General features: G+C 40.3%; 3 protein-coding genes across 3 annotated transcripts; 2 read left to right on the top strand and 1 right to left on the bottom strand.

Annotated features, from left to right (window-relative positions):
• The first annotated feature begins 22,414 nt into the window (after positions 1-22,414).
• Positions 22,415-24,085, top strand: LOC134805832 (uncharacterized). Its single transcript, XM_063779039.1, has one exon. The coding sequence runs from the start codon at positions 22,415-22,417 to the stop codon at positions 24,083-24,085; it is 1,671 nt and encodes a 556-aa protein (XP_063635109.1).
• Positions 24,086-30,911: 6,826 nt separating this feature from the next.
• LOC134805830 (uncharacterized) lies at positions 30,912-31,694 on the top strand. Its single transcript, XM_063779038.1, has one exon. It carries the CDS (start codon positions 30,912-30,914, stop codon positions 31,692-31,694), a length of 783 nt encoding a protein of 260 aa, XP_063635108.1.
• Positions 31,695-42,421: 10,727 nt separating this feature from the next.
• LOC134805829 (uncharacterized protein K02A2.6-like) lies at positions 42,422-66,268 on the bottom strand. Its single transcript, XM_063779037.1, has 5 exons — positions 65,948-66,268; positions 63,673-63,835; positions 44,399-45,981; positions 43,847-43,975; positions 42,422-42,547 (listed from the first exon to the last, which is right to left on the bottom strand). Exons 1-5 carry the CDS (start codon positions 66,266-66,268, stop codon positions 42,422-42,424), a joined length of 2,322 nt encoding a protein of 773 aa, XP_063635107.1.
• Between the last annotated feature and the right edge of the window lie 5,821 nt (positions 66,269-72,089).

The following is a 72,089-nucleotide window of genomic DNA, read 5'->3' as shown; positions in this document are numbered from 1 at the left end:
ATAACAACGAGCTCTTAAATGTCCAAAAACAGTACAACAACTTAGAAGCTGCTCTCAATAAACTCAACAATACTTTGGCAACAACCAAGCCCGACAAAGACAAAATAGAAGAAGAAGCCAGAAATCTGATTACACAGAGAAGAAACATGTTTAAAGACAGGAAAGGCAACCTAAAAGAGATAGAAGCAATAAGTAAAAATATTTCAACAAGCATAAGAAACCACAAAAACAAAATTAGAAAGGATACCATAAGCCAAGAAATTAAAAGACCAGGGGGAATCAAGAAGGCAGAGAAGATACTCAAAGAATATAAAAGCTGGATACCAAACATGAACGATAAAAAAGGCAAAACTAAATCTGAGAGACCTACCATACAAAAGATTGCAACCAAGTTCTATAAAAACTTATATAAAGACAATGCTATAAGAAACCCAAATTATTACTCAATACAACATGATGACACGGGAAGAAGAACAGATACCAGAAATCCTTGCCTGCGAAGTAAGAGCTGCAATAAATTCACAAAAATCTGATAAAGCACCAGGGAAAGACGGGATCTCCAACGAACTACTGAAAAATACAATGAATGACATACTCATACCATTAACTCAAGTATTTAATAAGATCCTTAAAGAGGAAACAATCCCCAAGCAGAGGTTTAAATCAACCATAATACTCACTCATAAAAAAGGCGATAAAAGCGAAATCAATAACTACAGACACGAACATAGGTCTAAAACGAACTTTAAACATTCGTAACAATTTGTGCACAAAAGATAGAAATATGAAAACTGCTTATAATAACGCGCAATTTTATGCTTGAGGAAATTCCGTGATTACTTTTTTTTTTAATTTAACATTATAAAATAAATTCAAAAACATGATATCAGCGGTCCCGTGCACGCAACTTCTTTGATCATCAGATGCCCGCTGGGCTCGGAGCAGAGCAGACGTACGGCTTATCGCAATTTAATGACATTTCGTTTTGGCAGTTATTTCGACATTAAGGTCACTGTGGCGAAGTCCGGCATACTTTTTTTTTCACTTTGGAGTGATCTAGTTCCGTTAATTATTCACCTACGTTACTGCGTTAATTTAATAATTAATAGTTTACCCTTAGTGACAGATCATTTCAAACACAAATTAAGCAAAAACAATAGTATTTTTTAAAATTTGGCGAGTAGAAGGACTTCCCGTGCAGTTTAAGGGAAGTCCGTCTAGTTATGATATCAGCCAATCTATGGGTGCGTACATGTTCGTAGTCGAATTCCTAAAAAGAACGAATCAATACAATGAAAAGTGTACTTTAAACTTGTTAATATACGGTTCAGATTCGAATAAACAACATTTTTCTAAAAAAAGGCATAATTATACTACGAAAATGGGGTGGTAAACCTTTTTTGGCAAATAATTACACATAATTATTTTATTGATTTCCGAAATATAAGATCCATAGTAATTTTAAAATTAATTTGTATCGTTTCTTTTAATTTAGTGAGATCAAAATTTAATAAAGTAACATCATGGGCAAAGTCAGGCGGATTTGTTGAAACCTTATTAAATCGTTATAATATTAAAGTCGCAAAAACAGTTGGTAATCTCTGATTTAACGAAAGTCGCCGGACTTGCCTTGTACATAATAGACGGACTTTCCAACTTAGTCAAATTTTAATGTGATAAATGGTGGAACGTATAATTACAAAACTAAGCCAATTTCTGATATTTTAAACATATAATAAAGACAGCTGGTTCTTTTGCTACCTACGTAGTTACTTTCTGATGCACAATCTTTTCAAAAACTATTTTTAACAATTCTTTTTCGAACGGCTGTCGCACTATGACTTCAAGTTCAAAACACGAAATGACTTGTTTAGGCGGATTGCTCTGAAGTTGGTTGTCACAGCGCCATCTGTTTTACAGTGATGGAACTAGCGCGAACAACTGGTTAATCGACTGGACTCCAAAGCGGCATACGCCTTCAAATTCAAAAGTGTTGACGGACTTGCCTTGTAGAATCGGACCAAAAAAAGTCTGCAGCGGATTTGATAGCCCCCGCAGTGCAAGTGTCATTTATACGTCATAATTTCATAGAAGTTTGACGTTTAAAATAACACTTCCACTGCGTGGGCTATCAAATCCGCTGCAGACTATTCTTGGTCTGACTCTAGACGGACTTGCCCACAGTGACCTTAATTCATATACGTGTACAAAAAAGTATACCAGTACACAATTTGTATCATGGTATAATAATATACTCCGCCTGGTACTCCATTCCGAGATTCGCGTATGACCTAACCCTAACTGACACGCGCCTACGTCATCATGCTGTTTACAGGTTCTCAAACTTTGAAATGTGGGAGAATTTTAACCAACGGTGAAAATTATTTTAACGGCATTAATTTTAAGTTATTCATGTAGAAACATAGTAAAATAAAACAAATCTAATGTATTAAATTAAACTTTATTTATCTATACAAGACAAACGTTTAAAAAACTAATTCACAGTTACACATTAATTACCAATAAGCTTACGACGTGAAAAGTTTGGAAAACACTGCGACTGCTGACACTGAGCGAGAAGGAAATAACAATTAACACGCGTTCGACAAGGATGACGGTCAGGGCATGAAGTTATCTAGATCCGAATTGTCAAATGTGCACAGCGCTATCCTGTGTTGCCAGTAGTATAAACAGAATTCTGTTTATCGTTTATATTATCGGGTAACTACCCGAAAGTCTGAAATTTCTTTCGTGAATCGGAAGATATTGCTAACGAGTAATTAAAAATGACGTGTTATTGTAAAATTTAAGCTAAAATACATATAAATGAAAATTATAAAATTATAAAGAAATATTTTAACTTATTAACCATAGGTATAATGTACCCATGTAACATGTTATGTTGAAATAAAGTGGCAATGTTATTGTGACGTAGGCCCGTGTCACTCTGGGAATGGAAGACCATGTTTTATTAGACCATGATTTGTATTTTAAAAAATAGGGTATTTAATTATTTTTTTTTTTTTCTTTTTTTATTATTTATTAATTATCATCACGTGGAGCTCGAGTCTCATTTTAAAGATTTGTTGTTGTTTACGCGGCATAATGGTTGAAAAACGCAATAAACTATCTAAAACACCGCGATTACAATATCATTTAACGCATTCACTGCCAGGGGGCGTGGCCTAGGAACAAACTTGTATGGCGGTGAACGCACATGTGCGTTGGGGGCAGTGAATGTGTTAAGCAATTTGCTCCTTGAAACCCCGCTTAAAATGAAAAAAGTTTGAAGACTCATATTTACTGATTGGAATAAATTTTCATTATGCTGGTATTAAATATTACGTCATTTTAAAAACGTACCCATGTGACTTCTGTACGTCAATGAATTGTGATGACAATTTTGTGATCTTGTAGTTATGTTAGAGAACTTTTGATCTTCAAATATTACCTTTTAATACGGAACGTTATGTAAATATTTCGTGTACTACTTGAAAATCTTGCTGTGGTACACCTATTTTGTTGCTGTTAGATCCGTATCTAGATGTATAATGCGGTTACGTGCTGTTCTGCAAACCTTCATGGAATCAAGAATAAATAAACGGCTATGGTCTAGCCCCAGTCCTAGCGAGTTTTTACTGCTTTTGAGACCGAGATATACTTACCTACGAGGCTTGCAGGCCAATACCGCTGCGGCCTGGTTTGTATTTGTTGTCTATGTATTGAGTGTTATACAAATTTACTATCAAATAAAACAACGTTTTTAGTTCAGTGATATTCTGTGCATATTTAATTGTTTTTTTATACCACGTCGATGACAAACGAGAATACGGTCCGTCTGATGGTAAGCAGTCTCTGTAGCCTAAGGACGCCTGCAACTCCAGAGGTGTTAGGTTCATGCGCGTTGCCGAGCCTAACACTCCGCAGCCTCGTTGATAACTGGCAACCTTACTCACCGGCAGGAACACAACACTATGAGTATGATATGGTGTTATTTTGGCTGCGGTTTTCTGTAAGGTTGGGCTCAGCTCTAGATCTGTAATGACATCCGCTGTGCTGTGCCCTAACACAGTATAAAGAAAGAATAGTATTTATTTGAAAGAAAAAAACCTATATTTGATTACAACAAACGGGTCTACCGCGATATAATTTCATTTTTTTTACCTTTAATTCCGACGTTTCAGCTGAGTTGCACCAGCTGTGGTCAGTGTGGTGGTGTGGTCGGAATTAAAGGTAAAAACAATGAAATTATATATATATATATAATATATATATATATGCGTCGTGTATATATATTTAATTTAATTTAATTTATTTACTTAATAAAAAATACACAGTAATCCATTACACATATTTTTTCGCCAAACTGCATGACAGTTTGTTGGCGAACGGTAGCACTCAATAATCTTCCGTAATCTACTGTGTAATGGCTCCTCTACACGCACACACATATCGCGGTAGACCCGTTTGTGTAATAAAATATGTGTACAAAACGCGAGAGTTTAAAGTGTTATATAAGAAAAAACCTCTTGTTAACAAATATCAGTATCCTGTGGCCCCACATTTAAATACAATTTAAATTTTGTTAATAGTATTTTAAGTTAAGCTAAGTTCGCCAAAATTATTTAATCTGTATGTTAACGAGCTTATCGGTGTGCTCAGCAGCACGCATGTCGGATGCCACGTGAACAGGGTAGCATTCAACAACATCAGCTATGCAGATGACATGGTGCTGTTGAGCCCATCGGTTGGCGGACTGCGAACCCTCATCAATATTTGTGAGTCATATGCTTTAAAACATAATTTAAAATATAATGTGTCGAAAAGCGAATATATGGTTTTCAAGGCGGGAACCAAGTGTTCATCTCATGTCCCACCCATTCGCTTGAATGGAGAGCAGCTTAGGAGGGTTAATTCGTTTAAGTACCTTGGGCACTTGGTAACCGATGACTTACGCGACGATGCGGATATCGAGAGGGAGCGGAGGGCTCTGGCGATCAGAGCCAACATGATAGCTCGCAGGTTCAGTCGGTGTACAGCACAAGTTAAAATTACGCTATTCCGTGCGTACTGTACATCGCTGTATACCTGCAGCTCATGGTCTAGTCGAGATACACGCAGCGCTCGATCAATAAATTGCGGGTGCAATATAATGAGGCTTTCAGGGTGCTGTTGTGGCTGCCGCGGTATTGCAGCGCGTCTGGCAGGTTCGCGGACGCGCACGTTGATGGTTTTCATGCGACGCTGCGCAAGCGCTGCACCGCGACGCTCCACAGAGTCCGCGACAGCCGCCACAGCCTCCTAATAGCCACGTCAAATTAAGCCGAATTTGGGCAATTTGCGGAAATAATTCGTGTAGTTTTGAAAATTGGTACAGGCATACCTTGTGGTGTCCAGATAAACATACTAAAAGTCCTCGAGGGTAGGGGGTGTGCTGAGGGTGTAGGGGGGGGGGGGGGGTTGAAGGTACCTTTTTTCATATTTTTGCTCATATCTCGAATCTGTACGAATAGCATTATAATTACTTTGGACAAAAATTTTAACATTAAATTTCGTACAAATTTGGTTATGTTTATTTTTACTCTGCGATCAATAATAAATAAAAATTTTAGTTTAGAATAAGCAAGCTAAGCAACCTGCTGATAAAATATAAAAAAAAACCGGCCAAGAGCTTGTCGGGCCATGCTCAGTGTAGGGTTCCGTAGTTACCCGTCCGTCAGAATAGACTATTTGCAAAAACTCAAAAACTGCTAGATCGATTAGGTAGTATGATATAATCATACCGACATCAAAATTAACAGGTACATCAAAAACAGGGACCAACTTCTGTTAACTGATAATACACAAATCAGACGGAGATGGTATGAATACTATGAACAACTGCTAAACGAAGAATTCCCGCACGAAGATCCCGCACCCCTTGCACCGGTCTATGGGCCAATACCTGAAGTCGATCCGCATGAAGTAAACCTAGCTGTGGCTAAAATGAAAAACAGAAAATCCCCGGGCCCAGATGAGGTACCAGCTGATCTATGGAAACGACTTGGCCCGGTAGCAGTCAATTGGCTGACCAGACTGTTTAACAGCATCATGACTTCAAGGAGAATTCCAGACTCCTGGCGCCAGAGCTATCTGCTACCATTCTATAAAAACAAGGGAGATGTGGCTGAGTGCGAAAACTACAGAGGAATTAAACTGACTTCACATACGCTAAAGATATGGTAACGAATTTTAAATAGCCGTCTCTCGTCTCTAACAGATATCTCCCCAAATCAATTTGGTTTAACGGCATCCAAATCAACCACGGATGCTATACAGGCGGTCAGAATCTTGATGGAAAAACATAGAATAAACAAAAAAGACCTGCATCTTGTATTCATTGACCTCGAGAAGGCCTTTGATAGGGTGCCCCGTAAACTAGTGTGGCAGGCTCTAAGGGCGCAGAAAGTGCCAGAATACTATATAGACCTAATACAAGACATGTACAACGACGTCAGTACAAGAGTCAAAACCTTAGCAGGCTTAAGTAATGCGTTCGAGGTCAAGGTGGGCGTTCATCAGGGATCTGCACTGAGCCCGTTCCTGTTCAATCTCGTGATGGATTATCTCACAAACCACATTCCGGCACCATTACCGTGGACGATGCTGTACGCCGATGATATTGTACTGGCGGCTAATACTGCACAACATCTGCAAGTACTTTTAAATACCTGGACACATTCTCTCGAGATCCATGGACTCCGAGTGAGCAGGAGCAAGACAGAGTATCTGAAATGCCCCTTCAGCGGGAGTACATCCCCTGAAACAATGTGCATTGGATCAACACCCATCCCTACAGTCAACAAGTTCAAATATCTGGGCTCCATGCTTACGGCGGATACTAATATAGATGCTGATGTTACGCACCGAATAAATGTAGCGTGGCAAAAATGGCGGACTCTCACTGGAGTTTTGTGTGACCCCCGCATGCCTATAAAAACGAAGGGCAAAGTCTATAAGACAGCAGTTCGCCCGGCATTACTGTACGGATCGGAATGCTGGACAGTAAAGACACACGAGCAAAAAGCCCACGTAAACGAAATTAAGATGCTGCGGTGGGCGGGAGGGGTATCCAGGATGGACAGGGTGCGTAACGAGCACATACGGGGCAGTTTTAAGGTCGCGCCTATCACAGACAAAATGACAGAGTCTCGCCTTAGATGGTATGGCCATGTAATGAGACGCAGTGAAGACCATGTGGTAAAAATCGCTCTTAACTTACCAGAACGCAAGAGAGGTAGCGGCCGCCCGCCATTGACCTGGTGGTCTAACATCGAGGGAGACCTTAAGAAAGCCCAATTGCCAAAACCGACAATCCGGGACCGATGGGCCTGGCGCAGAAGAAAAAATATTTTTTTAGGGTGGCTCCCCTACATTAAAGTGGGAATGAAATTTTTTTTCGCGTTAACCCTATAGTGTGGGGTGTTGTTGGATAGGTCTTTTAAAATGAATAAGGGTCTTTAAGGACCATTTTTTGATCAACTTAATATTTTCGGAAATAATCGATCTGAAAGAAAAAAAGTTGTGTTTTCCACTTTAGTTCCCCTAATATTTGAACCATGGGTCCAAAAAATATGAAAATAATCGTACAAGTAAAGCTTAGTAAAGACTTTCAAGGAAAAATATAGCGAACCTAATCGATCTAGCAGTTTTTGAGTTTTTGCAAATAGTCTATTTTGACGGACGGGTAACTACGGAACTACACTGAGCATGGCCCGACATGCTCTGGCCGGTTTTTTTATATTTTATCAGCAGGTTGCTTAGCTTGCTTATTCTAAACTAAAATTTTTATTTATGATGAACAATTACGAAAAAACGACGTTTTCTTAAACCGTCTATTTTTTATCTCTTATTTAACTTTAACAGTCTGGAGCTCCTAAAGTATTGATCGCAGAGTAAAAATAAACATAACCAAATTTGTACGAAATTTAATGTAAAATTTTTTGTCCAAAGTAATTATAATGCTATTCGTACAGATTCGAGATATGAGCAAAAATATGAAAAAAGGTACCTTCAACCCCCCCCCCCCCCCCCCCCTACACCCTCAGCACACCCCCTACCCTCGAGGACTTTTAGTATGTTTATCTGGACACCACAAGGTATGCCTGTACCAATTTTCAAAACTACACGAATTATTTCCGCAGATTTTTCTAATTTGCTTAGGCTATAAGCGTAGTAGCGGGGAGGTGGGACAGTGGCCTAGTCAGGCACTGGTCCTCGCTTCACTTAGGTTTAGGTACTAATATAGTTGTTTAAGTATTTTCCTGTTACTAACACACTATGGACACTTATTAGTCTGAAATAAATGCATTTTATTTTATTTATTTTTTATTTAAATCATGCACAGGTGTTTTACACATTGTCGTATAGAAAATTTGGCGTAGCTGTACAGTCAGATGCAGAGAAAATCAATCCGCCACCAAGATGAAATTTCCACCCTGCCAGGACCTGCCAGGACTTTATTTATTGATAAAGATAAAGATATGTTTATTTCCAAAACTGTAGTGATGAACATAGGTGGACAGTAATTTTGGACTGTTATTTTGGAGGGAAAAGGGTGCCAAGAAATGAGACACGGCCGTTTATCGTATAGCTATATTCCGACTGACAAGGCTGTTGCCGGGTGCAACCGGCTGGCGTGAAAATCTCATCTACCCGATACCTTAAACCTAACATCCCTCCACCAGTAGTTTTTACAATCAAAAGAACTTAAATTAGAAAAATTGTCTATAATCCACCAGGTTCCGTGCGCGTTTGGTCTTTCCTGCGGCCACGTTTTGTCCCGCGGATTCATCAAGCCCGTCTCCGTTGCCGGTAGTAGCGGCGTGGGGACCTTGACAGAATCGCTTATACAAGGTTCCTGTTGTTCTGGACAATCGGTCCATTCCTCTAACTCTGTCGTAGTCGATGACGCTGATGGTGTCGCAGCTGGAGCGGGCAGGTTACCGAGCGCCGTTGGGGCCGCCACAGCTGATGGTACCGCTGTCACTTGAGGAGTATGTGATGGAGCAGCGTCTATAACTATAGCTGGCATGTTATCGGGGGCGAAGGGTTTTTGCCCCGGGCGGGCAACATCTTGGTTTTCCGGTTCAGATTGCCCTATGGCATCTTCCTCCCCCATATACTTGTACATTTGATTTTTATGTCTTTTTATTAAGCGGTCCGATTGTTCACATTGAACTAAATACGTCGATCTCCCTAATTGTTTCTTCACCAACGCTTTAGACCAAAACGCTCTTTGTCCCTGGTACACTTTCACTATAACAACGTCATTCGGCTTAAAATTAATGTTCCTACTGCCACGGTACTGCTGCATCTGAGAACACTGATTTTTCCGAACGGTTTCATACAATGCTGCATCGGATGAACCCCGCGGTACTGGATTCATTAAGTCCAATCTACATCGTAGGTTCCTACCGAACAAAACCTCCGGCGGTGATCGGTTAGTGGATGAATGTTTGGAATTTCGATACTGAAACAAAAATTCGTGTATTTTCATTTTTAGCTCCTTTTTTTGAACACCACTCAGAAGAATGGCTTTCAAAGCTTTTTTAAATATCTTCACATAACTTTCCGCCTGACCGTTACTTGCCGGGTTGTATGGAGGAATTGTGACATGAGAAATACCATTCGTATTACAAAACGCTGCGAATTCTGTTGATGTGAACGATGTGCCGTTATCTGTGCAAATTGTGTTTGTTAACCCGAACCTAGACATCAATTCACATAAACAATTTATGACAACTCCCGAACCGAAACCGTTGCTAACATCGAAAACCTCAACCCATTTTGAATAAGCATCGACAGCTATCAAAAACATATTATTATTAATCGGGCCTGCAAAATCGAGGTGTACTCTATAAAAAAAATCAGGTGGAAATTCCCAGGGCGTAAGCGGGGCGCGGCGGGGTGCGGGGCGTAGCTGCGTGCATACTGCGCACGCGGCGGCCGCGCGTTCTATGCACGCGCTCTGCCCGGGCCACCAGAACCGATCACGCGCTGCTGCCTTCATTTTAGCGACACCTAAATGGCCTCGATGCAAATCCGTTATAACTTGGCTTCTTAGGGTTTGCGGAACTATTAATCTAGCGCCCCTCATTACACAACCGTTTTCCACTGAGAGTTCGATCCTACAGTCAAAATATGGTTTAATAGCTTTATCTGTTATTTTATTTGGCCATCCGTTTAAAACATAACCTACTACTCGTGATAAAACAGAGTCTGTTTCTGTAGCGCGGCGTACGTCACAAACGGAAGCGGGCGGCGAACCGGTTCCTGCTACGAAATGAATATAGGATGCGCGATCAGTTTCGGCCGCCCCTGGCGCGACCGCCTCGCCGCTTCGCTCAGATTGCAATGATGACGTCATCGCCATGGAGCGACTAAGAAAATCTGCCGTGTTGTGCGCACTGCTAACGTACTCGATAGTGTAATTATATGCGGCCAAGAATAGGGCATACCGCTGAAGTCTATTTGCGGTCACTTCCGGTATCCCTTTCGCGGGATTAAAAATTGATAAAAGGGGCTTATGGTCCGTTCGTAAAATAAATGGTGTTGCTCTGCCATACAGGTATTGGTGGTATTTCGTGATACCGAAAACGATTGCAGTTGCCTCTTTTTCGATTTGACTATAACGTTTTTCCGCGGCATTTAAACTTCTAGACATAAAGGATATGGGTTGCTCAACTCCATCATCCCCCACTTGTGATAAGATGGACCCAAGTCCAAAGGGTGACGCATCCACTGTCAAAATTATTCGTGCATCCGGGTTAAAATGCGCAAGCGTGTTATCCGCTGCCAGTGCATTTTTTATAGCAACAAACGCGTCCTCCTGCTCCTGAAGCCACTGCCATTTAACATTTTTTTGTAGCAGTTCATGTAACGGATGTAAGATAGTAGATGCGTTTTTTATGAATCCCCTATAGTAGTTCACCAACCCTAAAAATGATTTCAATTCAGTAACATTTCTTGGTTGTTTCGCATTTAAGATTGCTTTTACTTTTTCAGGTGACTTATGTAATCCGTGCCTGTCGATTATATAACCTAAGTAAGATACGGAATCTTGAAAAAAACTACATTTTTCCTTTTTAAGAACTAATCCCGCGTTCTCAAGTCGCTTAAATACTTCCCGTAGTCTAGCAATGTGCTCATCCTTAGTTTTTCCCGTAATCAGAATATCGTCCAGAAATTGGAGTACACCATCTATTCCCGATAGAATTTTCTCTAAGGTGCGCTGAAAAATAGACGGAGCACTGGCTAATCCAAAAATTAATCGCTTATACATGTATAAGCCTTTGTGTGTATTGATGCAGGTCAGAGGTTGTGAGTCGGGGTGCAATTTAATCTGGTTATACGCTCCCGATAAATCTAACTTTGTGAATTGCAGTCCGCCGTGAAGTTTCGAAAATAACTCGTCAATACGTGGCAAGGGATATTTTTCTATAATCAGCTGTTTGTTAAGAGTAGCAGAGTAATCCGCACACAACCGAATGCTACCGTCCTGTTTTAATACGGGGACAATGGGGCTCGCGAAATCTGAAGAGGTGGCGGGTTCAATTATACCTAACTCCAATAAGCGATTTAATTCTAGCTCGAGTTTTGGTCGAATTGCAAACGGCACCGATCTAGCTTTTTAAAAATCGGAATCGCATCCGGTTTTAAATGTAATTTTACTTCCACGTCTTTGCAGCAACCCAATTTATCGGAAAATAAATGCGAATAATTTGTCAAAATTTTATCACACTCATCCCAGTTACACGCATTTACCCTCGAAGTTACCTCTAAGTGGAACTTTGAGCAGAAGTCCCTCCCTAGCAACGGAGGTCCGCCATCTGTTACTACATGGACTTCTATAAATTCGGTTTGATTATTGTAAACAAAAGGCAGCGTTATCACTCCAGCCAACCCGATTATACCGTGATTATAACTACGAAGTATTTTATGACTTTTACGTAAAGGATGATTCGAAAAATGTTTAAAATACACGGATTCATTAACTGCTGTCACTGCAGACCCAGTGTCTAATTCAAATGTTAACTGAACATTATCCACCGTTACCGACACCAACATTGGTTCTCCTCGATTTGTACGAATATTATATATTAAATACTCACCCTCATCGGCTTCATCCGTGGAACATTGTAGGAAATGGTGATTAGATGGGACATTCTTCGAGTTACAAACGCGCATTAAATGCCCTTTAACACCGCACAACTTGCACGACGCATTTCTAAATCTACACTTCTTGCCCTCATGGTTAAAGTATCCGCACACTGAACACTGTACAGAACCCTTTTGATCCCGCGTGGTGCTCGCCTGCGGAACCCCGTTCTGCCGAGTCGCGTAGGCTTGCTGCTGCGGCCCGGCCGCCCGCGCTGTCACCTTGTGCACGTCCGCTGCGTCGCGCACCTTCGCCTGCTGCGCACCTTCTCTCGCGCAGCGGATGCTCTCCGCTAACTGCAGTGCCTTCGCTAGTGTGAAGTCTTCCAGAGGTTCTCTGAATAGCCGGTCCCGCTCCGGGCCTCCAGTCATGCCCAGCACGAACCGATCTCGCAGCGTGTCTTCTAAACTCGCCGCCACGAAATTGCAATGCAATGATAAACCACGAACTCGCGCCGCCCAATCCGCTAACGACTCGCCCGATGATTGCACGGCACTATAAAATTTGAAACGTTCCGCGAACCCGCACTTTCCAGTTTTAAAATGGCCGTCGAGAAGTCCCGTTAACTTTGCTAACTCGAGCGATCCCACCTCGGCAGGGAGCGCGAGATTTTTTACGAGTCGGTACGTCGGCTCTGCTAAGCTACTTAATAAAATAGCCCGACGTTTTGCGCCCGATTTGTCCGTGTCCTCACTAATGTCATTTGCTATAAACCATTGTTCAAGGCGGCCCTTATATAATAACCACTCCTGTTCTTCGTGATTGAACACACTCAAAAATCCAACTGACATTTTAGCCATGATTAATAATAACACCGAATAAAACCAACACACGCGTAAAGTCCGTTAAGTCGTCGCCACTGTTATTTTGGAGGGAAAAGGGTGCCAAGAAATGAGACACGGCCGTTTATCGTATAGCTATATTCCGACTGACAAGGCTGTTGCCGGGTGCAACCGGCTGGCGTGAAAATCTCATCTACCCGATATCTTAAACCTAACAGGATGATTTTGGTGGACGTACATTTTACTTGAAGAACCATGCAAATTTTTCTTATTAGCTAGTAGGAGATCTGGTATATTATGGGGGAACACCCAAATATTCCGAAATATGTTTTTCCGACTTTCATAACCTCGATTTTCATAATCACGATTTTTTATACGTCCGAAATATCGAAATCACGACTTTGAAAACCGCGAAAGAAGAAAATCACGACTGCGCTATTTCCGAATACTTAAAATCCGATTGTCATATGAACGAAAGCTTAACGTTCCAATTTTTAAAAAATCCGATTTTTTTTCCGAATTTGTCTATTCCTAAAAATCATTGACCGATCGGAAATAAAATAATTCGGAATTCAGAAATTCGATCTTTTGTAAACTCGGAATAATTAAATTCGTGATTTTCAAACGGAGTGTAATTAAATGGTCAGCCGTTTTTAAAATTGATCTGCAAAAAAAAATGCATTTAAATCATTTGGACATTTTTACCGAAACCAACTTCTTCTTCCTCCTTGACCTTTTCCCATTTACTTTGCCCGTCCGCACCGGAGACGATTTTATTTAAGTTTATCATATATTGGTGCGACTTTGAAACTCCCTCTAATAAAGTCGTTACGGATTTTATCCAACAGTGTGACTTCTCCCGACCAACGTAACATGCGCGTTTCTGTAACATGCATTTTATTTATTTGTTGTTTACATGTTGCCCAGCATTCCGAGCCGTATAAGAGAGCGGGTCTTATTGCACTTTTATAGATTTTCCCTTTTACTTTTATTGGCATTTTCTTATCGCATATTACGCCAGTCAGTTCTCTCCATTTTTGCCAACCTACTGTGGTTCTATGTGTGACATCTTTATCGATATTGCCATCGTTGCTGATAATGGATCCTAAGTATTTGAATTGGCACACAGTAGGGATTTTTGTTGCGCCGATGTAGATCTCAAAGTTGCTGGCGTCGGAAGTGCCATCAAACACACACGACATATGCTCAGTTTTCTTTCTACTAATCTTGAGCCCATTTTTTTCAAGTGCATCTATCCAGGTGTTAAATGTGTGTTGGAGGTCGTCTATATCCTCTGAGATGAGTGCAACATCGTCCGCGTATAGGATGTTCCAAGGTACGGGTTTTTGGCAACTTTTCGTGAGGTAGTCCATTGATACATTGAAAAGTAACGGGCTGAGTGTAGAGCCCTGGTGGACACCGGTTGTTATGGAGAAACTATCACTTCTACCTGCTGGGCTCACGACTTGCGTCTTCACATCTGTGTACATATCTTTTATTAGCGAGATGTAGCTTTCCGGCACCAGCTGACTTCTCAGTGCTTCCCAGATAAGGTCACGAGGGATATGGTCGAAGGCTTTTTCCAAATCAATGAAAATCATGTGTAAGTTCTTTTTGTTGGCTTTTGTCTTCTCTAGTAGTATGCGTATAGTTTGTATAGCATCCGATGTTCCTTTTTCAGCTACAAAGCCACATTGATTTGGAGTTAATGATATTAGTTGGTTTAATCTGTTACTCACAACTCTTTCCCAGATTTTTAGGGAGTGGGACATAAGCTTGATAGCGCGGTAGTTACCACAATCTCTCACATCTCCCTTCCCTTTGTAAAATGGTATAAGAAGACTGTTTCTCCAGCTTTCAGGTATTGGTTGACCTTGTATAAGTTTGTTAAGCATTTCAGATAACCAGAGCATGCCTTCTTCGCCTAAGTGCTTCCAGACTTCTGACGGGATTTCATCCGGTCCCGTAGCTTTGTTATTTTTCATTTGGATTAAAGCTTTCTTAAGTTCCATAGGTGTTATCGCCGGTTTACAGAAACCAACTGCTACTAGAAAAGTAGGTTAGGATAGAACTGCAACCTTCACAGAAGCCAACTGCTACTAGAAAAGTGGCTTAGGTTAGAACTGCGACCTTTACGGAAACCAACTGCTACTAGAAAAGTAGGATAAGTTAGGTTAGAACTGCGACCTTCACAGAAACCAACTCCTACTAGAAAAATGGGTTAGGTTAGGTTAGAACTGCGACCTTCACAGAAACCAACTGCTACCAGAAAAGTGGGTTAGGTTAGGTTAGAATTGCGTCCTTTACAGAAACCAACTGCTACTAAAAAGTGGGTTAGGTTAGGTTAGAACTGCGACCTTCACAGAAGCCAACTGCTACTAGAAAAGTAGGTGAGGTTAGAACTGCGATCTTTACAGAAACCAACTGCTACTAGCGAAGTGGGTTAGGTTAGGTTAGAACTGCAACCTTCACAGAAACCAACTGCTACTAGAAAAGTGGGTTAGGTTAGAACTGCGATCTTTACAGAAACCAACTTCTACTAGATAAGTGAGTTAGGTGAGGTTAGAACTGCGACTGCCACCTTCACAGAAACCAACTGCTACTAGAAAAGTGGGTTAGGTTATGTTAGAACTGCGACCTTCACAGAAACCAACTGCTACTAGAAAAGTGGCTTAAGTTAGAACTGCGATCTTTACGGAAACCAACTGCTACTAGAAAAGTGGGTTAAGTTAGGTTAGAACTGCGACCTTCACAGAAACCAACTCCTACTAGAAAAATGGGTTAGGTTAGGTTAGAACTGCGACCTTCACAGAAACCAACTGCTACCAGAAAAGTAGGTTAGGTTAGGTTAGAACTGCGACCTTTACAGAAACCGACTGCTACTAGAAAAGTGGGTTAGGTTAGATTAGAACTGCGACCTTCACATAAACCAACTCCTACTAGAAAAATGGGTTAGGTTAGGTTAGAACTGCGACCTTCACAGAAGCCAACTGCTACTAGAAAAGTAGGTTAGGTTAGGTGAGAACTGCGGGGGTGCGGGATTGGTAGACCTCCTTGTGGTGCACCCTGGGAGGGGGAGGATAGCCGCTCAGTTGCGCGCTTGCTATTCTCCCTCTGCGAACTACCAGTCACAGAGTGGTTAGGCAGTCGAGTCTGCTCCTGCGTTGGCTTTAGTGCCGTGTTGTTGTGGTTGGCTGCTCCCGGGATGCCTCAGCTAATCTGAGGTGTCAGGGGATGCAGCTGTTTTGGAGGTGGTGCATTTGCACGGCTTGTTGACGGGGCCCGGTTTAGGGCCAGCGGCCGCTTGGCGGCGTGGGATGGCAAGCCTTCAAGGCTTGCGGCGCGGCGGGTCTGGCAGTCACAGTCATGTGGCTGCTGGGTGGGTTTCGGCCCCCCGTCGGGCAACCCGTAACCCGCACTGAGCGAGCCGGGGGCGCTGCTCATTGAGAGTAGCGCTGCGTGGAGAAAACCACTATAATAAATCCCCAATCCCAAGGTGAGCGGATCGTGCCGATGGGATGCATGGCTGGGGGGAGTCCAGTGCCTAGCGTGCGGGGGAGCTCACCCCCGAAAAAAAAGAGACAACGATGTGGAGTCATCGCATTAGAAAACATGAAGGTCGATTGCGAAAATAGTCCCCTGGCGGGTCTCCGAAAGGAGGAAGCCCGTCCGCTCACTTCGGTGGGCGGCTGCCCTTCGTATGCAGGGGTGGGCAACAATCGCCTCGTAGGCCGGCAGGGTGCCGGTCTTCGTGAACACAACCATGGCTCAATGAAAACGGACTCTGATGCATTATGGAATCAGGATTTTGTCGAACGGGAGGTGAAGGACTGCGACCCGATGTCGCACTCTCGCACTCCAATGAACTTTGCGTGAACGCGGGAGAGTGCTCAAATAATAATTTGGGTACACTAAGGCTGAGGGGTGGCGGTTCGCCGTCGCGAGACGAAAAGGGTCGTTCTGTCCGCGAATTGACCCCAAAGGAATCTACAGAAGCCGTGGCGGGGTTGCCAACGACGGTGATTCCCTCGGAGGGTGAAATTACGGAGCCCTCAACGAGTGCAGGGTTACGGAGTCGACTGAGGAGCCGGAGATCACTCCCAGACATCCGCATATCTTTAACCCGCTGTGACTCTCCAGCTCCGAAGAGCAGCTGCACGGGATCGGGTTATGCGACCACAAAGAAAAAAGAGACAGGAGCAAGTGTGAGCGAAAAAGAGGCGAATGTCGACGAACCTGATACTGGGAGCATAATACCTGTGCGATCCGGGTCAGCTTTTGATGACAGGATAAGAGACGATCGGGCTGAATCAGACTCAGCAATGAGCTGTCACTCATTCAGTGACAACGAGAGACGGTTCTGGCGGAAACGTGGTCTCAGCTCAGGGTCAGACTCAGATGGAGCAAGAGTGTGTGTGTGAGGTCATAAGGTAAACATGTCGGCAGAAGTTCTCTCATAAATTATACTCAAAAAGTGGTTAAAAACGTTATTACTGTGACCAAACCTGGAAGGAGACTGAGATAACCTTTCTTGGAGCAACAAGAAGATCACAGAAGCACTGGGTGAGAAGTATTTCACTTGAAATCATTGTTACAAAATATGGATAGGCACCGACACAAAACGCACACATAGAAACATTTAAAATAACAGCCAAAAGTTCTCAAAAATAGTGAAAAAAACAGCGGTAATTAAACATCTTACACCGACTCAATGTCACAACAACATGAGTTTGACGTAATGACGTATGGTGCGTCAGCTGTCAGTGTCAATCGTAATCGTTGCGTTCGGAAACGCCAATAAGTGCGTTTGAGGAGACTTGAAATATTAATCATTGTAAATAAAAATAATGGATTCTAATAACACTAAAGGTACACCTGCAATGATGACGAGGCGAAAGCTGAGACTACAAAAACAAGCGCAATTAGATGACTGTGATTCAAGTTCGAAGCAATCTGTAAAAAGCTTAGAGCATAATAGCAGTCCGGATACAATAAAAAACGAATCAGACAGTCTACAAATCTTTCAAAGTTTACCAGACATCAATAACACGGAGGATTATGATTTACAGACTCAATGCGACCTTAAGATACAAAAAATTCGAATGGAACTAGAAAGTGCGCATCAAGAAATAATAAATTTAAATGTGGAAAATAAGATATTAAAAACAGATTTGACCGACATGCACAAAAAAATGATAATGTATAAAAATATGTGTGAAAATATATTAAGTGGACCTAGAAAAGAATGTCTTAGGAACAATGGCACGGATGGAAGTACGTCTAAATATGATAAACTAGAAACATGTAAAGTTAGACTAGACTTTAGCGAAGAAACTACAGGGACAGTAGAAAACTCTCAGTGTGCAGAAGTAGAAAATGACGAAAACATCATCAGAAATAAAAAAATTAAGTACAAAAACAAGCCCAAGTTAAATCAAAAATTGCAAAGAAAAATAAAACGTCAAAATAAAGTGATTAAATCATTAAAAAATAAAAATAAAAGACTTCAAGTACATAAATTTACAAGAGATCACAACATGAGGAAATTACAATTAGAATCATCTGTAAAAGATAGTGAAAAGGAGTGTATACGGAAAAGTGAGGAACCAGATAGTGTTAAGCCGAACTCAGCGATAGATGGAGGGATACAAAAAGCAGTGTTAGAGAAGCGCAGCTGTAGCGAGGGGGAAAGAGAAAGTCGAACTAGGAAGAGATCAGTCTTAATTTTCTCCGATCATATGGGCGTGGGACTGGCACAGCGAGTCATTAAGAGGAACTCTTCACTCTCGGTCACGAATATTTGCAAACCGAATGCAAGCCCTGAACACATCTTGGAAAATTTTACAACGTATTCTAAGGACTTTTCCAAAAACGATACAATAGTTTTTATTCTAAGTAAATTTGTACAAGGGGAACAAACCCAAAATAATTACACTAAATTGTTGATTAAACTACTGGGCTCTCCGGAGAGGAAATTTAATGTAATAATTAGTAGCATATTGTATGATGGAATTAATGATGTAATAATTCATAAAATAAATCGTAACATAGCACTATTTGCTAATACAAATGAAGGAGTAAGGTTTCTGGACCTGAATTCTTGTTATAAACATACACGCAATGTTCTTCAGGAACTAATTGTAAACACAGTAAATGTTAACTCTACCAAATTTAATGGATCATCTTTGTTGCAGTTCATAAATTGTTCTCATAAAAATGAAACACAAAGCAATAATTATTTTACAAGCAGCTGTCAAACCAAAGACAAAACTTAATATTAGTTCATAGTAATATTCAATGCATTAGAAATAAATACCTACAACTAGAATTATTAACTAAAGAATGTAAATGTGATGTACTCTGCCTTACTGAAACGTGGGCCAATGATAGTCAGGTAGACAGTATGAAAATTGAAGACTACGTTTTAGCATCTTACTTCAATAGAAAACTATTTAAGCACGGTGGTGTGGCTATTTACGTAAAGGAACATGTTAAAATAAAAGAAAGAAAGGATATTGTAAAGCTTGCATTTGAAATGAGCTGCGAAGTAGCAGCCGTAGAATTGAAGTCGCCAAACATTGTCATAATCTGTGTGTACCGCCCCGAGCATGACTTTCCTATTTTTAAAGACACTATAAAAACTATATTTAATAAAATCACGCGCGAAGGAAAGAAGATGGTCATGGCTGGCGATTTCAATCTCAATATCTTAAAGTCTGACAGTAGAATTAAGCAATTTAAAGACATTTTAATGAACCATAACTGTAAATACCTTATTAGTGAACCAACTAGAATTAAAGGGCAAAGTGCAACTTGTATTGACAATTTTATAACTAATTTAGACGAGAAGCTTTGCAAAGCTCAAGTTTTAGAAACGAAGCTATCGGACCATAATGTTATTACTGTAGAAATATCAATGGAGATAACAAAGAATAGAAAGTGTGAAAAATCTACCATACTCGTCAGAAATATGTCCAAATCGAATTATGAATATTTTCATTATCTAATTACTAGTGATTGTGATCTCTTACAGCAAATTGTTTTGAATCCTGACTCAAACTGTAAAATGAATTTACTTATAGAAGCAATAACTCACTATTTTAATATAGCTTTTCCGGAACGTAAAGTGTCAAAGCCCTCTTCTAATAATGTAAAATGGCATACAAAGGGCATATCAACGTCAAAACAAAACTTAGAGAAACTAGAAATATTACAACAGTTTACACCATGCGCTAAAAGAGAATCTCATATAAAAACTTATAAAAAACTTCTGCGTAAAGTACTAATTAGAGCAAAAAAAATAAGTTTATCAGAAAGGTTATATAAAGCCAAGAATACTGTCAAAGAATCATGGAAAATTATTAAAGAGCAAACAAAACAAAATAAAAAAACACATAATCATATTGAAATGATAACTAATGTAGATGGTAAACGCATAACAAATAATGAAGAAATTGCAAACACATTTAATGTATTTTTTTCTTCTGTAGCTGAAAAGACGGCAGGGCATCTTAATTGCGACAAACAAACATATATGGACTTTTTAGGTAAGGTTGAACGTCCAAATACACAAATCAAATTTGTTCCAATTGACAGAGTTGAATTAGTAAAGACAATAAAAAAATTGAAGGACAAGCGTTCCAAGGATATTTATAATTTAGATTCTTGTTTTATCAAAAAGGTATTTTTAGAAAACAGTTACTTACTAGAAATCCTACTTACTACAGTTAATAGTTGTTTAACGCAGGGAGTTTTTCCACAATGTCTCAAGATAGGGAAGGTGATTCCAGTTCACAAAAAAGGGGAAATAGAAGACCCTAACAATTATAGGCCTGTTTGCATACTTCCAGCTTTATCTAAAATATTCGAGTCTATAATCAAAAACAAAATAACTCAATATTTTGAACGTCACAGTTTGTTTAATTCGAACCAATTTGGCTTTCAGAAGGGGAAGTCAACAGGAATGGTATTACGCAAAGTTATCGATTTCGTGCTCACAGCCTTGGACAGATCGCAAAACTGCTCTAGTATTTTTTGCGATCTGTCAAAAGCGTTTGACTGTATCCGCCATGATGTACTCTTATATAAATTAGAGTACTATGGATTCAAACAACAAGAACTAGATTTAATAAAAAGCTATCTTAATAACAGAAGTCAAAAAGTATACATTAATGGAACATGTTCGCGTGAAATCAATGTCAATGTTGGTGTACCGCAAGGGTCTATCTTGGGCCCAATTTTATTCTTAATTTATGTAAATGATCTACCTGAGTGCATACCTAATTACGCTATGGTTACCCTATTTGCAGACGATACACATGTGGGCTTAAAAGATACAGACCTAGTTAATCTGGAACAGAAAATTAAGAGTATCATGATAACGCTTGGAAAATGGTTTAATGCTAACGGAATTATTTTAAACTCTAACAAAACTACAATATTGACATACCAAAATAAAAATAAAATTGACAGCATAAATACTAGTGACATAGGATTAACAAATGTAACTAACACAATATTTCTAGGATATCACATTGACAATAAAATAAACCACTCATTTCACATTGACAAAATTTGTAATAAAATTGCTTCTGGAAATTACGCACTATTAAAACTGAGGCCCTTAATAAATCGTAAGACACTTATATCGGCTTACTACGCACTTGTTCACGCTCATCTAAATTATGCCGTAACTACTTGGGGCAATGCTGTTGGAGTACAAAGAATTCTTATATCACAAAAACGAGCTATAAGAACCATATTTAGTTTACGCAAAGGCACTTCAGCCAGAGAATTCTTTATAACAAGTCGAATTATGACAGTAATTTCATTATTTATATTTAATAGCCTGTTAGAAATCCATAGAAGTAAAAATGATTTTAAATCACGGAAGGACATTCATACATATAACACGCGTAATAAGGATAAGCTGTGCGTTCCTACGACAAAGCTAATAAAAACATTTAAGCAAGGTATCTCCCTAAAAGTTACCCTTTACAACCTATTGCCTTTACAAATAACGAATTTAACATATATAGAATTTAAAAGTAAACTTAAACGTTTCTTTCAATGTAACCCATTTTACTCAATCAATGAATTTACAGATAAAATGAAAAATAATGACTTTCTTATATAAAATAATTCTAAGCATGCTTTATTTACACTATGAAATTGACCTTACCTATTTGATCATTTACTATGTTAATAATAAATTTTGATTTGTATAATTTTATCTACCTATTAAGACATTGCATGATTAGTTTTAGCAATGCCCTGTATTTGACTTGCTAGATGTAACGTTCTTTTGTTACTTGGCCAAATAAAGAAACTTGAAACTTGAACTTGAACTTGAGCCACCAAGAAGAGGTCTCAGTCCGTATCAAAGCGAGGTCGCGGTCGGCCTCCCTCCACCGGACATTACGTTGACCCTGCCATGGCCAAGGAAGACTTACACCGCGCCAAAAGGGAGGAAATGAGGTTAAGGGCAGAAGAGGAGGTGGCTGGTATACGGGTGCCAATTTCTACTCGGAGCCAGACTGGCGGCTTAAGTTCGTCCGTTCTGCCCGGTGCGCAGGATAACCTTTGTGCGGCTGCGCTCTCTCAGCGCGTACACAAGAGCCTGGATGGAATATCACATGTTGCCAAAAACTCCGGCCATCTAAAAGGCACCTTCGTGAAGGCATTAAAGGACGCCACCGCATCTATAAAAGAAACAGTCGATTGCCTTTTAGAGCGCACTTCTACGGAAGAAACAAGGCGACTGCAGGCACAAAACGACGCCCTGCGAGCTCAGTTGACTGAGCTTAAATCAGAGATGACCCAGCTGAGAGCGGACTTTCGGGACCAGTTCAGGCGAACGTCCCCAGTTCCGTCTCAGCCAAAAGAAAATACACAGCCGGCCAGTACCTCCCGCAAGGGTGCTGCAAAGGTTTCTAGCATGGAAGAAAATATGATGCGAACTATGACGGCCCAGATAGGACTGATGCTGGATGCGAGGCTAGGAGCCTTGGGGCTAGAGGGCAGGCTGCTGCCAGCCCAAACTATGCGGCCACCCTTGGCCCACGACCGGCGTGCGGAGCGAGCTACGTCTCTCCACTCCGGACCGACTGGACAAGACACGTGCACTGAACTCACAACAGGCACCCAGCCTGATTCTATAGCGGGAACGGTGGCGGTTGCTTCCCCTGCCTCTTCAGGCAGTAAACAGGGAGCCAAACCGAAACCAAGGCACAAGAAAACTACTCTTGCTGCTAACGAAGCGGCCACAGCTAGAGAGCTACCCCAGGAAACACCAACGCCTGCTGCGGCACCTCTGCGTGAAAACTGGAAAGACGCGTTGGGCAAGAAGGCCAAAAAGGCGGTCAAGAAACCAACAGCTGCGAAAACGTCCAAAACGCACGCGCCTAAGTCAGCACATAAAAGAAAACTCAGGCCTCCGCGCACTGCAGTCACTCTCACATTGAAGCCGGAAGCTGTGGAAGCTGGAGCTAAATATGAGACGGTTTTGGCTGAAGCCAAGAAACGCATAAACCTGGAGGATCTCGGGATTTCCGCTGTTCGCTTCCGAACAGTAGCTACTGGAGCTCGAATGCTGGAGCTTCCTCCGGACACGAAAGAAGCGGAAATCGCGGCGGATGCTCTAGCTGAGAAACTGCGGGAGGTTCTCGACCCTAATGTGGTCCACATCCAACGACCCGTGAAATGTGCTGACATCCGTGTCACGGGACTGGATGATTCAGCGATCGCTGAAGAAGTCGTAGCGGCCGTGGCTAAGCTCGGGAACTGCGCTGTTGAGGCCGTCAAGTCCGGTGTGATTGCGCGTAGCCACAATGGCTCTGGGTCGCTCTGGTTGAGCTGCCCTGTGGCTGCTGCCACAAAAGTTGTGGATGCGGGTCGGCTCAAAGTAGGTTGGATTTCGGCGCGCGTAATACTTTTGGACGCTAAACCCCTTAGGTGTTACCGTTGTCTGGAGACGGGCCACGTTGGTGCCAAGTGCGACAAGGGGGTCGACCGGAGCAACCTCTGTTATCGTTGTGGGGAACCCGGACACAAATCGCGCGAGTGTGTGGGCGTCATGCCGAATGTTTTATGTATTTATTATTGATTTTATGTTCATACACTTTTACATTTTACAGTTTTATGTTTTTACAATTTTATCTTTTTACAATTAAATTAAATTAATTTTATTATTTATTTCCAATGCAATTAATTATTTATTCCGAATCATTTAATGTTATATACAATGAATTTATTTTATATTCTAATTCAGTTAATAATTATTTACAGTAATTTTAATTGTTAATTAGTATTTCATGAATTTAACCTTTTTATATAAATTGATTTAAGTTATTGCAACAAATGAATTAATATAAACAATGAACTATGTACAATAAAATCAAATAGCAAATGTTAATGTTACATGTTTTGTATGTTCAAGCGGACAAACAGATCCCTTGTTATTAGTAGATAGTTTAGCGCGCAGCGACTGCATACGTCACGGCCATACCGGTTCTCCGCCGGCCGCTCTGCGCCCGCGCATTCTCTCGCGGCTACGCGAGTCAGTCCATCAGCCGCTTTGACGCGAAGTGCATGTCGTTGCGCCGCGCATTTGCACTGCAATCGCATTCCATTGCATTTTGCTCGCGCCTAATAGTTTTAAGTGCCTATCGCTTTACCATTTCTCCTTCTGTAAATATCTACTCTGTGCTTTCGCTTATGCATGTGTGTGCTCAAGAATAAAGCTACAAAACATACTGCTTGTTTGCTTTCTACGCCCGAAGCTAGCACCTAGACCAAGTAAGTGGATAGACCAGAGATATACTGCGTTAATACGCATACCACATTGGTGACCCCCTGCTAAACACCCCAGAATGGGAGGCGAAAACGGCACTGATGACAAAGGAGTACCGTTACAAAATGGCGCCGAGCACTTAACGGCCGAGTCATTTCGGGTTGGCGTCAAGGTGCCACCGTTTTATCCGGACAAACCCGCGCTATGGTTTGCGCAGCTGGAAGGACAATTTCGATTATCCCGATTAACGACTGATGAGACCAAATTTTATTATGCCATGGCGCAACTTGAACCTCAATATGCGGCGGAGGTTGAAGATATTATTACGTCACCACCAGAAGATGACAAGTACGGCAAACTTAAGTCGGAGCTGATTAAGCGCCTTTCTGCGTCACGGGAGAGGAAGGTACAGCAGGTCCTGAACCTTGAGGAGTTAGGAGATAGGAAGCCTTCACAGTTTCTTCGGCACCTTCAGAACCTGGCAGGACCTGGGCTACCCGACGACTTCCTGCGGTCCATCTGGTACAACCGGCTACCGAAGCGGACGCAGGATATTGTCGCGTCGCAACTTAAATCATCTCTGGAGGACTTGGCGGAGCTCGCCGATCGCCTTCATGACGTCGTCACGTCCGCCCCGCAGGTGGCAGCAGCAGATTTGCAGCAACCCCTGATGCTGCAGATTGCGGAACTGAGCAGGCGGATGCAGGCGCTGGATGCTAAGGTCGGTAGAATGTCCCGGCCCAGAGGAAGGTTGTCGAGTCACACCAGGCAGCGTTCAGCGTCCAAGAGGTCCAACTCCAACTACCGGAAGTTCCCCACCTGCTGGTACCATCACAAGTTCGGAGAGCAGGCTAAGCGGTACATCAAGCCTTGTGATTACCAGTCGGGAAATGCATCGGGCAGTCGGTGATGGCGGCGAGCGGCTGCCCTAGCAAAGGTCGCTTATTCATCATGGACTCCAGGTCAAAAATCACATTCCTCGTGGACACAGGTAGTGATTTGTGTGTTTTTCCGCGTAGTGTTTTAAAAGAACGTAGGCCGCCAACGAACTATAACTTGTGCGCCGCTAACGGCACTATGATAAACACGTACGGTTACGTGCATCTAGTGCTTAGCATAGGTTTGCGCCGCGACTTTGTCTGGCGATTTGTTGCTGCAGATGTAACAAGGGCGATAATAGGTGTAGATTTTTTAATTCACTACAATCTTATTGTCAATTGCAGGGAACATCGACTCATGGATGGCAATACACTACTTTCGACCGCGGGTTTGCCTGCCCGACCGTCTGACGACATTGCCTCAATCAAAGTTGTAACTGGTGAGTCTGTTTACCACGCAATACTACGGGAATATCCCGACATCACACGCCCATCTGGCATACATCGCACAACGAAACACAATACACTACACCATATCCGGACTACACCTGGACCCCCGGTGTACAGTGCACCTCGTAGGTTAGCTCCTGACAAGTTGAAGATCGCTAAGGAGGAGTTTTCTTCTATGCTCGCTAGTGGCATAGCCAGACCCTCCGAGTCCTCATGGGCTTCTCCCCTGCATTTGGCCCCTAAAAAGGACAATGGTTGGAGACCCTGCGGCGATTACAGGATGCTCAACGCGCGGACAGTACCTGATAGGTATCCTATCCGCCATATCCAGGATTTTACGCAGAGTATCACAGGCTGCCGCGTGTTTTCAACCATTGACCTTGTTAAGGCCTATAACCAGATCCCCGTCAACCCTGAGGACATCCCGAAAACCGCCATAACAACGCCGTTCGGTCTTTTCGAATTCCCGTTCATGACGTTCGGGCTTCGAAATGCCGGACAGACGTTTCAGCGTTTCGTGGATGAGATGTTGCGGGGACTTGACTTCTGTTACAGCTATCTGGACGACTTCTTAGTCTTCTCGAAGGACGAGAAGACCCATGAAGGCCATCTTCGTCAGCTGTTCACCAGGTTGCAGGATTATGGAATGGTGATAAACACTGCCAAGTGCGTCTTCGGAGCTGCAGAGGTGACATTCTTAGGTTACCGTATCTCTGCTGAGGGCACCAAGCCCCTCCCTGCCAAGGTCGACGCAATCAAGGACTTCCCACCGCCCAAGAAGGTGCGGGAGCTCAGGCGTTTTCTGGGTATGTTGAACTTTTATCGCAGGTTCGTACCCGGTGCTGCCCAGAATCAAGCTCATCTGAACGCTCTCTTGGTGGGTTCGGTGAAAGCTTCGCACCCAGTCCACTTTACATCGGCAGAGCAGGAAGCATTCGATCGCTGCAAGCAGGACTTGAGCCAGGCTGCACTTTTGGCTCATCCAGATGCACAGGCAAAGCTCTGCATAGTCACAGATGCATCCGATGTGGCTATGGGCGCGGTTGTACAGCAGTTCAACGAGGAGAAGGGCTGGGAACCGCTAGCCTTCTTCTCGCGCAAGCTGAGTTCTGCTCAGCAGAAGTACTCGCCTTACGATCGCGAACTCCTTGCGATTTATGAGGCGATAAAGTATTTCCGGCACATGGTCGAAGCCCGCGACTTCACCATCTACACAGACCATAAGCCGTTATGCTTTGCGTTCCATTCTCGCAAGGAGAATTGCTCGCCCAGGCAATTCCGTCACCTGGACTTCATATCGCAGTTCAGCACGGACATCAGGCACATCTCAGGTAAGGACAATGTCGTAGCAGATACTCTCCCTAGGGTCGAGGAGATCACACCACCGGTGGATGTGAACAGGCTAGCTGCAGCTCAAGACAACGACCCGGAGTTGGAGCAGCTGCTGGGTGGTGATAACTCGCTGCACCTGACGAAAGTCCAAGTGCCTGGGACAAATGCTGAGCTGTACTGCGATGAAAGTGGCAATTCCTCAACTGCTAGACCGTACGTTCCAGCAGAGTTGAGGCGTCAGGTCTTTGAAAGCCTGCATTCATTTAGTCACCCAGGAGCAAATGCATCTGCGAAGCTCGTGGCTGACAGGTATGTCTGGCCCGGGGTCAGGAGAGACTGTCGTGAATGGACTCGGAACTGTCTGGCTTGCCAGCGTTCGAAGGTCACTCGACACGTCTCCACTCCACTGTCATCATTTGACGTCCCCAAGGGCAGGTTCCTGAATATCCATATCGACCTGATCGGACCGCTTCCACTTTGTCAAGGTTTTAAGTACTGCCTCACCGCCATTGACCGTTTTACGAGGTGGCCTGAGGCAATCCCGATACAGGACATGACCGCCGATACCGTCGCACAGGCTCTGCTGCATGGCTGGATAGCTCGCTTCGGGTGCCCGGTGGATGTCGTCACTGACAGAGGACGCCAGTTCGAGTCTGCACTTTTTAAGAAGCTCTCTGAACTGGTAGGGTTTGTACACAAGCGTACCACCGCTTATCATCCTGCGTGTAATGGCATGGTGGAGCGGCTCCACCGCCAGCTGAAGGCCGCCATTACGTGTCACGCCGGCACCACCTGGGTTGAATCGCTCCCACTGGTGTTGTTAGGCGTAAGAAACTCCTTCAAGGAAGACCTCCAAGCCTCTTCTGTGGAGCTCGTCTACGGACAGCCCCTGCGAATGCCTGGTGAGTTTTTCAACCCAGGTGCTGATCCATTTCCTGATGTGACGGACTACTTGTCTCGGCTTCGCACGTTCACGAGAAACTTGCGCCCGACACCAGCTTCCCGTCACGTAGGTCAGCGTCGTACATTTATTTACCAACGTCTTCGCATGTGTTTCTAAGAGACGATACTCTGTGCAAGTCGTTGAAACCAGCGTACACGGGTCCCTATGAGGTTCTTCAGAGAGGTCCAAAGGTGTTCACTTTGCTCGTAAATGGTAAGTCTGTGACAGTATCTGTAGACCGGATAAAGCCAGCCTACATACTTCACGACACACACGCCAATCACATTACACATAAAACTAGAGATGGGTCGCGGGTATTTACCCAATTTACCCACCCAGGTAAATACCCGGTAAATACCCATCTACCCGGTATTTACCCGTATCTACCCAAATGGACGGGTAGATTCAATTTTTGTTGCACATGTCGATTTGTGTTAAAGTGGAGATATAAACCGAGTTAATGGTTGTAATTATTGTGTGTCATTTAAAATGAAATGGTTTAGCAGCTAAACCTTAAACCTGCAGTTGTAACTAAGGAATTTTTAGTGCAATTTTGATAAATATAAAAAAAAAAGGCCGTCATAAGAGTATTTTTTTTAGATTTGAGTAAATTATCGTACTTATACGTTGATAATACACATTCCATCTTCGGTCGGCGGGGGGTGTGGTTGGGGGGAGGGGGGTAAAAGTGAACTTTTTCATATTTCTTGGATTCTGTCATTAATATCGAAAAGTGTTGTATGTACAAACTAAAGTAGACATAATTTTATACAAAAAAGGTTATATACATTTTTCTCCTAAAACTAACTGTATTTGACTTATGAGCTTCCCAAGTTGTGATACTGCACAATTTTTTTTATTATCATTTATAAGTAGTCTTTATTTTCATCTTTCTAATGTATATTAAAAGCGTTTTAAAACATTTCCGGAAGCCGGGGAATGATTTTACACGATTTTCATAATTGTACTGATATGTTAAAATCGAACTTCACCTCATAGCCACCTTTCCGTAATTAGTTTGAACATACATTTTATGTAACATTATAAAAAAATACTTAAATTAATCTTATTTATACTCACATACCATTAAACACATCAAATTTAGAAGAAAAACGAAAACACCCGCGTATTTACCCGCGGGTAGGTAAATATCGGGTATTTACCGGGTAAATACCCGCTCTCGGGTATTTACCCGGGTAGTTACCCATCTCTACTCAACTCTGCAGAAGGCCATTGCGAAAGCCAAAGAGGTGGCTCGAGAGCAGAGGCAGGCCGTATCGAGTTGTTAGGAAAAAGCTCCGACCTTGGACGCCCCCACTGACCAGCAGTCTCCAGCCGGACCTCCTGGAGCTAGTAGTCAGTACTCTGTTTCCAGAGAGGGGCGAATTTGTGCCGCCAGCTATGGCGCCCAACATAGGACCACCAGACGTAGCGGGAGAGGTCCCACCAATAACGGAGGTTGAGCTCAATGTTGCCGTCCGAAAACTCCGGTCGAAAAAGACAGCTCCCGGACCAGACGGCATACCTGGACGTGCTTTGGTGGTAGCAGTCGGCGAGCTGGAAGAAGGAGTCAGAGGCCTCTTCACCTCTTGTCTGACTCAAGGGCGGTTCCCCGATAGGTGGAAAACAGGCAAGTTGGTACTGCTCCGGAAGGATGGGCGCCCACCTGATCAGCCATCGGCCTACCGCCCAATAGTGTTGCTCGACGAGACGAGTAAGCTCTTTGAGCGTATAATCGGAACTCGTCTCGTCAGGGGCTTGCAGCCGGGTCTGAGCGACTGCCAATATGGATTCCGCCCACCGCGCTCGACGCTGGACGCGATTGCCCGAGTAAGGGACTTAGCCGAGGAGGAGGTCTCTCAGGGTGGGGTTGTGATGTCTGTGTCACTAGACATCTCTAACGCCTTCAACACCCTGCCCTGGGAAACAATTACGGCGGCTCTAAAATACCACAACGTGCCCGAATACTTGCAAAAAATCGTGGCGGATTATTTTGCAGGCCGCGTTGTGATATTTCCAACCAAGAACGGCTGGGGGAGACGGGAGATGTCGTGCGGTGTTCCCCAGGGCTCGGTGCTGGGGCCGCTCCTGTGGAACATTGGGTATGACTGGGTCCTACGCGGGCCCAATCTGCAGGGGATCAGTGTCACGTGTTACGCTGATGACACTCTCGTGTCGGCCCGTGGCAGGACCCACAGGGAGGCCGCTTACCTGGCCACAGCCGGAGTCGCACTCGTGGTCCAAAGGATTCGGGCTATATAGGTCTAGAAGTGGCTCTGCATAAATCCGAGGTTCTGGTTTTCCATGGGTCTCGAAATAAACCACCGGAGGGGACTCAGATAACTGTGGGAGGAACTTCCATCGCCGCCGGGTCGACGATGAAGTACCTTGGACTCGTTCACGACGGTAGGAGGAAGTTTGATGAGCACTTCAGACGCCTGGCTCCAAAACTGCTGGCTGCAGCCGGAGCGCTTGGGCGGATCCTTCCAAATCTAGGCGGTCCAGGAGGAGCCTTTATCTGAATGTGGTGCGCTCAATGGCGCTCTACGGGGCGCCAATATGGGCGGATACCCTGAGTCCTCGGAGTGCGGCCCTACTGCGCCGTCCGCAGCGGGCCATAGCTCTCAGGGTGGCTCGAGCGTACCGCGACAACTCGCACGCAGCAGCCGGCCTGCTAGCAGGGAGCCCGCCATGGGACCTTGAAGCCAAGGTTCAATCCGCGGTCTTTTGGCGGGTGCTAGCAGCAAGGAGGGAGGAGAACTGGCCCGCCCCTCGTGAGGTCCGCCAGTGGCGTGAAGAGGCGCGAGACGTCCTCTACCAGCAGTGGACAGAGCGTCTGGAAATCCCGGGAGCTAGCCGGGACCTAGTGGCTGCTGTGCGGCCTGTTCTAAAAGAATGGGTCGAACGCAAGCATGGCGCACCCTCCTTTCATCTCACGCAGCTTCTGACGGGGCACGGCTGCTTCGGTTGGTACCTGTGTGAGAGGTTAGGAAGAGAGCCGACGACGGCGTGTCACCACTGTACCGGAGGAGTCGTGGATACGGCTCAACACACACGCGAAGAGTGCCCTGCGTGGGCGGAGCCTCGCACTGCCCTGTCCGCAGCTGTGGGAGGAGACCTCTCACTGCCGGCGCTAATACGCCGCATGCTCAGCAGTGAGGAGGTATGGGCGGCAGTGGCCACCTTTAGCGTCACCGTCCTGACACAAAAGGAAGCTGCAGAAAGAATGCGCGAGGACGATGCGAATTCGCTGCCTCAGCGCCGTAGGAGGCCGGGCCGGCGGCGAAGGGCCTACGCAGCCCGAATGATGCCGCCTTAACGGGAACCTGCGGGTGATGGGCCGGGAGTCTCATCACTCGCCTGAAGAGGTTCCGAGCTGGAAGGCCCTCAAGTGTTCCGAGGTGCCTTCAGCGAAGTAGGCTGCTAGAGCAGCCCCAAAAGATGAGCCCGCAAGGGCAACGCCGGCGGGGTATCGGAGGTCTACATTGGAGTTCCCGAAACCCCGTCCACAAAGCACGCGGCGGAACACCCCAGGGGTTTTAGTCCGTGGGAGTCGGGCATACCCACTTTGCTGCTCCCGGGCCAGTGGGATCCATAACGGATTACCCCTGGGTAACAAAAAAAAAAAAGGTGAGAACTGCGACCCCCCGCGGGTTGCTCACCTTGTCGTGGTGGAGGGGCTTAGTAACCGTGGCTTGGTCACCCACGGTGAAGCGTAGAGGCAACCAGGGCCGGCCTGTTTGAGGGACGGGCTGGCCCGAGGAGGACGCTCCAAGTGGGCTTGTTAAGCCCGCTTGCGACGCGTTGGAGGTGGACCGTCGAGGAAGAGGAGTGTCAGTGTTACGATGTGCCGTTCTCCCTGTCAACTTTCTGGCGCCCGTAGCTTCCTTGTGGCGCGGGCTCGGGGGGGGGGGGGGTCCGCTACAGTGCAGAACGGAGGCCAAGGAGGAAGGCGCGTCAAACCATCTGGCGCGCTTAGCGTGAAGGGCCTTCGGGCATTCGCGAGGGAGCCGCTCGTGCAGCCGGTGGGGTCGCGGATGAGTACGCAAGCACCAATGGGGCGGCGAGGCGGCATATGGGGGGTTTTTGGTGGGTGTACCGTGGGCCTCATTAGCCTAGACGGGAGTCCCACATAACCGCTCGGGTCACCCCCGCACTCGGGTGGTATGCGGAATGCTTTTTCCCCCCTAATTAAAAAAAAAAAGTGAGAACTACGACCTTTACAGAAACCAACTGCTACTAGAAAAGTGGGTTAGGTTAGAACTGTGACCTTCACAGAAACCAACTGCTACTAGAAAAGTGGGTTAGGTTAGAACTGCGACCTTTACAGAAACCAACTGCTACTAGAAAAGTAGGTGTAGGTTAGGTTAGAACTGCGACCCTCCCTCCCCTAGAAACTTACTGCTTACAGAAAAGTAGGTATAGGTTAGGTTAGAACTGCGACCCCTACAGTAAATAACTGTTTTAAAAAAAGTAGGTTTAGGTTACGTTACAACTGCTACCCCCCGTAGAAACGTAGGTACCTTTATTTATTAACAACAAATTCGGAATATCGTTGTTCGGAATTTAAAAAATAGGAATCACGTCAAATCGGTATTCAAAATTTCGGAATTATGACAATTCGGAATTCGTGATATCAAAAATCGTAAATGTAAAATTCGGTGTTTCTCCCTATCGGAATTGTTATATTCTGAATTATGTGACTCGGAATTTAAAAAATCGTCGGTTTTACTATTCGGAAACATAAAACTTCGTGATTTTCATCGTTCGGTAATTACGACAATCGGAATTTTGATGGGTCGAGCATTTAAAAATCGGAATAATAAAATTTGATATTTTAAAATTCGGCATAAAATATTTCGGAATTATGTAGCGTACCCATATTATGGTCGACCTTCACCGATACGTCTGATGGATGAAACTTATATTTTATGAAAGAAAATATGTTCCAGAACAGGTCAAGCCTATTTTTAATTAAGTTTTGAAAAAAAAATATTCTTCTTATTTCACCGACTTGTCTGACGAACGAAATAAGGTCCAATAGAAAGTATACAACTTCTACAGCATGAATCAGCTAGGTTGCCTATCTTTTTCCGGTCACTATTATGTGGTTGCCGAGTTTAAACAGGTGAGTTTATATAGATAATTGCACTCATCTGCCTGATGCTTGAATTATATGTATATCAAAATGATGGTAATTTTATTGCGAATACAGTGGTATAGGGTTGCTTACGAAAATCTGGTCACAAATAAGGGTTTCCAGGATTTTAAATAAAATAAGAGGGGAGGACTTGTAGCGATACCGTAAAATGGGGTGAAAAGACACGATTTTCAACTTCAAGGACGATTTTCGCCAATAATCCAAATGATAAAGAAATTTTTTTGAAATCAGCAATCAATTTTGCATTCGTAAAATCAACTTTTATCCATCCAATTCAGAGAAAATCAAAGAAAATTCCCTGTTTCTCCATATTCTTAAAACGGGGTCGATAGACACAAGAAAGGAAATATTAAGTATTATGTCACAGGCATCATATTTGGTCAATATTATGTTGATACTCTATTGGAAAATAGTATTAATAATATGTATCTGTTAAACAGTTATTTAATCCATATGGGTCATTCTTTGATTTGGTGTAAATCGGCGGGTCCACGGTAAAAAAATAAAATAAGTGAAATATTACAGTATATGAATAAAATACAACAAAGAAAAAGTAACTCTCCTTCGGCAAATTTTGTTAAAAGAGAACATAAACAATAAAAAAAAGCGTTTCATGTTCTTACCGTGGAAGAATAGTCATTACCGTGGGCGAAAAATACCGTGGTTCCGTGGTAATGACTACCACGGTAATGATAAAAACTATCATTTTGTCTCATAACCCTAAACATAGTTAATGTTCCGGAACATTCTTCCGATTACATCATAACAATTCGAATAAGTTATCATATCAAATAGGACTCGTATTAAAATGATTTCCACTTACCGAGAAATAAGACACACGGAAGTGACACATTTTTTTGGACGAAACCACGGTAATCGAGTTATTATTTAAAAATAAAATATATACGGGCACAAATGTTGAAGTGTGTACATACTGTCGATTAATAGGCGACGAAAGGCGCACGGTGGCAGTGTCAGGATATCAGCACAGCCTTCTATTGGACAGCTATATGATGTGCAAGTAGCATCCACTGAAATGACGGTACCGCGAGGCCGGAAAAGTTCGATGCTGCCATGTAGTTTTGTACGACACAATTTAATTTGTGCAATCAATAATGAATGTACAGTCACCGGCAATAATATGTTACACAGCGAAGGCCGCAAAAATATGTGACGCGCTCTTATCGCGCTACTAATAAGATCGTGTCAGATATTTTTGCGGCCTTCGCTGTGTAACATATTATTGCTGGTGACTGTACTAACTAGAGATGGGTAACTACCCGGGTAAATACCCGAGAGCGGGTATTTACCCGGTAAATACCCGATATTTACCTACCCGCGGGTAAATACGCGGGTATTTTCGTTTTTCTTCTAAATTTGATGTGTTTAATGGTATGTGAGTATAAATAAGATTAATTTAAGTATTTTTTTATAATGTTACATAAAATGTATGTTCAAACTAATTACGGAAAGGTGGCTATGAGGTGAAGTTCGATTTTAACATATCAGTACAATTATGAAAATCGTGTAAAATCATTCCCCGGCTTCCGGAAATGTTTTAAAACGCTTTTAATATACATTAGAAAGATGAAAATAAAGACTACTTATAAATGATAATAAAAAAAATTGTGCAGTATCACAACTTGGGAAGCTCATAAGTCAAATACAGTTAGTTTTAGGAGAAAAATGTATATAACCTTTTTTGTATAAAATTATGTCTACTTTAGTTTGTACATACAAAACTTTTCGATATTAATGACAGAATCCAAGAAATATGAAAAAGTTCACTTTTACCCCCCCTCCCCCCAACCACACCCCCCGCCGACCGAAGATGGAATGTGTATTATCAACGTATAAGTACGATAATTTACTCAAATCTAAAAAAAATACTCTTATGACGGCCTTTTTTTTATATTTATCAAAATTGCACTAAAAATTCCTTAGTTACAACTGCAGGTTTAAGGTTTAGCTGCTAAACCATTTCATTTTAAATGACACACAATAATTACAACCATTAACTCGGTTTATATCTCCACTTTAACACAAAAAGACATGTGCAACAAAAATTGAATCTACCCGTCCATTTGGGTAGATACGGGTAAATACCGGGTAGATGGGTATTTACCGGGTATTTACCTGGGTGGGTAAATTGGGTAAATACCCGCGACCCATCTCTAGTACTAACTAATATAGTTTTGGGCACTTAGTAAATACTAACCATAAAGTTACATTTAAATTCACTTTTAGCTCATGTTTTGATGAAACCTGATCAGGCGACAGGCTAGTGATGTGCCGGCGAGAAATTTCTCGTTCTCGAGAATTCCTTCCCCTGGAAATTCTCAGCGATTCTCGAGAAATTTCTCTTGGACGGAAATTTCTGAGAAAGTACATATAATCAAAACAATATCAAAATTCATATTTTTTAATTTATAACTGTTAGTGATTAATAACTATGCGTAAGGAATTCGAACCAATTAGACGATACTAAAGGTCAACTTCTCTTTGTTCTCGAGAAATTTCCGAGAAACTTCTCGGGAACGTTCTCCATAGAAGCTTTCCAGGAGAAAATTTCCGGATTGAATATTTAAGAAAAAATACTGGTTATTTCGAGTTAATATTGTTTAGAAGCTCAAATAGTCTGGATTTATGTTATGTACAGCTGTTGGCTTGATAAGTTGGTTTCTGCCAAATGAAATGAACGTTCTAAGCTATAATTTAATTTTGTTCCCGAGAAATTTCTTGAAATGTTCTCCGCTACATTTGGCGTTCATGTAAAACAGCCAATCCATACCGATATTATTATACACAAATGCGAAACTGTGTCTGTCTGTTACCTCTTCACGCTTAAACCGCTGGACCGATTTGGACAAAATTTGGTATGAAGATAGATTGGGCCCCGAGAAAGGATAGTTTTTATCAATCATCATCATCATCACGCAGACGAAGTCGCGGGCAGAAGCTAGTTGTGCAATAATAAAACAAAAAATGTTTCATATGAAAGAACTTTGAAACTGTTTTGACAAACTGTAATAAAATATAATATTATGGAGTTAATACAAAATGACTAATTTCTACTCAATAATTAAATGTACGGTAAATATTTAATAAAACAGATTTGAAATATTTGGCAGAGAATCATGGTCATGTCATGAACTATCTCAGGTACCTAGTTTATGAAACAAAAGAAAGCCGCCAAATTTTCCTGTACCCTGTACATAACGCTTATCGCCAATAATACTCCATTGTTTTATTTGCATGTGATTTTTTTTAATCTCCAGGTAATTTTTGAATACGGAAGGGTACAAATGCTTTTTTCTCTCAGTGTCATCAATGCCAGGGTGGACTGTTTTTACACCACAATGAGGAAACGCTGCACATCCCTGGTGCGCAGAGTACGGGCTAGTTCCAGCGGCATCTTGAGGGCGTTCGCAGAGAGGTTTGACTGCCAGTACCTGAATCACTGTCATATGATTCACGTACTGGTGTCCAAGCCTCTCTAAGGCTCTTATTGTTTGTTGTTTTAGTATAAGTTAGAATATAATGATTTAATTTATTTTAATTTAAATTATTGAATTTAATTTATTATAATTTATATGAATTTTAATGTAAAATAGTTAATTTAATTTTAATCTTAATTTTAATATAATAAGTAAATGTAAATGTAATATGATCCTAAGTTGGTCGAAATAAACGATTTTTATTTATTATTATTAATGCTAAGAAAGTGGACGATTGTGACAAATCAAACGTGTTGATAAATTAAAATTAAAAAGGTAAACTGTTTGAGTAGATACTTTAGAACTTTGTCGGCCGATGGATGTATCAAAGACGTGTGTTCATTTTGTGATGCAGTGTATAGATGCAAAAATATCACAAGATTTGGTACGGCATATGATAAATTGCGAAAAAAGTCCGGTTGAAGTAAAACACGAATTAGGAAAGAAAGAACCTGAAGTGATTAATCAATCTGGAGTGTTTCGGATGAGCCCATATTACAGGGAATACATTTAATGAGGTAACCTTTAATGTGTTTTTCCAGTAGCTAATACATAATAGTATATTACGATACAAAAGTAGTACGAAGTGCAAAATTAGAAAATTCGCAACGAGTGGTGATAAATAATTAAAACAACGACCGACGGGAATGTTTTAAATCGACACGAGTTTCGAATTACCTGTTTAACAAAAATGTGTTTTATTTAATAACTATTTACCATTTAAACGGTACTGAATGAACCCGAGAAAGTTCTCCGGAGAACATTTTCAAGAAATTTCTCGGAAATTTCTCGAGAACGAAGAGAATTTTGCCTTTAAAGGTTTTAGAAGAACTAAAATGTACTGCGAATACCTATACATTACTAATATCAACACATACAAAAAACAAATAATCTAATATTTATTATATTTAAAGTACTTTCTCGGAAATTTCCTTTCGAGAGAAATTTCTCGAGAAGCTTCTCGCGATATTCTCTTGTTTCCGAAACTTCTCGAGAACTGCCCATCACTAGGCGACACGCGTTGGTAGTGACATTTTGACCCACAGAACACCCGACTAGAAACCTAATATTGGCCATTTTGTTCGCGACGCAAATCACCAAACTGTGAGGCGCGGGAGGGGTGCTCCCGGCGTTGCGATTGGTCGTGGCGCGCTGACACGTGTAAGCGTAGGGATGGGACATGTTCATTACTTGCAGTGGTACTGGTACCAATGGTACCGTAATCTGTTGCGGTAAAATAATCGTTATCAATAAAGTCCACAGATTAATTACTTCAAAATATTCATACAATATAATCATTCATTAGGTACTTTAAAAATGTATCTAAAAATGTTACTTTGCATATTATTAATGAGCTAAGATTGTAAACATAAGAAAAACTGTAACGATTTCGATGAAATTTGCTATATGGGGTTTACGGAGGCGAGGCGTTTTAACTCTAGGAAAACGCGCATTTTAGATTTTTTATGTTTGCTGTGCAAAGCTCGGTCTCTCAGATATTCCGTTTTTATTAACGCTGTTTTCTACAGTAGTACCGGTGAGGCACCACGTCACTGACACAAAGGCAAAAGCCGCTATACACCAATGCATGCATGCTAATGAAAAATACTGTATTATTTTCCTAGTCTAATTCATACTAAACAACCATGCATAATCTATTTAAAGCATCTAAGTTCCTACGTTTACGAATAAACCGACGCGACAATTTTGTATATGATCCCAGCACATCTGTAAAATTAGTTTGGTTACGGCAATAACATAAACAAATATAAAATAATATAAATGTGTAATAAATTTCACATTTCGTCGGAGTCCATTTCAGTTCATCATCAGGTCCATCTCGTGACCCAAGACCTTACTGCTCACCTAGAGGATTCTAATAAACCCACACAACATGTGTCTATCACAAACCAACACCGATTTCCCTCGCACTTCTTCAAAGTTCATCATCAGGTCCAGCTCGTGGCCCCCCACCTTACTGCTCACCTAGAGGATTCTAATAAACCCACACAACATGTGTCTATCACAAACCAACACCGAGTTCCCTCGCACTTCTTCAAAGTTCATCATCAGGTCCATCTCGTGCCCCCCCACCGTACTGCTCACCTAGAGGATTCTAACAAACCCACACAACATGTGTCTATCATAAACCATCACCGAGTTCCCTTGCACTTCTTCAAAGTTCATCATCAAGTCCATCTCGTGACCTAACTGCTCACCTGGCTTCTTAAAAAAAAATTACATCATTCATTTATTATTAATAAATCAATCATGAATTTCAAAAATACACTTTGGTGGCAAACGCAGCCTATGGAAACTATACTACTAACTAATGGCGCTTGCAACTAGGAGAATGTCACATGGGCGTTGCTCTGAAAACCTGCTAAAATATGATCATTTTCTTATTTTGATGCTACCTCAATAATGGTACTACTAACTAAAAACTAAACTACATACTACATATACCCACTAAGATAAACTACCAACTACCTAATTAAAACTATAGATTTTACAGATCAATTTTATTTATTCTCAATTAAAAATGAAAGAGAATCACAATTATCTTTTACATTTCTTAAAATGGTACAATATGGTTCGAGCGAAAGCACGAATTTACCGCAATTGACAAAACCATCACCGTCACATCACTAGTTGTTGACGTGAAAGGGATAGCACATTGCATTTTCAAGTTGACGGAAAAGGACGGGCTACTTCACTGCCGCTCAGTACAATCATATTGACCAGTATAAAATGAACCCCGCGGACAAGAAATAATTTTCAACAAAATAGTGATTTTGACTTACCTGTGGAATGTTATTCCATCTGTTTTATAACTGGAAGTCTTAGATGACTTGCCACACCATTTCACACTGCAAAATCCCATGATTTGAATAAATTGCGATTTATTATCGTAAACACGCGCACACTGTTAACAGGTCGTGAATTTGGACGCAACTGATCGGAGCCATGGTATAATAATATACTCCGCCTGGTACTCCATTCCCGTCTTTTCTAGGTCACCTAACTGACACGGGCCTACGTCATCATGCGACAGCGCTATATGATAATATGCGATAGCGCTATATATAGCGGCCATGTTGTTGTGACGTAGGCCCGTGTCACTCTGGGAATGGAAGACCATGTTTTATTAGACTATGATCGGAGCGGTGCGCGTGAAATATTTTATAAGCGCTATTGCTCGCACGAGTGGAGGCCGCGAGTCGTCCTATAAGCTATGTCTATAGGGGTTGGTCTGTGGGCCTGTAACACGAGCAAATAATTAAAACATAGATTGTACTCCTCAAACGGTGACACTTTTGTTCAACAACTTTTAAAAATTATGATTATGAAGTATTTAGAGTCCCTATTTTTCATACAAAATAAATATTATCTTCAATGGACGCCATCGCCACGCCATATCATTGTGATTGACGTTGCTTGTCACTTTGTCACGCCTTAAACATAACAAAATTCGCAATACATTGCGTCTTAGAATACACTTTAAAGTGTATTAAAAATCAAACCACAAGTTATTTTTAAAAGTCGCTGAACAAATGTTGGTCAGTATGAGGAGTACAGCCTACAGTTTAATTTTTTGCTCATATTACAGGCCCCACCCGGTACCTATAAGGTGCTAACATATTAGTTGCAGATATTTTTACAGCTGATGGTACTGGGTTCCTGGAAGCTATATATAATGTTTCATACTTAAATATTTAAGTATGAAACATTATAGCTTTTACGATATTTTTTGGAGAAAACTGAAAATCAAATTTGCTACGTAAAGACATCCTGTTAATGCTCAGAGTAAATAACTAATGGAGCAGCTACGCGCACTAATTTCTATCTAAAAAAATCTGTCGTTTTCGGCGCGGGCACATCTCGGACACTGGCGATCAAATGTATGAAACAAACGCGTTCCTACGCACACAGTCTAACGGCCTGGCCACGACATTGGTCTAAGGCGACTGGCGAGGCGTCTGGCGGCGCGGCAAACGCGAGCGACCGCCAGGCATGCCACGTACTTTCAGTAGCGGCGGCAGCGACTAGGAGCGGTTGGGACGTAGACGTATTTAATAACATGTTTTTTTTTTCAAAAGTGCCACTTCAGTGCCTAGATTATATGTAATTGTTTGTCAATGGGTGCATGGGCTAACTACAGGACGACAAATTTATTTACATCTAGTTTAGTATTTTATATATTGTATATAGAAAGCATCCAGAAAAAAACGATTACACAAGAATTAGTGTGGAGACGTCACAACATACTTAAATACGCGAAAGTACATTTAAAATTTCAATAATAAACGCTTCCGTGTCCATGTCGCTCGAAAAAAAAACAAAATGTTTTGTTCCGCATCGCCCCGCTCGATCCGTCTCGCCGCCTAGGCCGGTCGCGCCGCTCTAAAGTCGTGGCATCGCCCGCGCTGCCCAATACAAATGTTCGAGTCGCGCGCCGCCCCGCTCGCCGCCGCCGCCGGTCGCCCGGTGCACGCCGCGCGCGTTGCCGCTCGGCGACAAGGCTCGTGGCATGCATTATGCGTCGCCGGGTTATTGTTTTTGCGACTTACCGCCAGTCGCCGCCGCCGATCGCCTTAGACCAATGTCGTGGCCAGGCCGTTAGTGAGACTAGGCGTCATGCTAAATTCGCGTGTATCGACGAGCAAACAAGCATACGGTCCGTATGATGGTAAGCAGTCACAGTAGCCTATGCACGCCTGCAATTTCGAGATGTTACATGCGCGTTGCCGACTGCAAAAAGGTTAAATAAGTTTTTCTTTTTTTATATACCACGTCGGTGGCAAATAAGCATACGGCCCGCATGATGGTAAGGAGTCCCCGTAGCCTTGCACGCTTGCAACTTTAGAGTTGTTACATGCGCGTTGCCGACTGCAAAAAGGTTCAATAAGTTTTTTCTTTTCTTATATACCACGTCGGTGGCAAACAAGCACACGGCCCCGTCTGGTGGTAAAGAGTTACAGCCTTTAGATGCCTGCAACTTCATAGTTGTTACATGCGGGTTGCCGGTCGTTGGGACGTTGACCGTGACTTTCGAAAACAAAAAGTTGTATGTGACTGTAAACTTCCCATGACTATTTGCCATTCACCGTAGAATTTGACAGATAGAGAGTTTGATGTATTAAACGTTATACCGTATGTAAATAAGAAGATGTTTTTATTAAAAGTAATCTTTATTTAATGAACTCTGTCTACATACATGAAGCCATCTTCTTTTTGCTTAGTGTTGCCATAGTCTACTTATAATATCCCTCTTACATCCCCTTTCTTTTCAAGCAACTACAACCGACATGCCTACTAGCAAGTTGACTTTTTACAATAATATACTAATTAATTACAACACACATATAAAGGCATAAATTATCAAATTCAATCAGTTTGATAATCACAGAGATAGCTAGGTTTCTTAATCAGTCGACCTGTTCTAGTTCTTATAGCAGAATTGTTATTTTCATTAGCAATACTTTGACCATTCTCATTTTCTTCTGTATAGTTCTGAACATCAACAATATTCTTACTTTGTTGTGAAACATAGCTATCATCTGTCATATCAGCAATACTATTTCTTCTATACCCTTCAAATACTGTCAGCGGTTCCTCCTCATCATCGCTATACAATATTGGGCTATCTCTTACAGTTTTCATTTCTCCCTGATTTTTACAATTTATTAAGTACCTTCTATTCCTAAACAAGTTCTGTCCAGTTTCTGTTCTAATTTGAAAAGAGTTGGGTCTGCTATCTTTTCTCACTACTTCAGCATAGCTGTTAGGTTTATTATTATTAATTAATACAACTTTTTGACCCTCATTTAGCTTTGACAAGTTTTTTGATCCTCTATCATAGTACTGTTTTTGTTTCCATGCATTGTCATACAATATTTTTTGCACATTACAATTTTCTTTACTAGGTTTCTGAATACTAGGCAACAAACCCTTAATTTTCCTGCCCATTAACAATTCTGAGGGCGTATAATAATTAAATTCCTTTGAAATTGGTGTGTTCCTATATTCTAACAGGCTTAAGTATCTATCTTTTTGTTCATAATCAGCTTTTTTAAAAAGATTCTTAGTTATTTGAATATATCTCTCCGCTAATCCATTAGACTGGGCATAGGTAGGACTGCTTGTTTTGTGTACAAAACCCCAATTTGTAACAAATTCTTTAAATTTGCTACTAGTATAGTTAGTCGCCCCATCACTATACAAATATTCAGGGATCCCAAATCTACTAAAAATAGCTTTCAATGCATCTATTGTAGTTTCTGGTCGCAAATCTTTCAATTCTGACACTTCAAAGTATTTGCTGTAGTAATCCACTACAATTATAAAGTTTTTTCCTTTATAGTGAAATACATCTGTACCCAAGTGCCACCATGGCTTATTTGGCATTTCCCTAATTTGCATAGGTTCTTTTACATTATTTTTCTTAAACCTATCACATGTACTACAATTCAAAACTTTATTTTCAACATCTCTTGACATGAACGGCCAAAACATGCATGATCTAGCCCTAGCCTTACACTTATCTAATCCCATGTGATTGTAATGAATACGCTCTAACATGTCTGATCTTAAGGTTTGTGGAACAATAATACAGTTATTCTTGAAAATCAGTTCATCACACACATACAGTTCTCCACTAAATGTAAAATATGGTTTTAAACTATTAGGAATATCTTTAATACTTGGCCATCCATTCAAAATGTAATATTTTATTTGTTGTAAATCTGTGTCTTTATTTGTCTCATCCTTAAAAATTTGTAATTTCCTATCTGTTACTGGTAAAGAACTCACAACCATCCTAACTTGAGCCTCAATTTCCTGTTCTAGAAGATTATCATTTGTTTTTAAATTATGTCTAGATAATGCATCAGCTATCAAAAGGTCTTTTCCAGGTTTGTATTTCACAATTATGTCATATTTCTGCAAGTGTAAACGCATGCGCTGTAATCTTAATGGTATATCACATATGGGTTTCTTAAAAATTGACTCTAAGGGTCTGTGGTCAGTCTCAACCTCAATTTGTTTACCATAAATATATTGGTGATAGCGAGAACATCCAAACAAAATGGCTAAGAGTTCTTTTTCAATTTGAGCATATAATTTTTGGGTGCTGGTCATGGATTTGGAGGCATAAGCTACTGGTAAGTCATTTTGTAATAGCACCGCTCCAAGAGCGTCTTTAGAAGCATCTACTGACAATTTCACTGGTCTACTGACGTCATAATATTGTAGCACAGGGTCTGAAACTAATATTTTTTTAAGTTCACAAAAGGAATCATCATGTTTTTTTGACCACAACCATTCTACATCTTTTTTTATCAAATTTCTTAGAGGACTACAAACTTGTGATAAAGACGGTATAAACTTGGCCACATATATGATCATTCCTAACAAGCGCTGCAATTCTTTTACATTTTGTGGCTTTTCCATTTTAATTATAGAGTCTATTTTTGTAGGATCAGGCTTTATACCATCTTTAGTCAGTAGGTGTCCTAGATATTCTATTTCTGACTTTCCAAATACACACTTAGTTGAATTAAACTTTACCCCATTTTCTTTTGCCATTTGTAATACTTTTAATAAACGTTCATCATGTTCTGCTTGATCTTTACCATATACTACTAGGTCGTCAACAAACACTTCACATCCATTTATATTTTCAAAAATTTCTTTATATCTACGATGAAAAACTTCTGGTGCAGAACAAAGCCCATATGGTAGACGTTTAAAATAATATCTACCAAAAGGTGTAGAGAATGTGCACAGTTTGGCACTATCCTCATGAAGTTTAATTTGAAAGAATGCTGTAGATGCATCCAGTTTACTAAATACTTTAGCACCTGCCATTCTACTAGACACTTCTTCAAAAGTAGGTAATTTGAAATGTTCCCTCATAATACAGTTATTTAAATTTCCTGGATCTAAACAAACTCTAATTTTCCCATTCGGTTTTTTTACAATAACTATATTGCTAACAAACTCAGTCGGCTCTGTTATTTTTGAAATAACTTGAAGTTTTTCCATTTTATCTAATTCCCTTTTCAAGCTCTCGTGTAATGATATTGGTACTTTCCTACAAGATTCCACTTTGCCCTGAGCATTTTCTTTTAACTTGATTTTATAGTCTGGACCACTTAAAGTGCCTATAATTTTGTCATCAAACAGTTCTTTATAATTTTCTGTGAATTTATTACAGTCATTTTTTATACAATTTAGATATTTTCTTTCCATTAATTCTTCCTTGAATATTGATTTTTTACCTAACACTGGTAGAATCGGGCGAACTGAGTCGATAACATAGAATTTCAATTGTACTTGTCTATTATTCATGAAATTTCCAGTTAATTTAATTTTACCGACACAGTTCAGCTCTGTTCCCTCATAATTATACAAGTTGTTTGCATTTTTTTCCACTTTATTTTCTAATCCGAGTTTCTTAACATATCTTAATGGAAGCACGTTGCAGTCCGCACCAGTATCCAATTTAAAGTCTATAATATGACCATGTATTTGAATGGCCTCATAGTCTTCTTTCCTTTGAATCGAATTAATTTGCACCATACCTAACACAATATCACTTTCATCCGATGACAGATCTACTACATTCACATTCTTCACATTTCTACACATTTTTCCGTAATGCCCGAATTTGTTACACTTTTTGCATACCTGATTAAATGCTGGACACTTGAAACCATGTATAAAGCCGCATCTGTGACATGGAGGTCTGGTAGTAGACTGTGCCCGCTGATATCCACTTGTACCTGCTTCCTCAGATTGATCTCTCATATTCCTTGGTCCATAATTTCTTCTCTCTGGTTGTTTTCTTTGTTCAGTATTTTCTTTAGATCTATAACTATAGCCTCTGTCCTTCTTTACTACACTTACTGCTTGTTCTTCAACATCAAAGTCCTTAGTTTGTTTTTCTGTATAATCATATGTTTTGCAAATTTTAATGCATTTTGGCAAATCAAGGTCAGGCTCTTTGAGTAGACGCTCCACAACATTTTTCTTTTTAATTCCTCTAATTATCTGATCTTTTATTAAACTGTCCCTAAGTGTTCCAAAATTACAGTCAGCACTTAGGGTCCTCAATGTGTTGACGTACTCGTCCAAAGTCTCCCCTTCTTGTATTTTACGTCGAAAGAAGACATTTCTGTTGATACTTTCATTGCTTAGTGGCAAGAAATATTTTGAGAACTGCTCCACGAGCTCGTCATAGGTCTTAATTTTTTCATTGTCAAAATTATTGTAAATTTCTATACATTCTTCACCAATGCAATGAAGAAATAAAGCAATCTTGCTTTCTTCATCTAATCGTTGTTTTGCCCCCGTGGCAGTAAAATAGAGTTTAAATCTTTGTAGCCATTTTTTATAGTTTTCCGATGAATCTCCTTGTAGGGATAATGGCGGCGGTTGTTTTAGAGTTTCCATTTTATAAGTTCACATCACTAACCACTGCGCCCATTTACTTCTCCTAATACTGTTCACGTTCGTTCACTTTAGATTCGGCTGCGCCATGTAAATAAGAAGATGTTTTTATTAAAAGTAATCTTTATTTAATGAACTCTGTCTACATACATGAAGCCATCTTCTTTTTGCTTAGTGTTGCCATAGTCTACTTATAATATCCCTCTTACACCGTATTTAGAGTTAATAAGGTCTACTATCCTTAAAATTTTGTATGAAATTAGAAGCAAATATCAGCCGTCATGAATTAAGTATTGTAACCTTAGTCCGATTATAAAGCTTATTTTAAAGACTATGAACTCTAAGTATTAGAAATAAAGTAGATTTTGCTAATGCTGTAATTCTGTAATGCGACATGGTCATGAAACTCGTGCGATATTGGGGATATACTCTTCAATCTTTTCAAACAGAATGGTGAGAGCATAGACCTAGTATTTAATATAGACGTACAGTTGCCGTGAGGAGACAGAACATACGCAAAGTGACAAAATTAAATACACGTTTTAAGATTCCTGACAACATACCAAACATAAACGACGTAATTTGGTAGGGTTATTTGTTACCCCACCATAAACCATACTAAATTCACAGTGGGGATTAAAAAATGTGAGAATGTGACAAGGACAAACAATAATAACGTTTTCTCTGCTACTCCTACTGAAAGATTAAGACTATTTCGTTTGGTCATTTCCCCCTCCCCCCACCAGTTCCAATTATACTATCATAACCACAATACCGGCAACCTGCAACTGACGCATACGCATTCTAAAATTAATTAAAAAATCTGAAAATAACAATGGAGTACGTCATTGAACTCGTTGCGAGGCTGTGGTTTAGTAACACAGAACACCGCCTCTAGAAACCTAATATTGGTCATTTTGTTCCCGACGCAAATCACCAAACTGTGAGGTGCGGGAGGGGTGCTCACGGCGTTGCGATTGGTCGTTTCAAATATGGCGCGCTGACACGTGTAAGCGTAGGGATGGGACATGTTCATTACAGGTAGTGGGTACTGCTACCAGTGACACCGAAATTTATTGTGGTAAAATTGTTACCAATTTAGTATACTTAGAGTAAACTTACTTAATAATTATATTGATTAATTTAATATTTCATTAAGTAATTTAACAATGTACCTGAAATTTTTACTTAACATATTAGGGCATTTCTGTCTAAAGTACCCAGAACATGAATTTTAAAGTTTAGAATTTTTATATTATTTCTACTCAGAATCGCAATCTCTTTCGATACGCGAAAAAAGTGTCGCCAAAATCTCATACAATTATTTTCTTTTGTCCGTTTTATTAAGGTCATAGAAGGTTGTATTGAAAACATATTCAAATGGACCAATAACATATGCCTATTACAAATCAACTCCGACTTCTCTCGCACTTCTTTGAAGTTCATCATCAGGTCCATCTCGTGACATGAAACCTACCTGCTCACCTAGAGGATTCTAAAAAACCCATACAACATATGTCTATCACAAACCAACACCGAGTTCCCTCGCACTTCTTTGAAGTTCATCATCAGGTCCATCTCGTGACATGAGACCTAACTGCTCACCTAGAGGATTCTAAAAACCCATACAACATATGTCTATCACAAACCAACACCGAGTTCCCTCGCACTTCTTTGAAGTTCATCATCAGGCCCATCTCGTGACATGAGACCTAACTGCTCACCTAGAGGATTCTAAAAAACCCATACAACATATGTCTATCACAAACCAACACCGAGTTCCCTCGCACTTCTTTGGAGTTCATCATCAGGTCCATCTCGTGACATGAGGCCTAACTGCTTACCTAGAGGATTCTAAATAACCCATACAACATATGTCTATCACAAACCAACACCGAGTTCCCTCGTAGGTACTTTTTTGAAGTTCATCATCAGGTCCACCTCGTGACATGCGGCCTAACTGCTCCGCTGGCCTAGAGGATTCTAAAAAAACTTACACAACATGTTACCTATATATTATGTCTAAAATGGTACAATACGGTATGACGAAGCACGAAGTTTCCGCAACTGAAAAACCATCATCGTCACATCACTAGTCGAAAGGGAAAGGGATAGCGCATTGCATTTTCAAGTTGACGAAAAGGGACGGACATACTTCGCCTCTGCTTACTGACCAGTATAAAATGAACCCCGCGGACAAGAAACATTATTCAATGAAATAATGAATTTGACTTTCCCGTGGGATGTTATTCCATCTGTTTCGTAAGTAGATGTCTTAGATGACTTGCCACACCATATTACGCTGCAATATCCCATGATTTCCCAATGAATTCAATAGTTTACGATTTATTTTCTTAGACTCGTGCACACTGCTAACAGGTCGTAACCTTGGGCGCAACTGATCGGAGCGGCGCGCGAACAATCTTATATTTGACCTATACACCATACGGGCGGTGACCGCGAGTATAAGCTCGGTCTATAGGGGTTGGTCTGTGTTTAGTAACAAGGGGTTAGGGTACAATTAAAAATTTGGAGATAGCGACGAAACAAATATTGCATTCATCTCATCAATCGAGGCGCTGGCACCTGACGTGGACATTTACAAGTGGGAGGCGGCCCGGAGCGATCTCAAGAAGCTGGTCAAAGAACTTCTGGAGGAGAGGTCCATCCTTTAGTTACACTCGAGATACCATGCGGAGGGGCTTCTGCTAGAGGTGCTAAGAAAACACAACATTAGATCAATCTCTCCGTGCCTCTTAAACAGAAAACTTTAATCTGGAAAGACGCGGGGATGTGGTTCGTGGAGGTGATTAACCCGAAAATCATAAAAAGAACGTATGTGTTTTTGGACTGAATAAGTATATGTCTGTTTATATCTGAAATAAAAAAAAAGTTTAACAGTGATTGACTATTTATTTATTTACCAATCATTTAGGTATTTTATAATGCCCCGATGCAAGTATGGGGAGCGGTTTCCCAAATACATAAAGAAAACAATTGGTTTTTCAAAATTCGTTGTTAAGGGGCTCCCAGGTGCCAATGACCTTCAATCTGAATCACTTAGTTTTCTAATGTATTTTGCAGCTTATCATAGCAACGGCTTTAAGCAATATAGTATGCCATATTTACTTCAAAGTTATTCAGTCTTCGAGATATTCGACAGCAAAATTGAGCAATTTTAGGCTAAAAACCTGGTTTTCTGGTCATAACTTTTGTGTTAGTTATTTTAAAATTAAAATCTCTGACCAGTTTTAAGAGACGTCAAAGACAAACCCAAATATGCAGATTTCATACATGTAAGATCCTTCATAGCAATCCAGTTACGAATAAAGTGTTATTTTAGTCAATATTTAAAAAAAACATAAAAAAATAAGTATTCGTTAGTTTCAAAATCAGGTAGACAATAATGGAGATTAAAGATTGAATAACCGATAGCCAGTTGTCTTATAATTCTATCTGTAGTGTAAATGTAGGAGTAACGGCTCAAAACGTGTCAAATATCGATGAAAACCGCGGGGAGCCCCTTAAGATGAGGTTGTGTACTGGTAAAAGCTGATTACTGTAGACAATAGTATGTAGAGGTAAGAGAGGGTCCGCTCTCGCTCATGCGCAGTGTGCGGTGCTAATATAATAATATAGTTCCTGCAAATACTGTTATAGCAATGTGGCGGCGTTACTTTACTATGCGTGTGTCGTCATCGTCCTTAAAAATATATCTAGTCTCGATTTTAAACAAAAACAAGACCTGACCTGTAATAGAAATATAACGTACGTGTGAAGCGTGTGGTAACGTTAGGATTAGCTGCGCTCACAGTACGGCAATTAAGCAATGTCAATGTGAAAACAAATCCGTTTAAAATTACAAGTAGGGATTTCATATCATCGCTAAGTATTATTTAATTAATCCATACTAATATTATACAGCCGAAAGTGTGTCTGTCTGTATGTCAGCCTGTTACCTCTTCACGCTTAAGCCGCTGAACCGATTTAGTTGAAATTCGGTATAGAGATAGTTTGAGTCCCGGGGGAAGGACATAGGACAAAGGATAGTTTTATGTCGGAAATCATACCTGAAGAGAGTGCAAAGGCGGGTGGAAATGAAAGAGTTAATGAATTACCTAATAATTGAAGTAAGTAATGCGCAAACTGAATGATTGGTATTAGCATTATCCAGGCGCTAGACCTACTTTAGCTGCTGTCACTAATTCCACGCAGACGAAGTCGCAGGCAAAGCTAGTATTTCAATATTTTCGCTAGGATTTTTTGATTGTTTAGTACAAAAATCAACTTTATTTAAATGTAATAAGGTTGACATCATGAAGCAGTGGTGGCCGAGTGGATATGACGTCTGACTTTCAATCCGGAGGTCGCGGGTTCAAATCCTGGCTCGTACCAATGAGTTTTTCGAAACTTATGTACGAAATATCATTTAATATTTACCACTAGCTTTTCGGTGAAGGAAACCATCGTGAGGAAACCTGCATACATCTGCGAAGAAATTCAAAGGTGTATGTGAAGTCCTCAATCCGCATTGGGCTAGCGTGGGGACTATAGCCCAAGCCCTCTCGGGCATGAGAGGAGGCCTGTGCCCAGCAGTGGGACGTATATAGGCTGAGATGATGATGATGATGAAGGTTGACATCTATGTTGCGGATTGCGGAGTAGCAGAACTTCAGTGATTGTAGCTCAACTATGCGACGCTAGATGGACTATCTTCTAAAATAAAAATCGTAGATGCAATTTCGACATAATTTCCTTTACTGTAAAGTTCAAATTATTGTAATGGGCTAGGGCTCATAGGGGTTGAATACATAATAATGTCATTATTTAACTAAACTTAAGACAAACTCTTTATTTCATTTACGCGAGCGGAGCCGCGGGCCAGTCTAGTTCTAGAATAGAAGTCATGGAATAGAATAAATATGACGTCATCCAATTTCTCGTATGAGACTAGGCGTCATGCTAAATTCGCGTGTATCGACGAGCAAACAAGCATACGGTCCGTATGATGGTAAGCAGTCACAGTAGCTTATGCACGTCTGCAATTTCGAGATGTTACATGCGCGTTGCCGACTGCAAAAAGGTTAAATAAGGTTTTTTTTTAAATTAATAAATCTTACAGCTATCATAACAGTTTCCCAATGCGATAGTGTAGGCAGGCTATTATTAGGTATATACTACAAGTACTATAACTAAGCTAAGAATAAGAATAACACAACACAAACAATGTAACCTTTACAAATTCACTTCCAGAACAATGAAATACGTCAGTTCGATTGGCAACTTGGTTAAATGTGCGCAGTACGGCTACCACCAGTTTTGACATTGACATAACGCTCACGTTTACGTAACTTACTTTCTATGCATCTCGCTCGTACTCGCATATGCGAGCAATAGTGGAAGCGAGATGTACAGAAAGTAAATTACGTAGACGTGAGCGTTATGTCAATGTTAAAACTGATGGTAGAGGCTCTGGGCTCTCGTCTAAGGGGCCGTGCGCATCATAGGCCAAGAAAGGTACGCTCGGCTAGTATGGCGGAATGGAAATAATTAGTAATAGCTGAAATTTTCGGTGTATGGGACAGATAATAAATCTAGTGATTACGTCGACACATAATCCAAATAAATATATTACATTTAGGTATTTAAAAAATCACAGAAAGTTTGTAAAAAATATTAATAACATTTTTTAAATTTATACTCATAGAGAAATATTTGCTTTATGACATTAAGCATGAATCACACAAAAAATAATTCTGTATCCTACATTTAAAGTAAGTAACCTACGGTTATTATTAAATTCAGTATATTTCCGTCCTCAAAAATGGTAATAGGCTATTTTTTCTCTCATTATTTCCAAATTACAATAAGTACAAGCGTTGCAATTTAATCGTACACTAAATAATACCGTATGTGAGGTTTTATGGGGTTGTGCGTTAATTGCCTGGTTAAAAATGGTAATAGATCAATATCATATGGGATTTTTATTATGATTTTTACAGTATTCATCGAATACTGTAAAAATCGGCTTGAAATATGATTCGTAACACAAAAAACCATCAAAAACCGTTATCGTTGCTTTAAAGTTGCCGCGCACGAGCCAGCGAGCTAACGCGATTGGTCGTTGCATGGAGCGGGGCGACGGAACGATGAAACTTCCATCGCCCCGAGCGCGAATATTTAAAAAAGTATTTAGTATATTTACTATTTACTCGGTCAAAACATATGTACCAGTGAACGTAAAAAATATGGGAGACTAGATTCGAACTAATTATCAGCTTTAATCTGGGCAAGAGTGCTGTAAATAAGAAAGTAAATTTTACGTAATTGCAGGCTTTCCGTCTTTGCGTGCGCGTTAAATTTAATACAATAATAGGCCAATTATATAGGGCTATTATACTGACACACACCCAATTTGATAGCAGAAAAAGACGCGAAATTAAAATTTTCTTAGGGAAATCAAATCTTCGCGCCTATAAGTTTAAACTTTAGGTTTCAATAGCGGTCATTTAAGTACCACCCCTCACCACTAAAATGTAATTATCAAAAACGACAGTTGCTAATGTTCCCCAAAGTAAGCATTTCTAGTTAATGCTGCAATACAGTGGTACCGGGCACCTTGCGACGCAATGCCGAGCAGGAATCGCAAACCTTAAAATATTTGCACTAATTAATTGAGTTAGGATTTTGTTAGTACTCTTTAATTGAATAGCAAAAAATATAAGTTATGCATTAGAAATACCGTTTTTATTCGATTTTTAATTAAGTAATTATTATTAAACTTATTTTTACCGTGTGGTGTCGTTAAAATTTCACTAGTAACATCATTTGGCGACTAGGGCAATAAAAGTCGACACCACAACCAACAAATTAACAAACAACAATAACCAACAAATTAACAAACAACAAAAATTTGCAGTAATATTCCAAAACTCGACTGAACGCAAGCGCACCGAACCGTGTCGCTCCCCTGACGCGACTCAGTGTCATAAAACGTAAGGCCGTGGTATTAACGACAGCGGATAGCTGAGCGGCGAGCGGTGACTGCAGGCGGCAATAAGGTGTTCAGTTAATGTTTTTATAATTTGAAATGACTTCGTTTCCATGTAGAAATAACCAAACAGACTTTAGAAGCATTTAATATTTTATTTGTGGCCGTATAAATTATGTTTTATTGGTAAATTAACTACAATTATTCATATTTGTGGATAAAACAATATACATACTATAATTAATACTAAATTAACATTAAATAAATACATTATTTATGACATAAAAATACATTGCGCGTATTTAACTACTTAGCATTGTTTAATTACGATACTTGCAAGCAAGTAGTAAAGTATATGGCTCCATCCTATCCTGTACCACGATATACAAGCGATAACATTTTTGCGACAGTTTTGTATAGATAATGGATTTGTCGCTAGAAAATTACGATATCGAGATAAAAGTCAGGTCTCTGAGCGCTATTGAAACCTCAGATGCTTTTTACTTATACATGTTTTAAATTTGCCGCGCTTTTTCTAGTCAAGCTGAATGTGTTTCACTATAGAATAGTAATCGAATTGGTTCAGATTTAACGTTTAATGCATATAAATAACATAATTAGTAAATAACATAATTTTGGACTAAGTACATTATACATACAGTAGAGTCCGGTTATAACGACGCCCAAGGGACCGCTGATATTACGTCGTACTAACCGGACGTCGTACTAAACGAACTGCCAATTTTAATATATTTTATTTAATCAAAATAATTACATCATTTTGTATTTATTAATACTTATGCGATAATCTAAGAAAAAAAACATTTCTTTTAAAATATTTATTTACGTTAGTATTACGACACCTTGTCTTAAATGGAGAGACTTGTGTGTTTAGAAGAAGCCACTTTTCAAGGTACGCGTACTCACTCGTCATCCGCAAATTACTCGAATCCCGTAAAATATAAAGTCGTAATTCTTGGGGATCTAATCAAGATGACGTTGTTTTATCACACAGTTCCTATGGCCACCTCCTGTGTCCATCATCAGATCAGCTCGAAGGTACTTACCTACCAAAATATGTATTGCATTGTCACCCAATACTTACATAATTATGTATGTGAAGTTTAAGCTCAACTGAATAATGGGAATTGGGTTTTATTTAGTTTGCAAAATTACGAAAAGTCACATGACTATTTCATCTTGCTCCGTATAGGCAAAAGGGGGAGGGTAATTGAATGCGCGGGACGGAGTAAGCTTCTTACCCACAATTTATTTGTAAAAACTACGTTGCTCGTCGTTGTAACCGGACTTGATGGACGGATTTTGAGTCAATTTCCGTCGTTAAAAGCGATCGGTCGTTATAAGCGGAGTCGTAATAAACGGTTGTGCTTTCATAGTAGCTTGTACTAAAACCAAACAAGTCCCTATACTTTCGTCGCTATAAGCGGTTGGTTGTTATATGCGGAGTCGTACTAACCGGACTCTGCTGTACCTACATGACATCAGGCTATGGTTTGGCGCACCGTGACCCTGAACGGCGCGGTAATGTGTTACGGCTGTTAAGTGAAGTCCAGACGGGATGATCAAATCGACCGATTTGATCAGAAATGAAATTGGGGTCAATCTCCAAATTAAGCAACAATTAAACAACTGTACCGATATTTGGAACCTCAGAATAATATACCCGGCCGGATACCGGATAGTAACTTTGCTTGATTTCAGAGTAAACAAATTGGATTTAAGAAACAGTCACGGTCATATTGTACATTACTCGTTTATTATTTCAAAACAATTTAAACATCCACTCACTTGCACGCGTAGGTACCTACTCATTTCGAACATAGAAATGAGTCCGCGCCATTGTTCACCACGAAACAGGTTAAAACCTGCACAATGCGCACCTAAAAACCGAAATGTAGGTATTGTTAAATTTAGTTTGTAGTTAATTAGTTTTTTGGTGTAAGTGTATGAACCAAGGTCTGAAATAAATGTTTTTTTTTTTTTTATTGTTCCGCCGGCCGACGGTCGGGCCGAATATCCGGTATCCGACCAAACAACTATCCATTGCATTTCTAATTGAGAGTGGCAACACTATCGTAGGTCGTATTGCCCTTTTCTAGCATATACGTCCCTCGCTCCTACACTCCCACCACACAGGCAGGTTGCTTTGTCAGTTATACAAGGCAAATTTTCAAGTCATTGGCATGCTGTTTTTCCATCTGGAAGGTCGTGAAGCTAAACTGCTGGTGAGTTTTTGAATTTGTACCTCAGTTTAGCTGACTATATTGAAATAGTTATTTATTTTACAAGGGGTCAAAGTTGTTGTTTAACCGCTCGTGCTAATATTGATACTTGAGCAAGTAAAACATTCGAAACATGGAATCTTGAGCGTTGCGAGGGTTTCAAAGCACGAGGGTTAAACAAAATTTGCCCCAAGTGAAACACAAAATGTTTCACCACACCAACCCGAAGCAAATATTAAATGTAAAAATATCATACAAAATCAAATACAAATGAATTTTATTAAATATTTATGATTTAAAAGTCAATTCTACCAGCAAACATAAGAAAACAACTCAAAATTTGCATTTGATTCCTTTGCCTCACTTGTGAATAAAATGAAACTTTGCTCTCAGTTTTTGAAGTGCAAAGTAAGCCTTTCCGAGCTGGTGTGAAATAAATAATTAAATTTTGCACGCCACTGTTCGGAAATGTGGCAATAGATGGTCTAAAACCAAGCTGGAAAGTAGGCAATAGCTGTAGCACCTGAACCACCACTACTACAATGTTTCATTATTATCATCATCTGTCATTGGTGACAGTTCGCTATAGCAATGAGTATAATTTAAAACATAAAAATCAATAAAAGGTCTTTTTTGGCGCAACTTTTTCCTTCAAAAATAAATTTAGGTTATTTATAGGACCAATTTCTTGTTTAAAAAAAAACGAAATGTCAAACTATTCATTCATTCAGTCAGTTCATTCGATTCACGCTTAAGGCGTTTTTAGTTTGTAGCTGTTTGTGGTTTTTTTTAGCAAAAACGCTTCTAAGTTTAGAGTCCGTTTGAAGCAAACAACATAAAAACGCCTCTTAAATGTGATAAAAAAGAAAAAAGGCGGGATCGGAAAATTCTCACTGAATTGGATAGTACTATAAAATATAAGAAACACTCGTATCTACGCTCGCTATAAAAATGAGTTCTTCTAGTGAAGAAAATGATATTCTTACGCTGACGCCTACCGAAATTCAAGAGACAGCACAGGCAGTGGCTAGTAATTTGCTACCAGAGAAATCGCGGGCTAGTACTTATAGTTATCCAAATGTTTCCTTATTTCCTCGCAGTAGTCGTGAAAAGCACTATGTAATGCCTCGGCCGGAAACGCTAAAGATGGAGTCGTATTATTCGAGGGCCTCCACCAACGTGTCGGCCCTCAAACTCACTCGTCCATCTTTTAGCGGTTTTCCGTCCTCTCCTACAATGTACTATAGTAGTCCGTTAAATTATGACTTGAAAATTTGTCTTGTATAACTGACAAAGCAACCTGCCTGTGTGGTAGGAGTGTGGGGTAGAGAGGGAGGTATATGCTAGAAAAAGACAATACGACCTAGGGGCTGTCCATACATGACGTCATCTATTTTTGACGATTTTTGTCGCCCCCCCCCCCCCATAAAATCATCAAAAAAATCATGCTTCGAATGACACCGTTTCCACCTGCGTCATGCTACCATCATCCGATGTCCAGACCCCCCCCCCCAAATTTGAAATGACTTAAATTTATGAATAGCCCCCTACGACAGTGTTGCCACTCTCAATATTATTTATTCTTAGGTTCCGAATATGGTAAGTTATTTAATTAGCGTTTTATTTTTGTGTAAAACGCTGTCATTTTAAAGCCGTACTTTTCGCCTTATTGCAAAGGAGTAAGGTGCAAAAGTGTAAACATATATTTCACGTCGACTCTTATTATACTATGTTATACTTATTATGGAACATAAACTATGAATTGAAAGAGCACGAAATAGTCAATATAATACGTTTGTTGAAAAAAAAAGTCTACAGACGCTTAGGCGCGAAGGGTTATTGTCTCATAGAAAATTTGAATTTCGCGCCTTTTTCTACTGACAAAGTTGTTGAATAGACGTTAATATCAAATTAAAGAGTGGGCCTACACACTTCGCTGTGACAGAATGTGAAAGTGTCACCAAAACTGTCAAATGACTACGATAATAAGTATTCCTTTTATAATGCCACTCCACACTATGCCATTCTGAAATTAAATAAGAACGATAGATAGTCATGCGCAATTTTTATTTTTGTAGTGGGTCATAATTGACGTATATAATTACGAATATAATTTGAACATCAACCAATAATATTGGAAATGATATCAGTTATTTTTAATCAGCTATCATTCACGCGCGCGTTCATTTTGCTCAGACTTGGCCGCACAAATATTTGGTGCGAGCGAGACGCCCACGCACGTTCGAATTGGCCTGTCACTTGTAGCAACTTGTAGGTAAGTACATACTTACCTACATACTATCCACGCGTCCTTGGCACGAACTCCCGCCACCGCCCGCATTGAAACTGTCCCCGCGCGCCGCAAGGAAATGTAATCCTTAGCATTAGCGCAAAGAGTTCAAATTTGGTAGTTTCATTTAGCGAATTTGATAAAATGCACATATTTATTACATTGACCATATTTTTGTGTGATTATGTATTGAATATCACTTTGAACGTTATCAGAACAAAGTCTGCAAGAAATTATATCTATAACCATTTTTTCTAGCATGTTTAAGGCGTAAATATATATACAAGTGATACAAATCATATTGATGTCGGATTCTCGGATAAATAGCTTAATGAGGTAGTTTTATGGTAATTCAATCAAAGACCTAATTATTACTTTTTTTTTATATCAAGTTACGACGTATATCCGTGAGGCCCCGCCATTTATTGAATTAGTTATTTTCCGTGTTAATATTTTGACTGATTCCATTGTCGACTCATTATAAATATTATTTTCGTCACGTTTACGAACTAAAAATACTATTACTATTTTTAACAAACAAGAACGGCTCTTTTTTTTAACTATTTTTTTTTACCTACTTCCGGACAGAAAGTTTTTTGGATTCGAAAATAAAGTATCTTAAAATGATCTAAAGAACAGGAATAAAAACAAAATTGCCTATTACTAATTAATGTTTAACGTAAGCGTATCTTTACTGGAGTATCAATCCGGTGCGCGCGTGCGGCTGGGCCAGCAGAGGCGGTCTGCGCCTTCGCCATACGTACCGTGGCGGCGCATAAACACCTATTGACTCTAGTAGCTCTGGGTTACTAATCTTTCCTCGCACGGGTGTGTAATGTTTGATATAACTAGTAGTTCGCCCCGAACTGAGAACTCGCGGTTTGCCAAAAATTATATAGAGCGACTGACTTTGTTGCACCTACTTACTCGTATAGTTCGACATAAAATGGTAGAAAATAATTTTCAAGAAAAAAACCCGACTTCTATGAGGGCCGGTGAAAGATTATTGTACATAAATGTTGCACTATGTAGAAAAGGAGGTAAAACCACCCACTTTTCTAGTAGGTAATGAAAATGGGTGCATTACATTTGTTATAATTACTTTTCATATATTATAGTTTGATATATCGTTATTTTGAATAACGTAATTAATGTCATACTACCGTAATACCTAATTAACGGTATACATAATGTTATTATTGGTACAGTGGTCATAAGGTATATTTACACTTCGTCTAATATGCATTGCCATAATTATTACATACTCTAAAGCATATTATTTGTTATAACAAGTGACATCACATAATTATTTATGTAGCATAATAGTTGCATGACATAAATGGGTTAGGTTAGGTTGAAACTGCGACTCCGCACAAACGAATAACTACCTAACAAAAGGAGGGTTAGGTTAGGTTAGAACTTTGACCCGCCGTAGAAAAAAATATTCTATCAAAACAGTGGTTTAGGTTAGGTTTGAACTGCGGCCCCCGCAGAACGAAAACCGTGAAAAAGTAGGTTAGGTTAGGTTAGAACTGCGACCTCCCTAGAATAAAATAGCTAGCAAAAGCAGTAGGCCTACGTACTAGTTATAAAAAGTATGTACATCTTTACGTTATCACTAAATGAAATATCACAAAAAATGTTATACGATATATGTATTTATACTTGATAAAATTGTATGAAGATAGAATATTACGTTATACAAAAATATAATATAACAAATGTCATTATAAAACATGTCTATATACTATTTGAAAATTATATTACATTAGGCATTATATCAATGACAGTTTAGATAAAATCACTATATAATAAAGGAAACGTATTATAAAAATTACATTATAACATACAATAATATATCAAATGGCGTTATAACAAATACTTACTGTCCGAAAATGATATCCTCTAATATTCTAATGTTTAGGAGCTATAATATTAAACATTATGACTTTTAATAATTATGTCAAACAAAAAGTGAATTACGTCTAAGAAACCAAATCAATAACATCCTTCATACTCGTATAAAGAAAAAAGAAATCTGTTTCCTCAGGTAGGTTTGTTAGTTACCTTGTGTCCCTCAGAGCGGAAATAAGAGCCCCGCGAAGCGGGGCTCCGTCGACTCGTTGGCGGGACGAATTGGCTTAATAAGCTACATGAAAAATAAGATATGGTGGGGAAATAAGTAAGCCAAACAATAAAATAATTGTTTCCTCAGGTAGGTTCGTTAGTTACCTTGTGTCCCTCAGAGCGGAAATAGGAGCCCCGCTTCGCGGGGCTCCGTCGACTCGTTGGCGGGACGAAATGGCTTAATAAACTACATGAAAAGTAAGAAATGGAGGGGAAATCAGTAAGCCAAATAAAAAATAATCCCCAGCTACGTAGGCAAGCATGCAATTTGTATTGCTTAATTTTATAAATATTGACAATATCACTAATAAAAATTATGATGGAAAACGTTATGGTCTAAAAAAATTGGAATTTAAAATTTAGGGAATGCAATAGAGCCCCTACTTATCATTATAATCTGCGATAAAAGAACTTACAACGATTATTATAAGCAAGTTTATTGCCTTCAACATTATGTAATGGTATACCCTCTGGACTTTGAATATTATGAGTAATAAATTTTATGACTAACAATAATAATGACCTGCAAAAATCGGAACTGCAATTTATATTGTTAAAATTTATGACTATTGACAATATGACTAACAAAAATTATGATGGAAAACGTTATGGACTGAAAATATCGGAACAAAAAATTTAGGGGAACCAATAGAGACCCATTATTGTATGTTATAATGTAATTTTTAGTATACGTTTCCTTTATTATATTGTGATTTCATCTAAACTGTCATTGATATAATGCCTAATGTAATATAATTTTCAAATAGTATATAGACATGTTTTATAATGACATTTGTTATATTATATTTTTGTATAACGTAATACTTCATACAATTTTATCAAGTATAAATACATATATCGTATAACATTGTTTGTCATATTTCATTTACTGATAACGTAAAGTTTTACATACTTTTTATAACTAGTACGCAGGCCTGCTGCTTTTGTTAGCTATTTTATTCTAGCGAGGTCGCAGTTCTAACCTAACCTAACCTACTTTTTCAAGGTTTTCATTCTGCGGGGGCCGCAGTTCAAACCTAACCTAAACCACTTTTTTGATAGAATATTTTATTCTATGGAGGGTCAAAGTTCTAACCTAACCTAACCCTCCTTTTGTTAGGTAATTATTCGTTTGTGCGGAGTCGCAGTTCCAACCTAATCTAACCCATTTATGTCATGCAAATATTATGCTACATAAATAATTATGTGATGTCACTTGTTATAACAAATAATATGCTTTAGAGTATGTAATAATTATGGCAATGTATATTAGATAAAGTGTAAATATACCTTATGACCACTGTACCAATAATAACATTATGTATACCGTTAATTAGGTATTACGGTAGTATGCCATTTATTACGTTATACAAAATAACGATATATCAAACTATAATCTATGAAAAGTAATTATAACAAATGTAATGCACCCTTCCTCGCACTAACTTAAATATGTAAGAGGCTAGTGCCAATTCCCTTCTAACCTCTAGCTGGTTATATTCCACCATTCCGAGCACAAACAGGGTTGGGTACATTCGAGGATAGAAGGGGTACACTCCATACAACTTTAGGTACACGAACCTGAGGAATTTATTATGGATTCGTTCCAACATAAACTTGTATTTCGCCTCATTTGGGCTCCAGACACAAGAACTGCTCTGCATGTGGCTTCTGACAAGGGCTTCGCACAGTGCGCGTATAGCTCTTATGTCGGAAAACCCGTGACACTGCCGCAGAACGAATCCCAGGTTCCTATAAGCCTTCTTGCAAATAGTGCTAATGTGGTGCCTAAAGGAAAGATCTGCGGTAAAGTGCACCCCCAAATCTCGCATTTCCGTCAAACGCTCTATCGGCGCCCCTTCTACCAGGTATTGATGATGTATCGGGCTGTACGATTTGCAGAAGGACATCGACGAGCATTTAGCCACATTAAAGTGCAATTTATTGTCGTGACTCCATTGGACCACTCGATCAATGTCATTCTGCAACTCGACGCAGTCCCATACATCCTCGATTTGAAGCACCAGTTTCAGGTCATCAGCAAAGAGCAGACATTCCGCGTTTTTTACTACACTAGGCAGATCATTGATCATTAGTACAAAGTGTAACGGACCCAGATTACTTCCTTGACTGACCCCGGACCTAGTATAGTACGGCTTTGACCTGTTACCGGCGCAATCCACGTACTGGCTCCTCCCCCGCATATAACTTGCAAAAAATGCAAGGGTATGCGGCGTACACCCCGCGTCCGCCAGCTTCTTTAGTAAGATGTCATTGTCTACCATGTCGAAAGCTTTCCTAAAGTCGAAGTAAGTGACATCTACCTGACCGCCGGCGTCCACCGCAGTTGCCACCCGAGACATAAGGTGCAACAAGTTTCCCCCAGTACTGCGTCCCGCCCGAAATCCGTATTGAGCGTCTGACAACTGGCAACTGACCTGTTCCTGTAATGACCTTTGTACAGCGGACTCAAAAACTTTTGCAGGCGCACACAGCACTGCAACTAGTCTGTAATTACTTGCTTTTGGTCCACCACTGCCCTTTGGTACTGGTACTACTCGCGACAATTTCCACTGTTCCGGGAAGATGGCAGATTTTAACGACATATTAAATAAACGACACAGTGGTTCTGCTAGCACCGAGCGACAGTCCTTTAATACAAAGGGGGGAATGCCGTCCGGTCCCACAGAGCGTTTTGACGGTAGTTTCTCCAGCGCGCGGCGCACTTCCGCCACCTAACCTGTAGCTCGTGAATGTGTACATACATGCTATTAGGCGACGCCGTGGCGCTGGCGACTGCAGGGTCAAGTGTAGCGGGCCTAGAGTTGTACACTGAATAAAAAAAGTTGGCAAATTCATCGGCAGCTTCCTTCTGTGATAAGACACTTCCACCATCGTCCATTAGTTTAATACAGTTATTGCCCTCTCTTTTCTTTTTTATGAAACTCCAGAATGATTTAGGATCATTTGCCAAGTTTTGCTGCATCTGATCTTGATACTGGTCGTGTGCTAGTGAAATTGCTGATTTTAATTTCATTCTACAATTTGAAAATTTATTGTAGTCATCCTCAGAGCCACTTTTTTATATTGCTTATGCAGTGTGTGCTTGAGTTTAATTGCTTGTATTATCTCTGTCGTGTACCATTCAGGATAAGAGTACCGAGATACTACCGCCATTTTTCTCTTAATAGGAACGCAGCCAGGGGCGTATTTACCCTAGGGCCATCCGGGCCATGGCCCGGGGCGCCAATCCGCCAGGGGCGGTATAGCGGCCGTATGGCGCCCCTGGCGAATTGCATTTTGTTTTTCTTCCTTGACTTCTGGGGCGGCGAAACGTATTGGCCCGGGGCGCGAAATTTCAAAATACGCCCCTGAACGCAGCTATCCAATACTGCATTAAATTTAGCATAGAAACAGTCCACCGCTTCCGCAACATCGCTTATTTCATAAAGCAGCTTCCAGTTTATGTTGGCTAAAGAGTGATATAACAAATGGAAGTCAGCCTTAGCGAAATTCCATCCACGGTGCAAAATACCTGTCGGCTCTACAAAGGATGATGACGACACAGGCACCTCGGTCGTCGCCGCGGCCTCGGCGTGCGCGCCCACCAGTACCGCTAGCGGCGGGTGATACGGGTCCACAGGCTGCAGAGGGGTCCAGCCGCATGCACCTCCACTTGTGATCCGATGCCCTCGCCGCTTAGTATTAAATCAAGTTGCCTATTACTACAATTCGGTATTTCATTGTTCTGAGTGAATCTGCAATAAGTTATGAAGTATAAGTATAAGTATAAATATATAAGTACATCATGGTTACAAGAATATAAATTAAAGTCACCAATTACAATCAATTTACCATTATACTTCACTGAAAATTCTTTTATTAATCTAAACATACACATATATTCATTATCTTTTGCCTGGGGCGGAATATACAAAACAAAACAAGCGAATAAAAACTTATTTTTTAGATGTACCGTTGCGCCGACAAGTTCAAACTGCTGGTCATTTAAGTTAACGTCACTAAACACACAAAGCGCCTCCTTGCTTACGGCCATCCGTTCTGTCGCACCGTACAATTGTATATCCCGGCGGTATTAGCTCGGCATCCTTGATAGACTCATTAGTCTCATTACAACCACTTTCTGTTATTGCGAATAAGTCAGCCGAAGAAGATAGTAGCAACGTCATAAATTGAGTAGTTTTTGTTCTCAGGCCCCTCACATTCTGGTATAGGATGTCTATAGGTTTAGTCCCTTTTCGTTTTATGGGTACGAAAAAACTGACGCCAAGGCTTAATACAAATATCCTTCGCCCATTTGGCTGGATCCATAACACAATCGGCTAAGGCCGAAGGAACACTAAGTTTGAATGACGCATAGTTGCCTTTGGCTTTGGGGCTGTCCATTAATTACGTCATCGATTTTTGACGATTTTCGACCCCCCCTCTCCCTAACATCATCCAAAAATCATGCTTCGAATGACCCCGTTTCCTCCTACGTCATGCTACCATCATCCGATGTCCAGACCCCCCCCCCCCCTAATTTGAAATGACGTAATTTATGAATAGCCCCTTTCAGAACCTCCACCGCGCACGTGTCTTCACCACATATTTTTTTTAAGTGCTTACGAACTTGTTCAGCCGTAGTGCCTAGTTTTAAATAGTAAATGTGGATGAGAGTTGGTCTTTCGGACGCTTCCAGCTGCGTTGCGCCCGGAACTGCAGTACCTCGTGTCACTTCTAAGGACTTACGTGGGCGACGTTTCCGCACTTCTTCCCACTCGCCCTCATCCCGATCTTCATTAGCGGTGTTTTCGCCAATTACAGTAAAGGTTGATTCTCCTTTATTATTATTTATTTATTATTATAGTTATTTATTATACAAGAAGTTACAACTTTTTTGTAAGGACAATGCTCCACAAAACTACATTTAGTTTGACTGTGGAGTCTCACTATACTATACTTAATAAAATTTAAATATCATAATAGGTTTACATTTGGGAGTTAAAATACTTAGGTAAGTAGGTATGTCATGAATACTCTGTAGGGTAACACATCTCCTATAGAGTATTCAGGAGATACCTTTTTAGACTATTTTTAAATCTACTTTTTTTGGGCTCTTTGACTATGTCCGCGGGCAAAGTATTCAGTAAATAGGGTAAACGTTTCTTAAGTGTCCTATCGCCGTAATAATTATACACCCTAGGTACTTCATATTTGCCCGCAGTTAGTGCTCTGGTATTATGACTATGTTTGACTAGATCTCTGTGTTCCTGGCTGCCATGACTGTTTATAGCTAACATATATTTAAGTTTTATTCCCACTGGTAAAATTTTACATAATTTAAATAATTGTCTGTAGTCAGATTTGCAACTGTATTTTATCTTTTTATTAACTAGTAGTTTTAGAAAACGGATTTGTAACATTTCTAATTTATCTATGTTAGTTTTAAACGTGAGGCCATAGCAGTCAAGACCGTAACTAATAATAGACTCTACTAAAGAAGTATAAATACATTTCAACGTGCTAACAGGAACTTTAAAACTAAGATGGTAAAATATGCTTAAAAGTATTCTTAATTTATTACTAATGAAATCTACATGAGTCGTCCAGGAGAAGTTTTCGTCGATTTTCATGCCAAGATATGTAAAACTGTTAACTATTTCTATGGGCTGACATTTACAAGTTCCGGGGTTATTAATACTATGAAAACAATGGAAACTATGAGTGAAAATCGATGGGATATCGGTTTTAGGTACCAAGTATGGAGAATGTATTATCATAAGTTTTGTCTTATCGGCATTTAGTACGATTCCATTATCGTGAGACCACTTGACAACAGCATCGACGTCCTCCTGTACGAGCCTGCAGGTCTGCTCTAGGTCGATGCCGGCGCGCAGCGTGCACAGGTCGTCCGCGAACATGTGTGCGGAGCAGTGACGCAGCACGCCGCACAGGCTGTTCACGTGCATCAGGTAACAGAGGGGCCCGCAGCCCGAGCCCTGCGGCACTCCGTAGCGGACGACCTGCTCGTCACTGAGCGCCGACCCGACCTTCACGCGGAAGGACCGCGCGGTCAGGTAGTCGCGGAACCATTGGTTCAGCGGCCGCCCCACCCCGCACTCCTCCATAGCTTTCAGCAAAGTATCGGTCTCTAGGGTGTCAAAAGCCTTTTTAAAATCAAAAAAGATAGCTACCACAAACTGTTTATCTGCTAAGTTATTGTTAATCTCATCTGTAAAGGCAGATAATAGTGTGTTCGTACTTTTCTGTTTTTGAAATCCATGCTGGCGACTATTTAGAATATGGTTAGTTTGTAGATAATGTGATATTCGGTCGGTAATACATTTCTCTATTATTTTGTCAACCCTAGATAGTATAGATATGGGTCTGAAATTAGAATAATCTTTAAAACTGCCTTTCTTATGGATTGGACGCACTATTGCCTGTTTGAGTTTTGTAGGAAATTTTTGTTGATTAACTGATAAGTTAATTAGTTTGGCTAGTATCGGGCTTATTTTATCTACAACTGTTTTTAGATCAGACATGCGTATGAGATCGCTTCCTGGTGATTTATTACTGTTCATGTTTCTAATTACTCGATTAACATAATCACTGGATACCGGTTGCCATCGCATACACATGTCAGACTCATGTACGTAGTTTTCCCTAGTCATCCATATGTCGTTGCACGAGTGTTTTATATTGTCTATTTCTGTAGTAAATGAGGTTGCAAATTTATCACATATATGTTTTTCGTTACTTTCATCCATATTTGATAATATTTTAGTATCTAATGACTGCTTTTCCTTTCCCATCATAATATTAATCCTATCCCATATTTTTTTAATATTTTTATTACAGGCTAAAATACTCTGCTTGTCGTATTCATTCTTGCTTTTTAGTATAGCTTTATTGCACTTGTTGCGATATTTTGTATATTCTAGCCTCTTTAACATGTTTTTTGGATCCATGCTCCATATGTGGAATAATCTGTCTCGCTCAGCTATCATCTTCTTTAAGTTGCCAGTTATCCAACATTTATTATTCCTATTACTATTACTTATTATAACCTGCTTTTTATAACATTCATTGTAAATATTTTCAAATAGTTGCCTAAAAGCTTCGTACAGTTTGATAGGGCAGTCTATTAACATAAGGCTATTAAAATCAGTCGAAAGTATTTTTTCTCTTACTAATCTACTACCCAAGTAACAATTTGTGGTTCTATAGTAGTCGATAGAACGTTTCCCAAATACCACCTAAGGTCCTATAAAAGACCAAAGAAGATTGTATAAAGCCGAAATGGCGCATCTTATGTGCCATTCAGTGATATAGTAGACCTGTAGCAGTGTCAGTCGTGACGCTTTAGGTCTATAAAAGTGATGTGATGATCACTTTTGTGCTAATTTGTTGTCAGTAACGCCATTATAGTGTTAATTTATACTATAGTGGCATTTGAGATTCCATTATAGTGCTTGTATTTTTGTACTATAGTAGTATTTGAAATTGTATTATAGTGCTTTTTTATACTATTGTAGAATTCATAGTTCCTTTACTACGAAATTTGCTATCAAGTTTTCCATCAACTGTTGTGAGTGGTTTTGTTGTGTGTTTACTTCACAAAAACGGTACTAAGTAAAATGGTGATAAGTAAAGACTTTATATTAATATGCGCCATTTAGATGTCGAATAATTCGGTCCTTAGTGCAAAAAGTATATGGGACGGAAGTTTTACCGTTAGAATAGTATCAGTTTAATGAGGAATTTTAAATGCCCCCTCGATTTATTTATGTTTTTAATAAAATAATTTAATAAAATATTATGATATTCACCATAGTTACTACTATACAGCCAAGAAGTAAATCCGACGCTTTTATAGGCTAACTATAGAACTTACGACGAAATATTCACCGCCATCATGATTAAAATTAGGGTTCCAAAAGAATTTTGCTGTGACCCAGTTACACCTACAAACTCTTTCGAAAGATATAGGATTTTTTTTTTAATTTAGATGTAGTCATTAGGTACTGTTGTTTCCTTTTTCAGTGTGATTGGTAAAAAAAATGTGCTAATAATGGATGTCGATAAATATCTAAACCGTCACGATTTTATGCTCGTATTAAATCATTGATGATAAATCTCACCTACAGTCACTAATATCACTGGGGTCTTTTTTATCAATTCATTAAAATATAATAATATTTTGTACGGAACCACATTATGTGGCTTAGGCCTGAACTTATATAAGCAAGATATAAGTAGCCATTACAGATCAAATTTATCATTTACAAGTAGTCGTTTTCTACCTTTATGTATCGAACTCGGTTTATAAAAGACATAAAAACTCAACTATAACGCTGTTGTCTTTTAAAAGAAAAAACAAAACCACTATACAACAGTTTTGTGATATAAAAGAGTCATTGTGACGTTTACAGCGATGAGATATAATAGGGATTTAAAAACTACTAAAGCGCTTTTTAACGCTATAAATATGTCCCAAAAACGCTACTATAGAGCAAAACAGTTCTATAATAGTGTTCATATGACTACTAAAGTATTATGTACTATAGCAGTGATCTCTAAAGCCACTATATCCTAAAATCGTTGTATAGTTGGGTTTTTGTCACTGTTAAAACACAAAACTATAGCGGCTTGCAGGGAACCTTAATAGCGCAAACTACTAAAGTATTATGTACTATAGCAGTGATCTCTAAAGCCACTATATCCTAATATCGTTGTATAGTTGGGTTTTTGTCACTGTTAAAACACAAAACTATAGCGGCTTGGCAGGGAACCTTAATAGCGCAAATTAGTTGCATAAAAGTAATTCCAAATACTATTATACAGTAATATTGCTCTATAGTGGTTATATTTGAACCTGTTATAGTACACGCCTATAACGGCTCTATAAAATGATGAAATAAACCTTTACATCAATAGCTTATAGAGTACCTATATTAGCTGTATAAGCCTATAGAGCAAAAAGGTGTTGCCAAGCGCTTTTATACGACAGGTGGTCACCTCTGAAACCTTAATACGACGTCTATACAAGCTTTTAGCGATAAAAACTAAAATTATAGGACTAAAATGTTACTTGGGTATCTAATACGAGCCGCGTAGCGGTAGCGGGGGAAGCAGGCACGCCTCCGCGCCGTGCGCGCGCGTGGGGCTTTTCTCGGTTCGGAACGGTTGCGGCCGTGCTTTGCCCGCCGTCGCCAACACCATCGCGAATGTGACTCCACTCCACTGCAACCGATACATAATAGTGGTCCGATAGTTTGTGTTGAATAACAGCTGAGTTGATAGATGCTAAAGGTGCTCTTAGATAAATGTGATCTAGGCAGGATTCTACTAAATTTCCCATTAAGACTTCTCTCCGTGTAACTTGAGATATACATCTGGTAAAGCCGTATTCACACAAAATAGTTTCGTATGTAGATACTGTTTTATCATTAATATTTAATAAGTTAATATTAATGTCCCCACAGAGCACTGCTTTTGTGTTTTGAGGTATGCTAATAAGAAGGGCTCGGAGCTCTGCAAAAAATTGTGTTAGTTTATCCTGTTTGTTTATTTTAGGTGGCCTATAGATTGCTATAATATTGACAGTCTCTCGATGGTTGGTTAGTGTAATGGAGACGCACTCAGCCGCGCGCATGGCGGCCGCGGTGCCAAGCAACGGCGCGCAAGAGCGGACCGGGAGTGAGGCGCGAGAGTACACCATCACTCCGCCCCCGCTTCGCCCCGCGCGAATATAACTATTTATATTAAAGCCATCAATCTTATATAAGTTTAACAAATTAAATTTTATGTTTGGTTCCGTAATCACAATGACATCGAGATCGTTTATATGACTATTCAATGTAACTAGTAAATCGTGAAAATTTTTCTTTAATGATCGTATATTAACATGTAACAAATGAAAATCTTTATTACTAAAAGTATGAAACCAGTCGTCTAAATTACTATAAGTAGCCGTGTTACCTGCGGCGTTTGTTATTATATCTATGTTATTAAGACAATCCATTATTTGAAATAAAAAGTTAGTACCTATTTAAGCTGTAGTATCAGTATCGGTAGGTATAATTTCGAATATTAATTTTGGTGATGATAATACATACATACACAACTCAAATCACCTTCCTTTTAATAGGCTGTTTATTTCAGTTTCAGCTCGGACCCATAAAGCCTTGTCACCTTCCGTTTTTTTTACCAGAACCTTTCCGTTGGACACCCAGATGAACTTATATACTCCGTTTAACTTATGCTTAGTATTCCACAGGAGAGATCGTGTAGTCGGCGTCAGGTCTTCATTAATATATATCTTAGTCTGCAGCGCGCCTCCGGTGATGGTGCTGCTGGTGACGTCCTTAAGCATCCGTTTCTTCATCCGCCATGAGTCCCGGGTCTCAGTGCCCGAGGTCTTAAAGCCCACGGTAATTGGCGCATGTTTGTCCTCTGGTTTTCGCGTGTTTCTTCGCTTCACCCACTCGACATCCTCGGTATTAACTTGTATTATGTTGCTTATTTTATTAACTATTTCTTTGATGTTTTCTCCTGGCATCTGCTCTACTCCTATTATCTCTATATTGTTCTGGCGGGTCGATTGTTCGTAATCATGTATTTTTTGCTCAAAAGCAATATTGCATTTCTCTAAGTATGTGCACTTATTGTTCACAGCTGTTACAGTTTTTTCAAGGGTGTTAATTTTAACCTTGGACTGCTCATGTTCAGTTACGAGCGAGTCATATTTATCCGACAGTAAACTCATGCTCGCTTTTATTTCGTCTAGTTGTTTTTTGAATCCCGGTATTATGCTGACTTTTTTCTGAATGTCTTTGAGTATTTTATCATAGCTCTGTCCCTCCTCTTCATGCTCATCTTCATGCTCGTCTGAGTCCTCTTCGTCGCAGTTGCTACAATATATACGGTTTTTTCCTGCTTTCAGGTCAGCGGCCAGCCCTTTTACGCAAGCCCTATGAAATGTACCTTGGCAGGAGTCCTGGCATATAAAATGCGACCCCCTTTTTGATAAAACCTTCCTACATTTGTGGCATTCCATTTTGTCCGTTAAAAGTTTACCAAAGTTCACTTTAATTCCTGGAAATCGCTCGCATTCCTTGGCAACAGGCGTTAGCGACTTCGCGTCCAAAAGGGCTTAAGATCGGCAAATTTAGTATCCGCTTACGCGTTTCACTGAAATCGGGGTGTTTTTTTGTGTTTTCGTTTTAAATTACACACACGTTAAGTCACACTAACTTTATTCTAAGCACTATATTGTAACGAGTGTTTTGGTATAATTTTTGTCTTGTTTAGCACATTTTAAACTGTCATAAACAATTAATTAAACGGAGCAAATAGACCGGCAAGTTGCGCCGGCTCGCCCGCGTGTTGATCTCCTTGCCCGTGGGTGTCACGTGTCTGGTTCATTTTTAAATTTCCTTGTTTCTTGGACGGCCCGGGCTTGGGTTTTGAAGAAAGTGGAGGTTCAGGTCGCGTCACAGATGATACCACAGGAACTGGTTTTATGGGTGGTTTTTCCGGAGGACTTTGCTTGTCAGAGTTACTAAGTGATTTATTGTTGAGCGTTTGTACACTATTATCGCAACTGTTCTCCTTTAAATTTAATTTTTTTCTCGAGTGCACATACTCTCTCAGTAAGTAGCGCAACTTTAATATTTATGCCTGCAAGTTGGTTTCTAACGGCATTGCTAATGCTAATCATATTCGTCAGGCGTTCATTTCTGATTGAGCAAAACTCTTCCCGTATTATCTTCCTTACGCCGTCCGTATCATCATCTTCGATCTCACTAGACAGGAAATTCGAATTACTTTTATCGCCTGGCCGCCGGCGAATCGTGACATTTAGAAGACAATTCATAGCAGATTGATTTAAATAAAACGAATTTGTGTCAATGGAATCATCAAAGTCGTTAGAAGAAGAAGACG

The sequence above is a fragment of the Cydia splendana genome, unplaced genomic scaffold (assembly GCF_910591565.1).
Source record: "Cydia splendana unplaced genomic scaffold, ilCydSple1.2 scaffold_68_ctg1, whole genome shotgun sequence".
Lineage (NCBI taxonomy): Eukaryota > Metazoa > Arthropoda > Insecta > Lepidoptera > Tortricidae > Cydia > Cydia splendana.
The sequence above is the reverse complement of the archived record's forward strand: the minus strand, read 5'-3'. Positions and strand labels throughout refer to the sequence as shown.

What these genes read in the sequence shown, in the direction of transcription:
- LOC134805832 (XM_063779039.1), top strand. Translation starts at nt 22,415, where the DNA reads ATGGCCAAGGAAGACTTACACCGCGCCAAAAGGGAGGAAATGAGGTTA.
- LOC134805830 (XM_063779038.1), top strand. Translation starts at nt 30,912, where the DNA reads ATGGCGCTCTACGGGGCGCCAATATGGGCGGATACCCTGAGTCCTCGG.
- LOC134805829 (XM_063779037.1), bottom strand. Translation starts at nt 66,268, where the DNA reads ATGGAGGAGTGCGGGGTGGGGCGGCCGCTGAACCAATGGTTCCGCGAC. An exon ending in TTATACCGTCTTTATCACAA is followed by an intron (nt 43,976 to 44,398) that starts GTTTGTAGTCCT and finishes TTACACTTGCAG; the next exon opens with AAATATGACATAATTGTGAA. An exon ending in AGGCTCAAGTTAGGATGGTT is followed by an intron (nt 42,548 to 43,846) that starts GTGAGTTCTTTA and finishes GTTGATGTTCAG; the next exon opens with AACTATACAGAAGAAAATGA.